This window comes from Dermacentor andersoni, chromosome 9, assembly GCF_023375885.2.
Source record: "Dermacentor andersoni chromosome 9, qqDerAnde1_hic_scaffold, whole genome shotgun sequence".
NCBI classification, from domain to species: domain Eukaryota; kingdom Metazoa; phylum Arthropoda; class Arachnida; order Ixodida; family Ixodidae; genus Dermacentor; species Dermacentor andersoni.
In genome coordinates, this window is record NC_092822.1 from 102,099,929 (window position 1) to 102,164,204 (window position 64,276).

A 64,276-nucleotide genomic window follows, 5' to 3' on the forward strand; every position below is an offset into this window, starting at 1 on the left:
GGAATGGTTTAGCAGATAGGGAAAAATGGCCATAAGAGCGCCAGGTGTATGCATAGTCTTCGCACAAAAAGCCACTGCTTTCTTACTTTTATTTTTCGCTCTACTACTATTCATGAGTATATAAGTGCTTTAATAGCACTGCTAACATCCTACTGCAAGATACAAAATTGGGCAAGCTGTGGCATAAAGAAAATTGCAGTTTCACGCATAATGCGAAATGATGATGCAGTAGCTGGTGAAATATGCTCAGGAAGCTTGCTTCATGCGATGTGTGTTGAAGTGAACACTTGCCAATCTCCTTGTAATCTCCTTTGAAGAAGTAAAATAAGTACTAGTCTTATTTATTTGCGGGAGTTGTGCCTCCCAGTGTTGAAGTGGAAAGACTCAATTGTTCTTCCGCCTCTTTCATACCCGGACTTGGCCACTGGTCTCCACCAAAACAACCCTTTAGCTTCTTACTGCTGAATTCTTTTGGTTTTCACGAATATTTGGGCTACCCATTGCTGGTCTCACGCTGTGCTTGAGGAAAACAAGACACCAACAGCCCCATCCAGTAAATCTGAGGAACCAAGCACTAGAAGAAGATTAATGAATCAGATGCACCCAATCACTGTCATTACATGTAAAAAGAAAACTCAGCATAGGACTGCCTTCACAAGTGGCAAGGTGATGTGTCGGAAATTGAAGGCGTGGACGCGAGCTCTATGTACAGTACGCAGACATTGAGCAGGTGTTAGCCAATCATGGCACCTGTTGGCTAGATCGCGCTCTCCAGGATCAGTATTCACCACGACTGTACCTTCAGCAGAGTGGCTGAAATGTATATTATGGACTGCCAATCTTTTCATTGTATGTTTGAATCCTTGCAGCCCAATTATAACTTTATTTGCAACATTCTAGCAAGAAATTTGGGAATTCCAGTGACAACACTAGCAGATATCAGAACAACCAAGGGAGTTAGTCCATAGCAGCTATTGTTGTAAAAAAGAAGACTGGCATAAGCACATGAATTGAGATTGGCACACTACATTCCTTTGTTCTAGTAGTGGTTCGCTACTTTGGTGCTACACTTAATGATCTCGAATGAGTTCAAGAAGCAGGAATTTAGCCCGGAAAACATATTACTCTTAACAGCTGCATCTACAAACATTTTGCCTATGCAGCTTTATATAACCCTGCCCACACTTACCTAAAGCACATGAGTGGCACCCTCAAAAAATAAGCGTTTGATATTGCTTTGGAGAAAAATAATCTGTTGCGGCCTAAAAGTACATATACATACTGCACATACATGCATTCGGTATACGTTATCACCAACTGTTAAGTCACCTTCTTACCTCATCAGCGAATCACTCCTGCAACCAAGTGTGCTCGCTTGAGTTTTACCTGAATTTCTACCTGTGCAATTGGTATAAGTTTCTTTGGCTGTTTAATCGAACATCATATTTCAAACATTTGGTTGTATAAGAGGCTTTGGCAACACTGGCAACCCTAAAGCCTGCGCAGGCTTCACAAAAGGCCACCAGTATCTCCTTGTTGCAGACTGTGCTCAACATCCTTCTTGGTTAGACTGTGACTAAGAACCCATACATCTTCCCTCTGAAGCGGCTGGTATTCGCGATGCTTTCATGCAGAAAGAGACTATTGTCACCACTGTCAACCTTAGGCCAGAAACCAATCTGGCACAGGTGGAAATAGTCTTGTCTTTCCCAGATGGTGGTTCAGCCTCACGAGGCACATTCATTCAGTAAATTTGCACACTGTCAATCTGAGTGAGGCTGATCAAAGGTTGACTATGGTGTCAGGTTTCTCGCCTGGTTTCGGTAGTGGCAACATGACCAAGTGTTTCCACTCTGTGAGAAATTCCAATATTCCAGATTTCACTGATTACAAGCAATAGTGCTTGCTTCCTCGTTTTGGCAAGATTCCTCAACATCTGCAAAATGACTCCATCTTTGCCACTTGCGCTTTAAGTGTTGACATGCTCGTGAGCAACAACAGGTTCTGCCATCGCAAAGAGGCTTTCTGTTCCTTCCTTGGCAAGTGGTCATTAATGTGCATATAACTCTGGTGACGGTCAGTCACAGTGAGGCGGTCGGGGAAAGCATCTCCAGCTTGTTCCGCAAATTTCTAAGATGTGCACCGAAGATCGAGCAGCGTGTTTTTAATAGTATTACAGTACTTGGTTCATCCTGTAATAGCCAAGAATGTGTCACAGCTTACTGAGACCTACATGTTCGAATGATGCACAGTGGTCCATACACTAGTCCTTGGCAAGTTTCTTAGCATAAAATCTTGCCTGCTCAGTCTTGTGCAGAACATTGATCAGGGTTTGTTGCGTGCAGCCACAATTTAAGTATGCAGTACGCAGCTTGGCTTCCTCACCCCAAAGTTACAGCAGGTGCTTATCAGGGCTGCATGTTGCCCCAGTAAGCTCTAGTTCGCATGTCGCTCTTTTCAGTGTGTAAAGGATGCATGCTGCTAGCAATTCTTCAACACCTTCACATTCTGCAGACTCAAGTGCATCACGGAAATGGTCCCAGCCTGAAACTCTGATTTTGTGAATGTGGCACATTTTCACTCTTACATCCCGTGTTATATCAAATAATGGTCGCTGCCTCTTTGGGCAGAGTCGCACTGACACTCTGGATGAAGGCCCCAGTTGCCCATGCTAGGTAAGTGTACTGCCCTTCTGGCTTTAATGGAGGGTGTGGCTGTTGGGATAGTTGGTGTCATTTGTTAATTTGAGGTCTGTGGTGTGTGATTCGTCAAGGTGGCATCCTCTTTGCCGTATGTCTTTGCATCCCCAATGTGGGTGATGTGCATTGAGCTCACCTCGACCGAGTATTCTGTGCTGAGAAAAGCTAATTTTAAGATGTCAAAGCCAAGTGAAGTCAATTCGGTTTCGGTGCCTTGTTTTGGGACAGAGGTTGACCAATGCCAAAACGGCTTCCTTTCACTGCCTTAGCCTGCAGCACACCACCACAACTTTCTGAAGAGGCATATGTTTATTCAAGCAGTTCTTTCCTTGCCCTAATTCAATAATAGCCAATTTTAGGAGTTGCAACTCAAGCTGACTTCAGAAGACTACCGATTTTTTAGTTTCTTCGAGTAGCTTATTGCTTGGTCAATTTTCTAGTTGGGCATGACATGCTTTGTGCTTAAAAAACGAACCGTTTAAAGAATTCTTGGAGTAATATTAGGACAGGCAACTCTGAGTGATCACTGCTGTTGTCACAAAGTGTGACAATGAGCTAGGCAGATACTGTCACGACAGCGTAGTGTTTAGGTTGTATGAGTAGAGAAGAAGCAAAATTGGAGTTGTGAAATTCAAAGCCCTATTTTTACAGCCTCTCTTTATGCTGCTGACATTAAAGAACTTTAGATTAGTGGATGCAAGCAGTAAGCGTAAACACCCTGCTTGGGTATCTCTGGGACCCATGTGGTTTGCACAACCAAGCAGCCCTTGCATCCTTATATCCAATACTATTGCTTTCATTGTAAAGCAACCAATATCGCAGTAAGTCTGATCAATCTGCATCAATATGCCAGAAATTTCGAAGCACTTAAGGTGTGTCGGGTGAGTGTTTAAAGCACTTCACCACACCCTTGGCCATTAGACTTGTGCTTTCGAGTATTACTTGCTAATCAACTCTAGAGGTGTTTGCATTGTTTTTCTGTGCTGCAAGATTAGTTTACCAGTCCTAATAAAATTGTTAAAGTGAAGGTCTGGGCTGTTGTATTGGCCATGTCATTCTAAAGATGTTAGGTGTGACACTGTCAAAGCATTTGGCAACTTTAATAAGCTTCACCACACTGCAAATAGGTATTGCGATGGGACCATTCAGCGTGTGAAAGTTCGAGAGCACCTGAGATTATAGTAAAGCGGGCGCGGCAGTATCTTTAGGGAAACGGGATCATCAAAGCTGGAACTAGGCCTGCCATACATCCCGTCACCGCAATAGACTGTTTGCTTCATCGCATTACACAAGTGTGCTGCGGTGAAGTTATTGCAGACGCATATACTTTTTGCACAGAACCCTGTGTCTCATTGCTAAAACTGAGAGCGCGAAAAACGGGCAGATATGCAGCTGAACATCACAGGGCACAGTATTAAGCTCCACCTCACTGCGTTTATTGCGCCCTTAGTACCAGTTGATATTAAACATCTACACTGCATTTTGGTTCGTGGAATTCTGGCAGACCATGCGATGTCACTAAAGCTCCGTTATGTTCTCAGCACTACGCGATAATTGTCGTAAAGCCCACGATAAAAGTAAATCACATGAAGTCACGAACAGCGCACTAGCGCTGAACACAATAGAAAACATGTGCTGCCCCATTTCAAGGACGCGTGAACTGTTATGAGCAAACACCACCTTAAGCATTATATTACTTACGTAACGTTAGTCGTGGCGAAGAACATTTACAATACCTCAGCTACGCGCCCGTCAAGTAAAGGTGCATGTGCGATGTGATGACGCTGCCAGAAAGGCCGAACACGGCGACGCTGCTGCATAGCACCGGTTCGCAAATTGCATTGCCCAGGCGCTACGCCACTTGAATATTTCGATCGTCAGCACCACTATTCCCCGAGACCAAAAGCCTTCATGTCTCACCCCTACTACTGCACGACTTTTTGCCGACAAATACTGAACCCACTACGGAGACATCATACGAGCAGCGGTCGGCGTGGGGCGGCAATTCAAAGGGGGCAGGGAAAGCGACAAATGTAGGCTCTGTTCCGAAACAGGAACACTCACACACATAATGTGGGAATGCACCTCGCTCCCGTTCTCTCATCCCCCCGTCAGCAGCGAGACTGACTGGACAGCCTGGCTCAGTTCCGGGGACGTCGACCGACAACTTGAACTGGTGGACTGAGCGGAAAAGGCCAAGCAGGCCCAGAGCCTTACTTGAGCCCTAACCCTCAGCCACGTCCCTCTTTACCCTTCCCCCTTTTAATAAAGTTTATCACCACCACCACCAAAGCGCCACATGGAGCCACGCCACCACTTGGCGCCACCATCGCGCCTTCTCAAAAGTCCCTAAACGATGTTGTCCCTAGGCACCTAGGATCTGGTCACGTCACGGATTTTCATACGCATATAAACCACCCAGAAAACGCTACGTCACGACCTTGCAGTGCCGTCGGTGCGAGCCTGTGAGGAAGTTCATCGTCGTTCCGATCGTCCAGCTATCTTTTTCTTTCTGCCTGGTCGTGACGCTGACCCGTCTTGCCGCTGACGGCGACACAAAAATCGGCTAAAATTTGTTTCTGGCACGAAATAACTCATCAAGACGCCTCGAAAGTGTGCATGTTATAAAACGTTGCGCGACACAGTAAATCGTTGGCGTGATTTTGACTCCCAAGCGGCCAGCGTGGCTGCCGCTGCCATCGTCTCAGGCAAGCGGCTCGCCTGGATAACGTGTTTTCTGATCGCTACCAACGGCATCGTGACGACTAATTGTTTTGTCATTTATGAGCGACATAAGTGCGCAGACGTTGACCGTGTTGACGAATATAGATAGATAGATATGGATAGATAGATATAGACCTAGACACACGTACTCTCCCTGTCTGATAATAAAATCGCGGAAACGGAAGACAGCTCGGCGCGCTTTACGGGCAGCAAACATGAGCGCTGAATTCGAAGTGCATTGAGTTGCGCGACTTTACGATGCCATGGAGAGCATGAACGTTTCTGCTGAAAACCAAGAAAAGAAAACCGAAAATAAACTAAGGCTCTGCGGATAGGTAATGTGCGATAGGACTCAATGCAAAAATTAACAGCGCGGCACACACACAGTTGTACATACCCGTCGACCCAAAGTGACATCCAAGAGGTTCATGGAAGTGTGACAGATGCCTAGTTTCACGTGCCCAGTAATCCGAGTAGGTATTAACGAGGTTCATTGAGCTGCGGCACGTAAGTTGTAGCACACGCTCAGTAACATAAGTTGGCGGAAATACGGCACATATGCTATGTCAGATTCCAGCGATCCAAGTTGGCCCGACGATGGCCTTCGAATCCGGTTCCCTTATATCACACAGCAGCCGGATGCCGGGAACCACTAGACCATAGAATATCCAGCGATCCAAGTTGGCGGGAAAACGGTAGAGACACAGACAGAAAAACAGGCAGTCATACATACAGACAGCACGTGGAAGGTGTTTGAAGTGCCCCTAAATGCTAATCACACTAAAATTATAATCGCATTGAAACATGGACACGTTGTGTCCGGCCCTCCCATGTCTCCAATCAATGTACAGGCGCAACTGTACAGGTTGTCCTGCAATGACGTCACCTAAAGGCACATATACCTCCACGGACTATGATGTAATAACCAGCTTCGTGACAAGATGCGATGAACGCTTCTTCCTTCGAATATGGGAGGTGGCGGGTTCAAACACCTTGTGGTGTATATTGTGGACCCGCTACCGGTGAAACCGTGATTACGTGCAACTGCTCTTGGCTTCTCAACGGGAAGCGCGTAATTAGCCGCACGGCGAATTAGGCCTGGTGGTAGTTGATAATAGTGCAGGCTGTTAAGACACGGTGTCACTTTGATTCCGGCTGCGGAGTCGAATCTCGGCAGAACAACGTGCGTGGCATTGATATGGGCAGGAGAGACTTGGGGTGGGAAAAGGTGTTAAGGGTTTGGTGCCGCGCAAACAAACGTCTCTGTTGAGGAAAAAAAAAACACGCAACGACAATATAACTTGGCTCGCTGGTTCTCCCAAGCCCCGTCAGCGACACACAGACCAAGTTTGTACGCAAACGTTCCAAAAGCTGCCTGTTGTGGTGGTTCAGCAAATTAACAAGCGCCTTTTTGCTTTAATGCGTTTGCATTCTTAGGTTGCTTCATGTACTTTGCAGGAGAATGTATGCCAACAACTGGATGCCAACAACTGTTATAGGGAAACGCGATAGACTAGTGGCGCTGCAGCACCCGCCTCTTACATAACTCGTTTCAACGACGGCAATGTGTTTTGTAGCTAAAGTAGTTCGATATTAACGCATTACCACCGACGCTCACCGCAGAATGGATTGTACCGCATCGTTGGCGTGACTACGCCATGCTCCAAAAAGGCTACGAACCTTTGACGTTTTGCCGGAACTCGACCGCACGACGTTTAGTGTTAATTAACGCACAGTTCATTCAAGTCGAGCTATTAGAGCACTCGCACCATCGATCTTTGGTGAGAGGCGAACCCACGGCCTTCGGTGCTCAATAAGGCGAAGTTAATAGATGCTTTATATAGATACTTTATTACCAGCTGCAGAAGGTCGCAAGGGCTGTCGGCCTCGGATCCGACGGTGAGCGAGCTTACGCCTATATATCGTTTCTCAGCCATCGCCAGCTCGCTTAGCTTACAATATCCGACGGCTTACAACACCGAGCCGTGGGATACTCCAGCATCCACCGTTACTGATGCAGATAAGCTGTTACGAAAGGAAACAAACTGTTTTCTGTGTGTTAGGCACGCAGCGGTGCAATTACTTAGGAGATTATTTTTTTAAACTATATGCAATTTATAGGGTAGTATTGTCTGAGGAACTTTGTCAGAGGCTTTTGAAAAATCCATAAACTATCGCGTCAATTTGTGTAGCATTGTTAACTGATGTTACAAAATCGTGGATCGTTTCTATCAGGTGAGGACATGTAGAGAATCATTTTCTAAGCCCGTGTTAATATTTGGTTAAAAAATTATCATTTTCAAAAAAAATTTGCGTTTTATTATGTATAACATGTTCGAGTAATTTGCAAGCTGTGGATGTTAATGAAATCGAGTGACAGTAGGCAATGTTGTTTGTCCCTCCACTTTTATGTAACGGCTTGATCATGGCTGTCAGCCGTTACATTCGGTAGTTCACCGTCGCGTAACGATTTAATAAATAAAACGAGGAAATAGTTAGACACGCACCTGGCATATTTCTCAAAAAACGAATTTGAGTTGTTGTCTGGCCCTGGTGACTTCTTTATATACAGTTTTAACAGCATGTTGAAGATACCATGTTCTGAGATTATGAGGCCTGGCATACGTGGGAAGGAGACATAACAAAAAAGAAAGGATAGCACCATAATATTTAGTAAAAATGGATGCGAAGTGACCGTTAAATGAGTTGGATATTAATTCAAAATCAGTTACCTATTCCACTTCTATTCGAAGGTCCCAGTACAAGGATTTAGGCGAAATAGTTCTCCAAACCCTTCCGGTGATGCTGTTATGAAACTAGGTATTGATTCCCCGTTGTAGCGTGTTTTGTCTATGCCCACTTTATTCTTAATTTCAGTGGACAAAGCTCAAATTAAATTTATACGATACGAAGCGTAGGAGCAAGATTTGTCTCTTCTTAAGTCTCTTTAGCCGCCTCCGCAATTTCAATTTCGCCCTTTAAGTGCACGCATAGTTACTTTTGTTCTCGTAACAATGTTTGGCACAAAAAGCATGCAGCTGTTCAACGCTTATATGAGTTCGAACGACTTAAACAAGAAGCTGCCCCCAGACACACGCACTCTTGCTGTCCAATTTTAAAATCGCGGAAACGGACGACGGCTCGGCGCAGATTCCGGGCAGCAAACACGAGCGCTGAATTCGAAGTGCGTTGATCTCCTCGACTTTGTGACACGAAGGGGAAGCAAAAACGTTTCTGCTGAAAATAAACAGAAGAAACATAAAATAAACTTAAGCTCTGCGAATTTAGAATGTGCGCTAGGACTAAATGCCAAAATTAACAGCGCAGTACACACACAGTTGCACATACCCGTCGACCCAAAGTGAAATCCAAGAGGGTCATAGAAGTGTGGGAGGAGCCTAGTTTCACGTGCCCAGTAATCCAAGCTGGTATGAACGAGGTTCATTGAAGGGCGGCACACAAGCTGTAGCACACACTCAGTAATATAAGCTGGCGGAAATACGGCACATATGCAATGTCACATTCCCGTGATCCAAGCTGGCCCGACGATAGCATTCGAATCCGGTTCCCTGATATCACAAGGCGGTGAAATACTGTGAACCACTAGACAGACTATCTAATGATCCAAGTTGTCGGGAAAACGGTAGACACACAGACAGGAAAACAGGCAGCCATACATACAGACAGCACGTGGAAAGTGCTTGAAGTGCCCTAAAATGCTAAGCACAATAAAATTATAATCGCATTCAAACAGGGACACGTTACGTCCGGCCCTCCCACGTCTACATTCACTGTACAGGCGCAGCTGTACAGGTTGTCCTACAAAGCTTACAGGTCATTTCTACTACAGCATTCGCGTTGTCGCAATCTACGACGCAATGGCGCCACCGACAGGCACATATACCTCTACGGACTATGATGTAATAACAAGCTTCGTGACAAGATGCGATGAACGCTTCTACCTTCGAATATGGGAGGTGGCGGGTTCAAACACCTTGCGGTGTATATTGTGGACCCACTACCGCTAAAACCACGATTACGAATCTCGGCAGAACAACGTACGCGGCATTGATATGGGCAGGAGAGACTTGGGGTGGGAAAAGGCGTTAAGGATTTGGTGCCGCGCTAATGACAAACGTCTCTGTTGAGAAAAAAAAAACACGCAAGAACAAAATAATTTGGCTCGCTGGTTCTCCCAAGCCCCGCCAGCGGCCCACAGGCCAAGCTCGTACGCAAACGTTAGAAACGCAGCCTGTTGTGGTAGTTCAGCAAATTAACAAGCACGTTGTATTTTAATGCGTTAGCATTCTTAGGGTGCTTCATGTACTCTACAGGTCCATGTGTGCACGCTTGTTACTTTGCTTCGTTTGTGCACTTCGGAGGTGACGCGCCGGTTTCGCGGCGTCAGCCTTTGTGCTGGCTGCCAACAACTGCCATTGGAAAACGCGACAGACTAGCCCCGCTGCAGCACCCGCCTCATACATAACTCATTCCGACGATGGCAATGCGTTTTGTAGCTAAAGTAATCCGATATTAACGCATTCCCATCGACGCTTACCGCAGGACGGGTTGTACCGCATCTTTTAATGTGAGATCAACGCGCGTGGCACCTCTTTATTAAAAATTGAGAAGAAATACAACTCTCAGAAAACTAAACCGTAAAGCTTACAACTGTGTCTTTTTTTGAGTCTAACTACTGTTCCAAAGCTATCGGTTAGCTCAAGACACGCCTGCATGTGCTTCTAATATCGAGTACTATATTGTCATTGATTCAATAGCGAAATAGCGTTATCTTATCAAATTGCGCGTGTGAAGCGAATGCTGGCGTACACTCTCCATCACATTTGAGACAGGAAATTGCGCTGCAATGCACGGACATACCGATCTCATGAACCGATGCAGACATCGGTTCATCAAGAAGACGACGATGCAGACGATGAATCAGACAAAAATTTAACGCATTTCATTAGATGGTGGCTGAGTACTCTGTGTAGACTGCGTACGACAATGACAGCATGAATACAACATTATTAGAGAATATATTTCGAAAATAAGTTCACTTATTAATGCAGTGTAGTAAAAAGGAAGTACTTCCACAGTATAGCCGTGGAGGGCGCAAATAATGAACAGGCTAAAAAAAACAGCCTTCTAGGTCTGTAGTAAACTGGATAGACCGTTCGCGCCTTGGCAACAGGATAAGGTTGCTCCTGAAGGCAGAAAGTGTAGTGGACTATTGTGTGGGCCGGTTAGTTCTCGCCACTTAGAAATCCTGCAAAGGACATGATGACGCAACGACGACACGCAACTGTAGGCCAAGGAATTAAGACAACTTTTTTAAAGTGAAGCTTTCTTTGCTTCTTCCTACGACTTCTCCACTGGTGCTGTTGCTGTCTTGCACAGTGTGTCGAGGGAAGGTTCAAAGCGTACATATACATGGGGGGAGCGTGGTAAAGAGGAAAGGCGGTGCAGTAAACTCGTTTGGAATTTCGCATCGCGTCACATGTCCATAGTGCACTCGGGAGAGGTATATAGAATGGTAGGGAGGGGGCAGGGAGAAGAGGTGAAGAATCGGTATAACCGGGGTATACGCGAAACGAGTGAATAACCCCCTTGCCATTCTTCGCTCGCAGTTCACAGGGGTGAAGGACAGGACAGGGAAAGGACGACGAGAAAAGATAACGAAACTCTACTACTATAGACAGGACAGCGGTTGCAGGCAAACTGAAGGCACGGTACCGTACGTTTCTGCTATTTCTAAAAATTAAACACCATGCCAATTTGTCAATGGACGACTGACGCAGGGCCTGCAGACGCAAAGCCGACACTTATTACCGCAGCGTATAGGTGACACTACTGAAGTGGTCGCGCGTCAAATCAACACTTACGTGCCCGCCGCGGTAGCTTGACGGTTATGGCATTGCACGAGGTCGCGGGTTCGATCTCCGCCGCGGGAGCCAGATTTCAACGGGAGTGAACTGCAAGAACGGTCATGCACTTTGATTACGGAGCACGTTAAAGAGCACCAGGCAATCAAAGTTATTCCGGAGTACGCCACAACGGTGTGCCACATAATCCGATAGTGTTTTGGCACGTGCAGCACCATAATTCTGCCAACCCGTCTGCCTCGATGCGACGTGCCATGTGAAGCAATGAAAATGCTGAACTCTCTCACAGGTTACAAACAATGGCGCACAACAACGCCTCAAGCAAACACGGCTCGTTGTATGTTGTGTACTGCACAGACAAAGAGCAGTAGGGCACGCAAGGTAACATTCGCCATCATTTCACTGCTCTCGTATTGCACTATACGGTGAAGAAATCATACATCCGCAGTCAGTATTACCGCTAATTAACGTCAATTAAAGCAAATAACACAGAACGTTTGGCTTACATCGATTCGCACAGCGCGTGGGATCCGCATAATCTTTAGACTATCAATTTATATGCTTAAGAATGGCGCTCATTTATGCAATATTTGCAATGGAAGTGAGCAAAAGCGGCTGTCGTGTCCTCGGTAGAATTGATTTAAACGGTTTCAATCCCATGGCCATGATATCATTGCCAACTTCCGTGGGATTGTAGTCGTCAAACTTGTATACAAGTGACTGGGAAATCAGGAAGTTGATGAACGGCAAGAAGGCAGAAGCTTGCACAAGACCTCAGCGAAATAATATGACATCTTGAGCAGCGTGGTCAGGAGGCTGTGCTGTGGTTTCAACGTCCATTTAAGATCCTCAAAAATATGAACAGAGGCCGACAAAAATGTGGCCACTTTGGGAAAGGCGAAACCGCTTGAAATTTCAGGACAGCATTGACCTAAATAATAAAAAACACCTAAAGATAAGCAAACCATAACGTTGACAGGGTGGCCAAATTTCTGCACAAATAAATTGGCTGTTGAAGCTATTCAGCTGAAAAAATGTCGGCAAGTACGTAGATCCTGTGGCCGACGTGGCATTGTCTGCCGGACGTATGTTTGCCGTACGTTATTATTATTTATTATTTATCAATACTGTAGGTCTTCTGCAGACCCATACAGGGAGCGGGCTTTCATCATCATAGGCATGTAATAAGATACAAGTTCTCAAAAAGACTACAGGAAAACATGAGGTAGATCAGAACACTTTTCAACAACAAGTGCATCAATATTATATTACCTACATGGTTACGCTTCGCGTACACGAAAACAGAAAATCTAGCATTATGTATCGCATGTTATACATGAGAAAAATGTACACACGAAAATAATACCACACTACAAGATACTTTCTGGGGTTTTACAACAGGAAAACTAGTTATACAGGGTCCATTAGCTGCTCCACTAGAGAACAAAACTGATCTAAATTTGGATTATTTACAGGTTCGCTTGGTAGCGCATTCCAAGCGTTCACAGCGCGAGGGAAGTAGGAAAACTTAAACGTATTGCAATGCGTATTAAATGGCCGGACGCACTTATCGTGGTTTGTCCTACTAGACCGACGGCCAGGCGGATGAATATAGTCGTCTTTTCCGATCTTGATGTGTCCGTTAAAGAGGAGATAAAAAAACTTCATAGATGCAACATGACGCCGGCAGGAAAAAGTTGCCAGATGCGCTTGATTGCGCATGTCTGTTACACTGTCGTGCCAAGAATACTTTGAATAAATAAACCTAAGAGCCCTATTCTGTAATCTTTCAAGTTTATCGCGAAGGCACTTTTGATGAGGGTCCCACACTATGCTTCCGTATTCTAAAATAGGTCGGACCAGAGTTTTATAGGCAGTTAATTTTACGGCTTGAGGTGCTTAACTCAGTCTTCTGCGTAGAAACCCTAATTGCTTGAATGCCTTGGCGCATGTCTCGGTGATGTGCTTATCCCATTTTAAGTCTTGTGAGAATGTGACACCCAAGTATTTTACTTTGTCGACTTGTGTAATATTTAAGCCTTTAAGATTGTACGTAAATGATAAAGGTCGTTTTTTCTTGGTTAGGCTGATGAACGCTGTTTTAGATATATTTATTTCCATCCCCCACGTATTGCACCATTGGGCAATGTTTTGTAAAGAAGAATTAAGCTTTAGTTGGTCGTCAGTACTACGAATTGCAGTATAAATGACACAATCATCTGCGAAAAGTCGCAGTGTTACACCTGGTTCTGCACAAGAAGAGATGTCATTAACGTATATAAGAAATAATGTTGGCGCTAAAACAGACCCTTGGGGTACACCGGACAAAACGCTTAGGCAGTCAGAATATCTGAACCACTGTTGCACACCACGGAATAAGCGAAATGGGTGCTGCATGACTCTTCCGGTTTTACAGCGAAGCTGGCTAGCATCCCGGGATTTATTCGTGACGTAACGTCGACAGAACACTATTATCATCTATGGCTCATACTTCCGTAAGGCAGAGGCTGCAAGCGCTTACCAAAATGAAGCGAATAATGCATACGTTCTCTGGAATCACGCATACAACATACAGAACAGCTTATGTTTTGATGAAGAAGAAGCTTAAGACAAGCATGCGAACCACGTGCATAATTGGCGATAAGACACTCCTACGCCTACATGCAATACGACGCACGTAGCGTTCCCCGCATGCATTTTCTGGTAAAGATTACTCTGACGCAAGTTACCGCGGCGACGACAGCCTTGCTGTTGCATACGAAGCAGGGAGTGACGTAGCTACACTTCCACACGTGCTAGAAGAACCCACCTAGCAATTGATTTGTGTTGTGACACGCGCGTAAAACGAGGACTCCTGAAGACCAGCGTGCATACGAAGTGCGGCGAATTTCTCTCCCCTCAGGTTCACTCTTTGTAGGTGCACGAAGTAGCGGCGCAAGCCAAGTCGCAGGCCGTCGAAACGTAATAATTCGGTAAAGTACATATGAATATCGCCACGTGAACAATTTCAACCTACGTCGCAAAGGCTAATCGTTCTAGTTGTTTACAGCTTCGCTGTCCAACCTCCTTTACAGCATGGATTGGAGCCCAATCTTTATGTGTAAATAAAACGGTCTCTGCAGAACTAAACCTGTGTGTGCGCTGAATGTTTTCTTTTCGGTGCAGGTACCGATAAGCTACTCGTGCCACCGGTGCTTGCTTTGACTCCCATGTTCCAATGAAAAATTTTGAGCTTGTGTCCTCGGAATAAAAAAAGAACAATAAAAGAAAACGAAGTAACTCGGTATTTTTCCCCTCTTTATCTCTCATTTCTATATTAGAGAACGCGGTGGACCGAATTGAAACGCGTTTTTCCAGCCGGGCGAGGAGACGTCCGACCCGTACGCATGCACGAAGGGCCCAGGTGAAAGGCGCAGCAGCGCCACCTGTACGTTTCTCGGAAAACTGCTTCACCACGGAGCCTTCCCACGGCCCACCAACCCATAATCTAGTACACTATACCGGAATCGAACCGAAATTTTTTCGCGTCATTTTTCAACTGAACCGAAATCTGAGATTTTGTATGAACTACTCCTAACCGGTTCAACCACAGGACGAGCCCAAGGTTGTGTTTGTTGTAATTGGAAGAGAATAGAAAACTTTTCTTCTGCCCACACGTCACAGCGTGGCGTACTGCTACAGGAGGCATATCGCATTACCCTCTACTGCTGATCGGAAACAGTCATGCGGCTTTTCCCAGCGATCGCATTGGCTCACCTCGCATAACACGTCAACAACTGTCGTGCAGCCAGCTTGCATGTGGGGGCGAAAAGGACGTAGGCGTGTTCATTTCACTCTTCATTCTCAGCGTTTGCACGCACCTGGAAAACTTGCACGAAGCATGATCAGCTAAACTCTAGTAAACTGTAGTACATTATGCGCAGAGCCGGTGCGCACTGTTTACACAGAGCGTCACCGACGCCGCGTCATCACGGAGGAGACCGCTTGTGCTCACGGCACCCGCTGTGTTCAGGCACAGCAACGTATTGGTTGTGCCTCCTGTCTGATACGCGTGTTGCAATTTAATAACACTGCACCTTCAGTGACTGCTGCTGCTCCTGCAGCTGGATTGGGGCTTTGCGTAAGTTTTCCTGGCAAAGTTCAAGGCGGCGACTACTAAGCAAAGTGAGAGAGAGTGCTGTCTTTGTTCCTCTGTGTTCGGCTATTATTAGGCGATCACTCGAGTTTATATAATGGTAGGCTAAATGTATACCACATGGGACATTGCCTTAAGAATGTAGCAGGGCGTTACAACATTCCGATAGTGTTTTCCGCCCCTCAATATTCGACAGCAATCTGCTCGCATGTGCACAGGCACATGTTCACGGCACTGTTCGCATGTGCATATATATATATATATATATATATATATATAGGCTATTATGAGAAAGACAACGACGACGAGAGAGAAGACCCTTGTTTCGGTGCTCGATCGTCTATACTACCTCTCGCTGCTCTATCGTTCTAGTCGCGAACGCCTACGGCCCCAAGTGCTTACGAACGCCTACGGCCCCAAGGTGCTGTACCATTTGCAAACCTGGAACTCTGAAGTCGGACGATCCCTGTCATATCTCCCATGCCTGAGGAGACTAGTCCTACCGAGCCACCCATGGCACCACCTCCGGTCGTCACTCCTGGTGCGCCACGCAAACGGGATCCTCCCATATTCAATGGCATTGACGATCATGACGTAGAGGACTGGCTGTCATCGTAAAACCGAGTGAGTGCCCACAACAAATGGTCTGACGCTGACAAGCTTCGTTACGTACCATTCCAACTTTCCGGGGCCGCCCACCTTTGGTTCCGCAACCATGAGGCTGACTTTTCCACCTGGACAGCAATCCGAACGACACTTCAAAAAGTCTTCGGTGCCCTGCTGTGCGCAAACTTCGGGCTGAACAACAGCTTCACTGTCGTGCCCAACAAAGGGACGAAACTCTTACGAGCTACATTGAAGATGTAGTTGACATTTGCCGGTGTATCAACCCAGATATGTCCGAAGATGACAAGGTCAAGAACATCTTGAAATGTATAGAAGATGACGCCTTCCAAATGCTCTTGGCTAAGAGTCCTCAGATGGTCAACGACCTTATAACGCTTTGCCAGAGCTATGAGGAGCTGCACAAAGAACGGCTTTCTACGCACTGAACTCTCGCTCCGGACGTCGCGCTTTCAGCTCTGAATAATGGTGTCAGTGCTACTCCTTGCAGTCCAGCAATTTTCGACCAAATCAAGCAATTTGTGCGAGAAGAAGTGGTATGCCTACTCTCTCTTCTGCCAGTCAGTCCAGTCTCCGAGTCGCCCTTGTCTCCCAATCTCCGTCAGGTGATACAAGAACAAGTCGCTAACACAATACCACTTGCTCACCAACCGCCTCCTACGCCTGTTCCACTTACGTTCGCTGCCGTTGTCGCGAATCCAAGGCCTCCGTCTGCAGGTATTCAATCCAGACTTACCAGCGCCTTTCCCTCACATCCGCAAGCAGCTGCAACATATGCACCTACCCCCCCCCCCCCCCAAGCAGCTACTGGCCGCCACAGTAGCCCGTGCGCCCACCTCGAAAATATTTCCATGTCTCCGCCCGCGGTTCTCAATCCATGGCGCACGAATGACAGGCGACCTATCTGTTATTCGTTATGCGCACCCTTCCCCTCCCTCACCAGAAACTTTTTCCTGCTCTCATGGGCCGTCGACCAATACAACTCTCGGCGCCAGTAATCATGCTCGATTTTGTCTAGAATGTCCTTTGCACGCTCGAAATGACATTTTAGCGCGAACATTGCGAAATCGGGCTGGATTTCGCGGCAGCACATATGCATCGGGAGTCACATATCGCAACGCAGGGCCCCCCACCGAGCACCAAGTTTCAAGGGCGTTTTGATGGCGAGCAGGCTCATCTCGGCACCTCGCGGAGGCGGCGGAATCTACGGAGCGCTTGGATTTCACTTGTGAAACGTTATGGGTATAATGTTTTCATAATCTTTTGATGCAAAAGGTGCATTGACATTTCCAAAGCCGTGCATTAGATTTTCAATTCCGGAACATTGTGGGTTTAATGCTGTTATAAACATTTGACGCGAAAGGTGCGTGGACTTTTCTAAAGTCGTGCATCGGGCCATACAAGGAGACAACCCAAATCAACACGCTATCAGACAAGTTGGCAAAGCACAAAGCGAGGTCCGATGAGACTAACCGTAGTGGTGGTTCATTTGTGCCGTCATGTCACAGAAAAGAATATCAACATATTTTTTCGCCTGCTCCAAAGGATCCACGACAAGACACTAAAGCCAGCAAAGGTAACTAATTTCTTATTTATTTTTCTACTTGGACTTTTCTACGCGAGGACACATTGAGCTTTTCTTTCCTTTCTTTATTTTTTTTGTCCTCGCTACCCGCGGGCTGCCAATCCAGCCAGAGCGCATGCGTTTTTCTCGTGCTGCATCGACCACCGCGCTACGTGCTTCGATGCGAGTCGAGAAGACGCGCATAGCAGACGAGAAAACGAAACAATGCATATTCGCTCGCCGCCAGCACTGCGGATACTCGACGGATTGCAACGCGTTCGCTTACGGGCAACCTCTCCGAAAAATTTTGTCAAGCCGGTAGGATACCGAGCAGTATGCGTATGGTTCTCTGTGGACTAAGTGCCGCACGTTTACTTCGATATTCCTTTGGTTGCCCCACTAGGTGCCCGAAGTAGGCATACGATTGTAGCCAACATGCTTTCCTTTGCGTTATTTCATTTCGGCGCCACCCCCCCCCCCCCCCCCCCCCAAAAGAAAAGACATTGTTGCGGCGCAGCGAATTGTCGCATGGTGAAAGTTTGATTTTGCTACTTCTTTGGGAAAGTAACGGGCCACAGGAAGCTTCAGTTGCCGGATACTCCTATTATATTATTGCGACAGCAGCTATGTGGAGACTCCAGGTACATTCCTGCCGTCGCCCTCATGTTCCGTATAAATAAAGTCCAAGGGCGATAAAGTCGTGACCGCGCGCCGCATGCTGTATGTGCGACTGAAAGCGAAATGCAGGGGTGGGGGGGTCGGCATGGGTGAGCCGATGACGGTGGCTAAGTCTTGTGTGCGCAAAGGAGAAACGCTTTGAGGAAGCGCACCGCCTTCCGTCACGCGCTATACATCGGGGAAGTGGAAGGAGGGGGGGGGACTGTGATCTCTGAATGTGTGGTTGCGCAACATGTTCATTTGCCTTGTTTGATGCATCATATATCATGACTTTTTCTTAGATACGTTGATTTATTGGAGACGTACACGTATATTTCAATATTTTGTTGCGAGGTTTGTGTATATCCGCAGTGAACTTTGTTTCCAGTGGCACTTTTTGCCCTTTATCAAGCTGTATCTTCATTTGTATTGTCACGTGGTAACGATAGCGGCGAACACGGTCGGCGATCGTCGAAAATCTGATCAGCGGGTCCAGTGCGTCGGCTTTGATACAGTAGTCATCGAATGTTCCAGACTAATCGTTGGGACCCACGTGCGTTCCACAATGTTCTACACCATTCGCGTCAGGCGATGAAATCAGATAACATAAGGTTCGGCGACAACAGACAGCGGATAGAGGCATCGATAACTTTCCAGAAACTTCGGATACACGCAGGCGCGTCCCGCGCTGTGCGATAACATTTGTTAGGCGGCGAAACGTGCTCCCCGATAAAGATAAGTACACGTGTCATTACTCCCCTCTTAAAAGCATCGACCCGATGCTGCAAGCAAACGAAAGTAATAAAGAAACACTCATAGCAAAGGAAACAGCAACATAAGGAAAGTTCGTCAGCGTCCGAAAAAGGGTTTAAGACGCACCACGTGGACCACTTCAGATCGTGCGCGGCGCCGCTGTGAATGCGAAATGCCGTCTGGCACGACCTCATAGTCCAGTGCGCCAATACGTCGGATGACCTTGTAGGGTCCGAAATTGCGTCGCAGTAATTTCTCAATGAGTCCTCGTCGGCGTATCGGGGTCCATACTCAAACACGGTCGCCGGGCTGGTACTCGACGAAGCGTCGTCGGAGGTTGTAGTGTCGGCTGTCGGTCCCGTTGCTGGTTCTTGATCCGCCGGCGGGCGAGCTGTCGGGCTTCTTCGGCGCGCTGGAGATAGGTAGCGACGTCAAGACTTTCCTCGTCAGTGACGTGTGGCAGCATGGCATCGAGCGTCGTCGTCGGGTTCCTGCCGTAAACGAGCTGGAATGGCGTGATCTGTGTTGTTTCTTGCACCGCCGTGTTGTAAGCGAATGTTACGTACGGCAGGACGGCATCCCAGGTCTTGTGTTCGACGTCGACGCACATAGCTAGCATGTCGGCGAGGGTCTTATTCAGCCGCTCCGTAAGACCATTCGTCTTTGGGTCGTAGGCAGTTGTCTTCCTGTGCCTTGTCTGACTGTATTGCAGAATGGCCTGGGTGAGCTCCGCTGTAAAGGCCGTTCCTCTGTCGGTGATCAGGACTTCTGGGGCGACATTTCGCAGCAGGATGTCTTCGACAAAGAATGTCGCCACTTCGGCGGCGCTACCTTACGACAGTGCTTTAGTTTAAGCGAAGCGGGTGAGGTATTCTATCGCCACGACGATCCACTTATTTCCGGTTGTTGACGTCGGAAAGGGTCCCAACAAGTCCATCCCGATCTGCTGGAATGGTCGGCAAGGAGGCTCGATTGACTGTAGTAATCGGGCTGGCCTTGTCGGTGGTGTCTTGCGTCGCTGACAGTCTCGGCATGTTCTGACATAACGGGCGACGTCGGCGGTCAGGCGCGGCCAATAATACCTTTCCTGTATCCTCGATAGTGTCCGGGAAAATCCGAGATGTCCAGCAGTCGGATGGTCACGTAGGGCGTGCAATACTTCTGGACGCAGTCCTGACGGGACAACAAGAAGATAGTTGGCCCGCACTGGGGAGAAGTTCTTTACGAGTAGGTTGTTTTGAAGCGACAACGAAGATAATCCTCGCTTAAATGCCCTAGGGACAACGTCGGTGTGCCCTTCCAAATACTCAATGAGGTTTTTCGACTCCGGGTCTGCTCGCTGCTGTTCAGCGAAGTCTTCTGCGCTTAAAATGCCAAGGAAGGCGTCGTCATCTTCGTCATCTTGCGGCGGCGAGTCAATGGGGGCGCGTGATAGGCAATCGGCAACAGAGTGTTTTCGTCCGGACTTATAGGTTGCAGTGATATCATATTCTTCCAGTCTTAGGCTCCACCGCGCCAGCCATCCTGAAGGATCCTTTAAATTCGCTAGCCAACACAAAGCGTGATGGTCGCTGACGACTTTGAATGCCCTGCCATATAGGTACGGGCGAAATTTCGCTGTGGTCCAAACGATGGCGAGGCATTCCTTTTCGATTGCAGAATAATTGCCTTCCGCGTTTGACAACGACCGGCTAGCGTAAGCTATCACGTGTTCATGACCATCTTTTCTCTGGACTAGCACGGCACCGAGGCCTAGGCTACTGGCGTCAGTGTGGATTTCGGTATCGGCGTGCTCGTCGAAGTGCGCAAGTACGGGCGGTGACTGCATGCGTCGTTTGAGTTCTTGAAATGCATCGGCCTGAGGCGTTTCCCACTTGAACTCGACGTCACATTTAGTTAGCTGTGTCAGCGGCTCAGCGATGCGTGAAAAGTCCTTGACAAATTGCCTGTAGTAGGCACACATGCCAAGAAATCTACGCACTGCCTTCTTGTCGATGGGCTGCGGGAACTTTGCGATGGCAGCTGTCTTCTGTGGGTCGGGGCGGACTCCAGACTTGCTGATGACGTGGCCTAGGGACAGAAGCTCATCGTAAGCGAAGCGACACTTTTCTGGCTTCATAGTGAGCCCTGATGACTTGATGGCCTCGAGTACTGTCGTAAGCCGCCTAAGGTGATCGTCGAAATTTTCGGCGAAGACGACGACGTCATCCAAGTAAACAAGACAGGTCTGCCACTTCAATCCTGCTGACACCGTATCCATGACGCGCTGGAACGTTGCAGGCGCCGAGCAGAGTCCGAATGGCATGACCTTGAACTCGTAGAGGCCGTCTGGCGTGATCAAGGCCGTCTTTTCTCGATCTCTCTCGCCGACTTCTATTTGCCAGTAGCCAGACTTGAGATCCATCGACGAGAAGTATTTTGCGTTGCAGAGCCGATCTAATGCGTCGTATATATATCCGTGGTAGGGGATATACATCCTTCTTTGTGATTTTGTTCAGTCGACGATAATCGACGCAGAAACGTAAGGTGCCGTCCTTTTTCTTCACCAAGACAACAGGGGATGCCCACTGGCTTTTCGACGGCTGGATGATGTCGTCCCGCAGCATTTCGTCGACTTGTTGTCTTATAGCTTCACGTTCTTGCGGCGAAACTCGGTAAGGGCTCTGGCGGAGTGGTCGAGCGCACTCCTCGGTTATTATGCGATGCTTGGCGACTGGTGTTTGTCGAATCCTCGATGACGTCGAAAAGCAGCCTTTCTGTCGTCGGAGCAGACTTCTGAGCTGCTGTTGCTTAATCACGGGGAGACTTGGATTAATGTCGTAGTCTGGTTCGGGAACCATGGTCGTCGGGGTAGATGCGGCGGAATCCGAGAGGACAAACGCATTACAGGTTTCCAGAATTTCCTCGATGTCCCCGTATGCATTGCGGATTAATGACCAAATCATACGATACAGACGAACGCACCGATTTCTTGGCGTCATCATTGATAGAGACTTGTCTTGGAGCCCTCAAATCTCGTACATGACAAAGCGTTTGGCCGCCATTGTGGACCTTCTTGCGTTTCTCGGCGGGAAGTCCTGGGGCGCAACAGTACCGTCAATGTTGCAACTATATCAAGCACTGTTTTTGGGCTTCCTGCGGTACAGCTTACCTGTAATAGGTAATACTTGTACTACGAATATTCGAAAACTCCAGAGCGTGCAAGCCCAAGCACTCAGGACTTGTCTCGGTCTTCCCAAAACAACGTCATCGATTGCGACAGTGGCCATAGCCAGAGACGCGCCTTTGACAGTCTACATTGATACAGATATCCTGAGAGCGCACATCCGACACCTGACTCGGATTCCCTCACACCATCTTGCTTGCTTGCCAGCAAAAAGACCACTTTCAAGTTTTGCTAAAACTATTGTAAGACATCAGTCGTACTTGCCATCAGAATTTACGCCCGCTTCACGATTGCCAGATCCATTGTGGTGTCTGCACCGGCCGCAAGTCCAACTGACAATTCCAGGAGTCAGAAAGAAAGCTGGAGCGCCATTGCAAGCTTTGAAGCAAGCAACTTTGGAGCACATTCACAACGTGCACAGATTCCGGAAGCATGTATACACAGATGGCTCAGTAAAACTCAACAGCGCTGCTGCTGCAGTCATCATCCCGGCACAATCTGAGAAAATCAAATTAAGAACTTCATGTGTGACCACATCGACGGGTGCAGAACTCGCGGCGCTCCGTGCTGCACTTGATTTCATTAAGCAGAAACCACCGCAACAATGGACAGTCTTCAGTGACTTCAGTGCATACGAAGCCCAATGCGCCACGGACCCAATGAACAACTGGCCTCAGAAATTCGGCACATATATCATCAAAGCTATGATAAGGGGCACAACATAATCTTTCAGTGGCTTCCAGGACATTGTAACATCAGCGGGAATGACCAAGCCGACGAAGCCGCCCGATCGGCACATGAAAGTGGTCAACGAGTCTTCATTCCGCTTTCGCGAACAGACGCTGCGGCTGGGCTGCGATTGATGTCCCGTGAGTGCACTTTGCCCCTGTGGGACTCAAATGTTTTCACCATGTGTCGGTTGCGTTCGTTGTCTCCGGACATACGGATGCACCTCCCGCCTGGATTACCACGACGTGAACAGACCATGCTTTACCGTCTGTGGCTAGGCGTTGCCTTTACAAACGCCTATGCTTTCCTCATAGGAATGGCCAACAGCCCCACGTGCGACACATGTAACATCGACGAGACGCTCGCACACATTATCTGTGTCTGCCCGCGATACAGTGCTGAGAGACAAGTGATGTGCAGGGTACTGGACCAGCTGGACAATCGTCCACTTTCAGAACTAAAAGCTTTAGGCCAATGCTCCGAAAGAACATCCGCGTTGAAGGCCTTACTCGCGCTATTAACGTTCTTGCGGTCTACGGGGCTTCACGACAGACTCTAAGAATGCCGCCCCCTACCGTTCTGTAGTGTACGCGCTTTGTTCGTGCTTGTCTCCCTTTCTTTCTATCTCCCCTTTCTTTCTATCTCCCCCTTCCACTCTGTTTCTCTTTTTATCCCTCTTAACCCTTCCCCCTGCGCAGGGTAGCCAACCGGAACTACCTCTGGTTAACCTCCCTGCCTTTCTCTGCATTATTTTCTCTCTCTCTCTCTCTCTCTCGATGTACGCTACCGTCGTGCCCTTGTTGATGGGCTTGAACTCCTCGCTGAAGTTTTTCAGCAACACTTCAGTTTTCCCTCCATGCAGTCGAGCGATCCCTCTTGCGACGCAAATTTCACGGTCTAGCAGTAGACGTTGGTCACCCTGGATGACGCCTTCTACGTCGGCAGGCATTGTGGTGCTTACGGAAATGACAATGCTGGAGCGAGGCGGGATGCTGACTTGACTTTAGAGCACGCTTAAGGCTTGGTGACTACTAGAGCTCCCCGGCGGTATCGCTCGACCTTGCGACAGCGTTATGCACTTCGACTTCAGGTCGATGATTGCGCCGTGTTGGTTTAGGAAGTCCATGCCGAGAATGACGTCTCGCGAACACTGTTGGAGGATAACGAAGGTGGCAGGGTAAGTCCGGTCATGAACGGTAATTCTTGCCGTGTAGATTCCAGTCGGCGTAATGAGGTGTTCTCCAGCGGTCCGAATTTGGGGACCCTCCCATGCAGTCTTAACCTTCTTTAACTGAGCGGCGATGTGTCCACTCATTACGGAGTAATTGGCCCCTGTGTTGACTAAGGCAGTGACTGCGTGGCCGTCGAGAAGCACGTCGAGGTCGGTGGTTCTTTGTCTGGCGTTGCAGTTGGGTCTTGGCGTCGGATCACGGCTGTGTCGTGTTGGACTGAAGCTGGAACGTCGCGTCGTCAAGTCGTCTTTCGTCGGTGTAGTCTTGGCTTCCTGACTTCGCCGGGACGGTAGCGTGTCGTCATTAGGTCGTCGAGATGGTTTATTCGTCGTCTTCGTCGGCGGCGGAGGATCTTCGTCAGTTCGACGAACAGCAACCACACCTCCATCGGTTGCTGCTTTTAGTTTGCCGGATATGGGCTCGCAGAGCGGCCCCGGGCTGGACTAGTGTATGGTCGGCGCTGCGGTGACAGGTAGCGGCCTGGTGACGGCGAACGGGACGGTCGTCGAGAGTTCTACTGAGTGGCGGCTAGGTAATCGGCGATGTCACGTGGGCGCTCGTCTAGCTGTGGACGCGGCGCGTTGACGGCGAACCCTCTCAGTCCGAAGTCGCGGTATGGGCATCGGCGGTACACATGGCCGGCTTCTCCGCAGTGATAGCAGAGCGGGCGGGGGTCGGGGGCTCGCCAAATGTCCGTCTTCCTCGCGTAGGTGCGCTGGGCGACGGGTGGGCGCGCTGGTGGCGCCGGCGGCAGACGACGGAATTGCGGCGTTGCAGGACCCTGGCGCGGTCGCGCAGGGGGGCCTTGACGGCGGGCGACGGCGTAGGTCATTGCTTCCGGCTGCGGTGATTCTGGTTGCACCTCAGGAAGTCCAAGGGATCGCTGAACCTCATCTTTGACGATTTCGGCTATTGAGGCCCCTTGAGGGTGCGACCTCGGATACAGCTTTTGCAGCTCTTCCCGTACGACAGCTCGGATAGTCTCGCGCAGATCGTCGGTGGCCAGTGATGGAATTCCTGCATAATTTGTAGAGTTTGTGCGGCGGTTGAATTGCCGGTTCCGCATTTCGAGTGTCTTCTCAATGCCGCTGGCCTCGCGAAGGAACTCTGCTACGGTCGTCGGTGGGCTTCGTACCATTGCGCCGAAAAGTTCTTCCTTCACACCACGCATGAGTAGGCGAACTTTCTTTTCCTCGGCCATATCCGGGTCGGCGTGGCGGAACAGACGGCTCATTTCTTCCGTAAAGATGGCACCGTTCTCATTTGGTAGCTGCGCTCGGGCGTCCAGCATAGCTTCAGCCCTTTCCTTGCGCACGACACTTGTAAAGGTGCGCAGGAAGCCGCTACGGAACAGGTCCCACGTTGTCAAGGTCGACTCCCTGTTCTCAAACCAAGTTCTGGCGGTGTCTTCTAAGGCGAAGTAGACATGCCGCAGCTTGTCGTCGGAGTCCCAGTTGTTGAATGTCGCGATTCGTTCGTAGGTCTCCAGCCAGGATTCCGGGTTTTCAGTCGCTGCTCCATGGAAGGTCGGTGGGTCCCGAGGTTGTTGTAGGATAACGGGGGACGCTGGGGCCGCCATTGGGGTTGTCTTGACCCCGATCTTCTTTGTCGTCTCAGGTAGACGTCCGTGCTCTGGGGGCAGTCCTTGCAGTCTGTAGCTAGCACGCTGGTCTTGGGCGATGTCGGTTTTGTCCTCGGGCTTCGGGCTTGGATCGCGGCTTTGCGGTGGCGTTCGGTACATGAACGCACAAGCACCTCCACCAGATGTCACGTGGTAGTGACGTTGAATAACACAGTAGCAATACTGTGAACGACAAAACTAACTTTTATTGGGCGCACCTGTGCCCACAAAACAGACTATACTTGTAGCACAACGATATCGGCGAACACGGTCGGCGATCGTCGAAAATCTGATCAGCGGGTCCAGTGCGTCGGCTTTTATACAGTAGTCATCGAATGTTCCAGACTATTCGTTGGGACCCGCGTGCCTTCCACAAAGTTCTACACCATTCGCGTCAGGCGATGAAATCAGATAACATAAGGTTTGGCGACAAGAGACAGCGGATAGAAGCATCGATAACTTTCCAGAAACTTCGGATACATGCAGGCGCGTCCCGCGCTGTGCGATAACATTTGTTAGGCGGCGAAACGTGCTCGCCCGATAAAGTTAAGTACACGTGTCAGTATATTCCACTGTATCATCGCATTTCTAATGTACGAAGGCGATTCAAATGAAAGTGAGCCAACCCATCCAGCGCAATAATGGTTCGGCGCATTATTTGTCGGGCATGCGCGTAGCACATAGGCATCTCATTTACAAAAGTGACATGCAGGGGGAGGATAAATGTTCTTTAATGCTCTCAAACACTGCGTTGAACATGGTTGCATGACATAATGGACACTCCAAAAGTTGAACTGCATGGTGTGGTGACGATTCTGACAGAGGAAAATGTTTCCCAAAAAGAAATTAGTTGCCGTATGGCCGCCGTATGCGTTGAACATTGCATTTCATTGGCCACTGTGAAGCATTGGAGCAAACGGTTCAAAGAGCGACGTGAAAGTTGCAAAGACGATCCATTGCCAGGCCAAATCCACCATGCAATCACCCCCAACACAATTACAAAGGCTGATTAGACAAGAACGGAGGATAAGCATCGATGAATTGGCAGGGCGTGGGAACATCAGTCACGGTTCGGGTCGCACCATTATTCATGAACATCTCGGTTATCGGCTCTTGTGTGTGCAATGGATGCCCAAGACCTTGAACCATCGCCAGAAGACCGAGAAGTTCGGGGCTGCCTTGACTCATCTAATCTGGTAGCACAATGAGGCTGACGACATTTTCTCTGTTATTATGACCGAGGACGAATCATGGTGTCACAACTACGAGCCTGAAACACGACGACAAAGCTTACAGTGGAAATATCTGAATTCAGCATTCTCAATGAAAGCACAGGTCATCATTTCTCCCGAAACGCTGTTGTAGACTTTTTTTTTATCGTCAGGGGCCTTTATTGATCGAATTTACAAAACTTGCAGAGACTATCAATCATTTCTGATATTGTGAAAAGCCAGATCGGCTGCATGTCGCAATCAAAAACAAACGACATGGAAAACTGATGAATGGCGTCATCTTTCTCCACTATAATGCCCGTCCCCACGTCGATGATGTGCTTAATACGAAACTGGCAAAGTTCAAGCGGGAAACGCTACAACATCCGCCATACAGCCCAGACCTGTCGCTTTGCGATTTCCAAAACTGGGAGCAATTGAATATGCTCAAGGGAACGAGATTCGTGTCGGACGATGACTTAGAGTCAAATGCAGATTTTTGAAGCAGCAACCCAAGGAGTTGTATGAGACGGAAATTACGCGCCTTGTTAGTCAGTCAGACAAATGTCCAAATGCTCATGGAGATTACTTTTAACTAAAGTACCCCGTTTGTCATATATTCGCATTAATTCACTTTCATTTGACTCGCCCTGATATATCTTGCAGAAGTCCTGCTTTTTATATATGCTCTCTGTTGCGACTATAATTTCGGAGCAATTACTCGCAATACACGACCAGAGACAGCTTCTCCTGCGCAATACATTCTAACAAAGGACAGCGTCATTCTGATTTTTCCCTAGTCGTTACATATGTACAAAAATGTAAACAAGGTTCCAGAATGAGAGAGAGAGAGAGAGAGAGATGCAACTGAGAGAAATGCCACGAGGCTGATTGTCCTCAACTTGTACATTTCATACCCTTTAGATTTTTCATATGAGTGGAATGCACTGCTTTGCTGGTTTCAAACTGATATAGTTCTAAAGTTCGTGTGACATTTGCTTCACTTATTAAATATACAGAAAACATGGAAGCATGGATATCAGTTATTTCGGGCACAATTTTGAGACATACGAGTATATTCTTTTATGAAAATACACATAGTTAACTTGAATTGGCTTGCAGCATCTTTGGCTATGGCAAGGAAGTTATTATTAATGTCTCATGTATTTGATCTCTCGACTGTCACTATAAGGAGGAGGCCGAGCTGCAATGTCCCCCCCCCCACCTCCCCCCCCCCCCCCGCAAGCGAAATTGCTGGCTACGCCTCTGGATTCAGCCCTTTGGGAAGTGTACCGTATGTGTTATTATAAGCGGCGCTTTATACCATGTTGAGGTCGTTGTTCTGCCTCGCTGCTCCCATGCAATGATCTTAAGATGGGGGTTTCTGTCCTCTCATCAGGCCGTTATAGATTCTGCCCGTGCTGAACTCGCGCTGTCGCCATTCGGGCACCAACGTTTTTGAAGACACTGATGACGCTTTCGGTCGTGTGTTCGTCACCGCCTACACCGAGATTCCTCCATACTCTGCCGCACTTGTACCCGTTTTCCCACCCTCTAAGCTTGTTTCTCGCCATCATCTCTTCTTGCTTCCTTTTGTCCTACTTCCCATTCGACAATGTTCCAGCGCACATTATGTATCGAACCTGTTTCCTTGCCCTGCTAGCGTGCTCCACGATGAGTGTCTTGGTTATGCCGACGAAATCGAACCAAGCTTCCTTTACGATGTGTCTGATGAGCCCGCTTGTCCACCAGTTGATGCTCTGGCCCTTCAAGTTTTTGCCCCCACACCGCCATGCAACCCAACATTTTCCCAGTGTGTTGATCTAAACCTCACTCCAACGTAGCACGTTCAGATTGTCGATTTCCTAGACCGCTTTCGCACGTCATTCGACCTACACCAATCTCGCTTAGGCCGTACTTCAACTGTTGTACATCACATCGACACCGACAAGCATGCGCCTTCACGCCACAGGCCGTATCGTGTATCCGCCACGGAGCGTAGCGTCATCGCTGAGCAAGTTCGATACATGCTCCCACGCGGCGTCATACAACCCTATAGCACAGTCCCTGGGCTTCTCCTGTAGTGTCGGTAAAAAATAAAGATGGCACAATTCGATTTTGCGTGAATTACCGGCGACTCAATCAGATCACCGGTAAGGACGTTTATCCGCTACCCCGTATTGACGACGCGCTAGACTGCCTCCAAGGCGCCGAATTCTACTCATCTTTAGACTTTCGATTCGGGTACTGGCAAGTGCCAGTGGATGAGTCAGACCGTCCAAAAATGGCCTTCATCACACCTGACGGCTTATTTGAATTCACCGTGATGCAATTTGGCCTGTGTAACGCGCCTGCCACATTCGAAAGAATGATGGACGACATCTTGCGCGGCCTCAAATGGGAGATATGCCGGTGTTATCTGGACGACATCGTTATCTTTTCACCGGCCTTTCCTTCCCACTTACTTCGACTAGAACGCCTCCTCAAGTGCATCGCCGATGAAAGAACTGTGCAGCTTCATTGGGTTAGCGTCAAACTTCCGCCGTTTCATCCGCTATTTTGCCAGCATAATAGCACCTTTAATGTAGCTTCTTCGTTGTGGCCACAACCTTTCGACCTGGTCACTGGATTGCGATGCAGCATTCACACAGCTGCGCCGTCTCTTGACGTCGCCACCAATCCTGCGCCATTTCGAACCAAGTGCTTCAACTGAAATACACACGGATGCCAGTGGCGTTGGCCTTGGTGCCGTTCTCGCTCAGAGAAAGGCTGGCTTCTATGAGTACGTCGTTGCCTTCGCCAGTCGTGCACTCACTAAACCTGAATAGACCTATTCTCTAACAAAAAAAGAATGCCTGGCTATTATTTGGGCCATAAATAAATTCCATCCGTATCTCTTTGGCCGCCCATTTGACGTGATAACCGATCACCATTCGCTGTGCTGGCTGTCGTCCTTAAAAGAACCATCCGGTCGTCCTGTTCGATGGGCCCTTCGACTGCAGGAGTACGACATTCGAGTGTTGTACCCTTCTGGCCGAAACACTCGGATGCGGATGCCTTGTCCCGTTCGCCACTAACAGACGAGGTTAGCTCAGCGAAGGCCTCATTGTCCGAGCCTTCCCTTGCTGCCACGAACATTCTTCTGGAGCATAAGAAAGACCAATGGATTGTGTCCATGCTGCGTTTCTTGTTCACCCCATCGACACCCACTATCAAGCGCGCATAACATCGCCAAGCACATCACTTCTCCATTCGCGGCGGGCTCTTGTACCGTCGTAACTGCCTCCCAGATGGCCGGAAATGGTTGCTTGGCATTCCTCGGCAACTGCGTTCGCATACTTGTGCAGTGTTCCACGACGATGTTTCTCCGCTCCTGTCTCCGATCCGCTCCTTTCTCGTTTGCCAGCACCGTAAACATACCCCTCGTCGTTCAACCGCCCCATTGCAGCCTTTGCCTTCCCCAGCACGCTCTTTTGATCGAGTAGGCATCGACATTTATGGACCTCTGCCAACCACTTCCGATGGCAATCGCTGGGTAATCGTGGCCATCGACCACCTTACACGCTACGCGGAAAGTTCCCTTTTCTCTAGCGCTTCTGCACGTGACGTCGCCTGGTTTCTCTTGTGCCACATCATCCTTCGCCACTGAGCTCCCAGGGAATTACTCAGTGACAGAGGCCGCGTCTTCCGCTCCGACGTCATCGAGGCTCTCCTCAAAGAATGCCGCATCATTCATCGCACCACTACTGCGTATCATCCGCAGACTAATGGCATGACCGAGCGCTTTAATCGCCCTCTTGGTGACATGCTGGCCATGTACGTTGCATCCGACCAAACCAAATGGGACAATGTTCTACCTTTTCTGACCTACGCTTACAACCCTTCTTTCTCCTGTATGGGCGCGAACTTTTCTCCACAATGGATACTATCCTTCCGTACCGCACTGACACCACGGAAACCACTACCTTATCCGAAGCTGCTGCACATGCAGAAGAGTGTTGCAAGCTTTCCTGTACATTTACGCAAGAACACCAGACATGCCAGAAGCACCATCGAGAAACTTCCGATGCTCCTGTATCCTGTGCTCCTGGCTCGCTAGTGTGGCTTTGGGTTCCAACCGCTACCCCTGGACTGTCACCGAAACTCGCGTCGAAGTACCAGGGCCCATACCGCGTGATCAACCAAACGTCGCCAGTCAATTACATTGCGGAACCCCTCGAGGTACCTTTGGATCATCGCCGTCGAGAACATGAAATTGTGCATGTCCACCGTCTCAAGCCCTACTATGATCCGCCTGTGTTGTCTTACCCGTATGTCGCCGGGACGGCTTCATTTTCCGCGGGGGAGATAACTGCACTGTAAAATAAGGAGCAGTGGCGCTGTGGCTATGTATGAGAGAGACAACGACGACGAGAGAGGAGCACCTTGTTTCGGGGCTCGATCGGCTATTCTACCTCTCGCTGCTCTATCGTTCTAGTCGCGAACGCCTACTGCCCAAAGTGCTTCGCGACAATATATATATATATATATATATATATATATATATATATATATAATATTTATTAGCAATGAACGCAGCCGCACGGGCAGCAGAAACAAGCATTCTGCCGAGGAGAGCAAGTATTAGCTAATGCCGGTAGTGATGTTGCTCGGTGTTGCTGAGGCTCAGGCTACCCTTTTTCGTTACAATCGCCCTCCGCAGAAAAAGGCGCCATCCTCATCATGGCGGCTTAAGGTAAAGAGACTACTATTGGGTCGTAGGGCGCCTTAATGCGAGAGAAGTGGACAAGTTTGCGGCCGCGATGGCGTAGGTCCATTGATGGCGTGAGTGGCTCGACGATGTAATTGACGCAGGACGTTTGCTTCAGAACGCGGTAAGCTCCAAGGTATATTGCCGCAAGTTTTGCGGAGAGGTCGGGTGTGGTAGCGGGTACCCGAAGCCATACGAGATTGTCAGGAGAAAAAGTTGGTGCAGAACGGTCGGCAGGTTGGCGGGATTGCTGCTGCAACTAGTCCTTGGTTTAAACAGAGCCGACGATCTGGCGGCATTCCTCGGCATGTCGGGCAGCTTCAGGTAGCGGAATGCTTTCCGACGCGTCAGGTGTATATGAAAGAATGGTATCGAACGTATTAGATGGTTCTCGTCCGTATAGGAGAAAGTACGGGGAAAATCCAGTAACTGCTTGGTACGAACTTGGTACGCATACGTCACGAAAGGGAGAACTTGGTTCCAGCTCGAACGATCAGAGGCGACGTACATCGAGAGCATATCGCCAAGAGTACGCTTGAAGAGCTCGGTCATGTCGTTAGCTTGCGGATGGTACGCTGTACCGGTGCGGTCGACGATTCGGCATTCGCCGAGTAGTGGCTTCAAAGTATCGGAAAGAAAGGCGCGGCCTCCATCGCTCAGAAGTTCGCGAAGGGCACCATGACGACGAACGAAATGTCGTAGCAGAAACGATGCAACGTCGCGGATGGTGGTAGTCGGCAGAGCGGCTGTTTCAGCATAGCGGGTGAAGTGATCCACTGAAGCAATAATCCAGCGGTTGTCTGCTGGAGTGGAGGATAGTGGTCCGTATATGTCGATATCAACACGATCAAAGGGTCGACTATGGCAGAGAAGGGATTGTGAGGGGTAAACTTGTCCGGGAGGAAATTTTCGCCGTTGGCAAAGACACAGGAGCTAATGAACTTTCGGACGTACTTATACATGCCGCACCAATAAAATCGGAGGCGTAGTCGAGCGTAGGTCTTGAAGAGGCCGACATCCACGCACTGTGGGCCTGCGTGGAAAGTGTCGCAGATAAGGTCACGGAGATGACGGGGTGTCACAAGAAGCCACTTGCGACCGTCAGAAAGGTAGTTACTACGATAAAGAAGGCTGTCGCGAATGCAGAAGTGGGTAGCCTGGTGGTGGAAGTGCGCGAGATGGTGAATAGGTGGATGGATCAAACAGGATGCTGAAGAGAGCGCTGATCCAGGGACCCTCGCACTGCTCTGACGGCATGTTGCGCAGTGCATGATGTTTAAGTGTGGGCTCAAGGGCGAATGGACAAGCGCAGTTAGCGGATTCCGGCGAGCGAGAAAGGGGGTCAGCGTCCCTGTGTGTGCGGCCGGAACGGTAGAGAACGCGGTTGTCGTGCTCCTGTAGCTTAAGGGCCCAGTGAGCAAGTCGGTCAGATGGGTCCTTAACGGTTGACAGCCAACAAAGGGTGTGATGGTCAGTGACGAGATCGAAAGGGTGACCACACAAATAAGGACGGAATTTTCCAAGGGCCTAAATAATGACTAAACACTCTTTCTCTGTAACCGAGTAATTAGCCTCGGCCTTCGTCAGCGTTCGGCTCGCGTAGGCGACGACATATCCATCGAACCCCGGTTTTCGTTGCTCGAGTACGGCGCCGAGTCCGACGCCGTTGGCATTGGTGCGGACCACGGTGGGGGCTGCAGGATCGCAGTGGCGGAGGACAGGTGGCGAGGTTAGCAGGTGGCCTAATTTCTTGAAGGCGTCATCGCAGCCGGGCGACAAAGCGAAAAGTTCTCTATCGCCGCTTAGAAGGGCTCTCAGGGGCGCACTTATGGACGCGAAATTTTAAGTGTAACGTCGCAAATACGAACATAAACCAAGGAAACATTGAAGCTCCTTTAACTTCTTTGGTTTTGGAAAGTCGACGACAGCGCAGAGCTTGGGTGGATCCGGAAGGATGCCGGCTCGCCATACAACATGGCCAGAGATAGTGAGCTTTCAGGCACCTAAACGACATTTTTTTTCTTTAAGGTTTAGTTGAAGTCGAGCGTCAGTGAGGAATTTCAGAACGAGCTCGCGACGTCTGAGACGTGTTCGGAAATAAGCGGAAAAGGCAACTATGTCAACGAAGCAGCATAGACATCTGTTCCATTTGAGGTCGCGTAAAATGTTATCCATCATCCTGTCAAAAGTGGCTGGAGCGTTACAATGGTCAAAAGATTACCAGGAAACCGCATAGTCCGTCGCGTGTTACAAATGCTGTTTTAGGTCGATCATATGGTGCCAAAGGGACTTGCCAGTATCCGGAACATAAATCCAGTGAAGAAAAAGCACTTTAACTATGGGAGATTGGCCAAGAAGCGGGCGGGTAAAGGTTAAATGTTATGGGGAAGGGAAGAGAGAAAAACCGAACGTAAAATTAAATCGGGATGAAGTATAACGTTCATTTTAACTACAAGATAAGTTTACGTGGCAGAGATAGAAATATGTTTTTGTTGTAATTGTATGTCGCCTTTTAATTACATAGTGAAAGCACGACTTCTTCACTGAGCCTTGACAAAAACGCTCAAGCACACTGGCGTTGTCCTCTTCTTCATCGGAGTACAGGCGTGACAATATCTTGTCAGGCTGGAAAACTTATTTACTCGGGTTTCAACAAACAACCAGAGATATGATGATAAGGACAACGTTATTTATTGACACTAAAAATTGGTGGGCGGTCTCCCTATTTCGGGAGTCCGCTGGATCTTGCAGCCGCTGTTACAATTTCGGTCCTCTACTGCTGGATTGGTTGGTTGGTTATCTGGTGCCTGGTGTTATGTCTCAACCCGCTACGGGGTATAAATCATGAATCGCTTCGTAGTAAGAGACAAAGTGGAAGTATAAACATGAATTTTGTGAATAAAGAGAAGATAATCAAACGACAATCGCATTCATTAATGAATGATCACGTTGAAGGAGCTAAATATTATCCTTATCATGAGTTTTAGGGATTAATTGAAGAGGAGGTGCTATTATCATTGTTGGTCATTGTTATATCGTGCATATTACTCAGTACGACAGAAATGGAGACATTACTCATCCTCTGCGTTTATTCCATCTCCTCCTTCCTCCCCCTTGGGCGGCTCCAAGCGCGCGCCTGCTCATGGCGCTGCGGTAGGCAACGACGCCTTATATAACATATCCCCTCGTGAAAGAAAAAAAATTGTCCGTTACTTCCTGATGTAGTCATGCAGCTTCTTCGGTGTCTTCTTGTTGCGGGCGCTTCTCCTCATGCGCTCTTCGCAACTTGGCAAATTACCTGAAGCTTTTTGCATGCGCCCTGCTGCAGGTGGTTCAGGATTCAGGGGTGCATTATCTGCGCTTGATGTGCCAGGTTGTGACGAATGGCTTACAGCCGCACTAGTTGAGTGATCGGATGCCGGTGACCAGTTCATGACAGCAGTGGTACCTAATTTCATTCTGCTGATAGCCTCAGGGTGAACGGCTGCTAATTTGGAAGCATTCCACACCCGCCCATCTTCCAAGAGGTAAGAGGCGGGTCCGCGCTTTCCAATAATTTTCTTGGGCGCAGAAAACTGTAAAGATAACTCCCCATGAACTGCAGGTAATTTAACCCGCACGTAGTCACCCACGGCGAAGTTGGGTTCCTTGGCACCGCGTTTTTGATCGGTGTAGCGCTTCGACGTCATTTGCTTGTTCTTGATGCGCTCTCTCAACTGCTGTAGTGCCTTTGAAGGGTCATCGGTGAAACATTTGTCAGGAAATCCCACAATGTCAAGTCTGGTGCGAGGTTGGCGTCCATGAAGAAGAATAGCGGGTGCAACACCAGTAGTCGCATGAGGCGTACAGCGATATGTTTGTAGGTAATCGAACATCGCTGTTCTTATCTCACGATGTTCTAACAGGGCTAATTGAATATAGGACTTTAATACCCTGTTAAATCTTTCCACTAAGCCCTTAGCTTCCGGGTAATACACAGAAGAGTAGTAATGGGCGATTCCGCGCTCTGTGAGAAAATCTTCAAAATTCGCTGAAGAAAATTGCGGTCCATGGTCGGATACGACACCACGTGGATATCCTTCTCTTGCGAAAAGTTCAAGTAGGAATTTAGTCACTGTAGACGGGGTCGCATCGCGTACGAAAGTCACCTCTGGCCACGTGCTGTAATAATCAATAAGCGTAATGGCAAAACGACAGTCAGCTGGAGCTTGCGTGAAAGGTCCCACAATGTCGATAGCAACTTTGTCCCAGGCTTTCTCGGGAAGAGTCACGGGTTGCATTGGTGCTGCAGATGTACGCGCTGATTTGTCACATGACTGGCAGGCTGCACATGTGCGTACAAGTTCTTCAATGGGATTATCCATGCACGGCCACCAATATGACTCCCTAAGACGAGCTTTGGTACGACTAATTCCTGGGTGTGACTCATGAGCCAGATCCATAAGACGGTGGGTCAAAGCGGAAGGCAAGACAATCCTGTCACCCCGGCAAAGGATGTCGCTAACAACAGAGAGTTCAGATCGCACGTGAAAGTAAGGTAGCAGCTGTTTTGACAAGGATTTCTTGTCAGGCTAAGAAGTAGTGTGAAACTGCTTAACTTGAGAGATAGCCTGATCGGCGGCACTTGCTTCTTGAAGCTCTTGCATGGTAACTACTGGGGACAAGAGACATATAAATTCTTCTTCGGGTGCATCCTGGATGAAGCTCTGTACGGGCAGCCGGGAGAGTGCGTCAGCCACGACGTTTTCGCTACCCTTCCTGTATTCCATGATGTAAGAAAGTAAAACTGAGAAAGTAAGTTCCACTGAGAAAGTAACATTACAGTTTCTTTGTTTCGCTTACAAAATTAATCATGGCATCACATACGTTCCTATTGCAACAACCTAGAGCCGACGCAGTAGCAAGCGAAGTCCAAACCATAGCTGGCGAAGGGTATTGACCTTCCAGAAGCCGTTTGCTTTGAACCCTAAAGACATCAAGGAGGGCAACGAAGAAGAAGAAGTTCCGCGTTTCAGACATGTTACCAGCACAGCAGGCCGAAGACAAGCAGCTGCGATCTTCCAGTCCACAAGACTCGCTGCAAAATCAACAAAAGAGGAAACATCATGCCCGCCGAACCAGGAATTCTGGTAAAAAGCACGCACTCCATTCCTCGACCCGAACGAAGCAACAGCCGCATGCTCAAGTGATGGACGCTGCTGAGACTGCCAAAGCAGAACCAGGAGGAGGATCAGCGTGCCCTATATCCGGGAGCCTTGCAGCGAAATCGACCAGCATTGTGTCAGACGGATCGGCGAAAACCAGCTCCGGTAGCCCTGGCGCTACGTCAATCAACAGGATTCCCGGTTGCGAGCATAACACGGTTCTCGAAGAACTGCCACTGGTGGGAGCTCGGGATCTCGCACCAACGTCATCCAAGAGACTTCGGGACGCCGAGGCTCACATACCGTCAGACGGATCGGCGCAAATCGGCTTCGGGAGTGTCGTCGCGACGTCATTGGTAGATAGGCCTCCCGACTACGAAGCTAACACGATACTCGAAGAACAGCCGGGCTCCGGGCCTGAGAGTCTCATGGCGACGCTGATCGACAGGGCTCTCGACATCGAGTTCAACGTATTGCCGGAGCGACTGCCTCACAGCGGAGCATCGGGCCTCGCTACCAAGTCGCCCATGAGACCTCCCCCGGACTATGACGTGTACGTGCCGTCAGATCTGCCGCCGCAGACCCGTTACTGGAACGACGCTGAGCCACCGTCCAGCAGAGATACCGACTTGCAGGGCCACGCACCGCTCAGAGGTACTCGGCGCACTAGTGCTGCAAGCTCAGCCGCGACATCAGCCAACAACAAAAGTCGCGACTCCACGTTGAGCACTCCCCTCCGAGGGTGGTGGGTTCTTAACATGCCATCGAATGACGCCGGTGCGTTGTCTCCGGAGAAGAAGCCGTTCACGGGAACGATGGACGTCAGGAAAGGTCACCGTGGGGCTGACAGAAAGGTCGAGTCGAGTACCGGGCCATTTGATAACCTTAAGAGCCCTGGCCTAGCGTCGGGCAGCCCCAAATGCGTCTCGAGGAACGAGCGTGGGTCATTCAAGCGCAAAACCGAAGATGCTGAACACAAGTCGGGTGGCAGAAGAGGTTCCTCGACGAGAAAGTGCGTCCTGATGGACATTGGCAGCCCGGACAATTCGTGGATGTCGAGGCAGCGAAGATCCGGGCAGTTCCGAAGGGCGCCGAAGTCGGAAACGGCTAGTGAGTAAACGTTCACGCTTCCCTCAAGCCAGGTGTTTTTTGCTCACACTTATTTGGACGAAAAATGCAAAAAACGATCGCGTACGAAGTATAAGTACGCGTTAAATGACGCCACCGGTTAAAATTAATCTGCAGTCGTCCACTGTACGGCGAGCCTCACAATCAGACAATCGGAAAATAAACCGCCGCGTTTATTACGGCGAAGACATTATACGTTCCATGCGGCAGAAAACCCGGCGTTGTCCGCAACGAGTGCTGATAAAAAACATCGTCAGCGATGTCATCAGCGTCTTGTGTGGCCGCAGTTGTAAACCCAAATTAAACTTAGACAGGGGACGTGTAAGGTGATTAAAGGTGGAGTAAGTGAAATGATGTGAATTAATGTAAATGAAGGTGAACTGAAGGCGATTAAGGTTAACGCAGATTAGAGCAAGGTGGCTAAAGGTGAATTAAGGTAGAGTTGTGGACACGTGACAATGCATGACGTCACGTATCATGGACGTAACTAATTGATAGAGAAGTCATGATGCTTTCGCATTCGAAAAGCACCCAACGTTTCGAGGCACCGTAGTAGGGGAGGGAAGGGGTAGTGTTCTACACCGGCTGTAACTGCGCATGGGGCGGCTGCGCACGGTCACGTGGCCGTACGATGAGAGCGACCTGCCTTGGGGGCAGAGTCGAGGGGCGTCGGCAGCTCGTAGCTTAGTGCGTGTGGTGTGTTCTCGGGGTAGACAGCCCGAATGTAACTTCGCTCGCTGCTGCCGCCGCGTTTCGGCAGCGAGTTCCCGCGGTCATCGAGTGAGGTGTGTTCATTACTGCTTGTGCGCGCGTGGCAGCATTTAGTTAGTATGCCTATGTTTGCAAATTTATACGGCCGATAAGAATACTATCGTTACTTCGTATAGCTGTCCACTAATTTTCTATGACAATCGATACTTTACCTTTCGGACGAAACTGCTACTTTTTGTCATAATCTGGAAGTAAATGCAGTGAAGACAATCAGCGCCTTGTTTCTTCCGTACAAGCTCGGACTTGGCGCAACATTCGTAAAATCCCAGGACGAACACAAAATCGTAAATGAGAAATTCTGGATATTTGGTAGGCATGCCAGCCCATAACCTCCTGACGTCCGAAGCGCGTTTCCTCTCCCATATTTTTCCACATCTATAGATTATGCTATTTTGGCTTCCAGATTACTATTAAACCACAATCTATAGTATTTGAAATATTTGGCAGGGAGCGCCGCAATGTCCAATTGTCGTGCTTTATTCCTAGCTTTATTCGTGATATCGAAATGAACCTATTGCAATCAGCGCCCAGATATTGCCATCAACACAATCCTTCAGCCATCGCAGACACAAAGAAATGCATAAATACACATGTATGCTTATGTAAGTACCAATAAATTAACGTAATTGTATGATCGCTGCAACATGCGCTCGCGCTATGGCGGAGTTCTTATTCCACCATTTTAAAAGGTCCAACTCTGGCGGGAAACAGTCGAACATGGATCATACTCTCCTGATGGCAGGACAGGTTCCAGAACCAAAAAAAGCTTTTTGTCGGGTCAGCGCAACGTTACTAGTCTAGTAACGTTGGGTCAGCGGTACTTTCGAATGCCGAATATGTTGGACAGCAGGCCTAGGGAAATGTAATAAACCTTTTGCGGCCGTTGCGGTCGGGCTACTCACGTGCCGCGTCCGTTCGCCATCGCAGGCAACTCGACCAAACACCCAGCGTCGGTGGGCAGCCTGACACCCGATGACACCCGCCTGTCGAAGGTCAGCCGCCTGGCGGTGTGCACAGCTGTAGCTGTGTCGTGCACCGTCTTGGTCTTTATGATGTTCCTGCTGATGCCGCTGCTTCCTGACGGAACCAGAAATTTCCACGAGAAGGTATACAGCCGCAACAGCTCTCCGAGCGAGCTTAGTTCGTCCATGCTCTGACCGGGCGCACTCCACTGTTATTCAGCCGACTGCAATTCAGTTAAATAGCAATCGTTCTCGTACAAGGTGGGCCCGCATGTTAAGTGCGTTTAAGCAGCAGTTGGCCACTGTCGAGGTAACTGCGGGCGACATGGTTAATTCATGTGCCTTTTATGTTATCAGTGTGTACAGTATACAGTGTACAGTGTGTACCGCCACCTTTTATATCTAAATGATCCTCCTTATCTCAGATATACATTCGGACTTCGTTTACTCTTAGCTATCTTCGTCCTTACTTTCCTGTAGTTGAGACTTGTCTTATTATTTTTCTTAGTTACAACCACACGAAATAACTGACAGTAAAGCTAAAGAGGCATAGGGGGTGGCATTGTCTCTTGGCTTCATGTTCTTATGTTCGTTATTACAGCTATTTCAATGAGAACAGCGGTCACCATTGGAAGATGATCAAGTCTTGTTCTTTTATTTTATATTAAAAAGAAAGAAAAACAGTTCCTAGCTTATGCCGACGTACTTGCATTTCGGCAAGCACATCCTCCATTTGATCGCGTGTTCTTTCATACAACACTGATCAACACCGATGTTTCAGTCGCACTTACATTCTATGAATTTCACTTTGCCGTGGTTCTGTTGTGTTCTTGTCAAAGGTTTCTCAGATTACGCAAGAATAAATGTGAATCCGAAATTCTTGTAAAAAAGACGCTCCAAAAGGAGTCAGTTTGATGCAGTGTTGGAAAATGCCACTAACAAACACGATCAGCTTGTTCGGTCAATGAATGACGCAGCAGGTGACAGTGATTGGATTGATCAATCAATCTATCGATCGATTTTAACCCCCCAATGCAACACAAGGGCTACTGTTACGTTTCGCCTACAACGCGCGGTAATGCCGGCGCGGATGCAACGGACGCCGGGGCTTCGTTCAAAGCGGCGGACATTTTGGCCCGTTCGACGCCGCCGCAACGCCTCCCCGCCAAGCGTGTCCAGGCGTGTTTCAGTGCCACGTGTCTTCGTGTGCGCGTGTGTGTGTGTGTGCCCACGCTTGTCAAAGCGCGGCAGCCGGAGAGCGGAGCTCCCCAAGTGAGGAGCCAGGAGGTCTGTCCGTCGGCGGGTTGGCGATGCGTCACTACACTCGTCTCAACATGTCTCTCAGCTCGACCGTGCTCCGCCGTCGCGTGGGCTCATGCTCCGCCGTCGCGTGGGCTCATGCTCCGCCGTCGCGTGGGCTCATGCTCCGCCGTCGCGTGGGCTCATCCCGTGACCTTCCTTCTGGCCCGCGACGCCGAGAGTATAAGAGCAGCTGCCCCCGGACGCCAAGAGAGAGGCTCCGATTTGTTCTGTTGAGTTACGTGCTCTCCCGTCTCTCCACTTCGGTCGACCTGACCGGCCGCTCTTTTGCGATGTTAGAATAAACAAGTTGTTCTGTTACCAGTCTACTCTTGCTTTGCCGGGACCTTCGGATGCTTCCAGTGCCCCAGGCCGCCAGGCCAACGCTACCCTTGGGGCTTGCGACCCATTTGCAATAACGGGCGTCAGCACCGAGTCCCCAACAGCTGGTTGCCAGCGGTGAGATCGCGACAACGGAGGCCAGCAGCGAAGAGATGCGGTTGACTGTATGCTGAGCAGCACAACGACCATCCGGGAGCAGTGCAACGAGCCCTGTGTGATGACTGGTTGCCTGCAGCGGAACGACTGCGCTGAATTCTTGGCTGCGAGGTTTGGTGAGTGCGGGACTTTCTTCTTCTGAGTTTTGCCAGGCTTTTGTTAGTGTCAGAAACAGAGCTGGTAATTGTGGTTGTCGTTGCTGCCGGGTTAGTTTGCGGCAAGACAATAGTAGGCAGTAGAGAAAGCAGCATTCAGAGCAGCCATGGATTTGAAGTCGTTGCGCAAACCGAAATTGCTGGAGCTTGCAAGAGAGTTGGGTCTGGATGTCTCAGACAAACTCAGAAAACCAGAACTGCTAAGGGCTATTCTTGAGTTAGAAGCTGAGGATGACGAGCTGTCGGAATGCCTTGAGACCATTGAGGAAAAGGAGACGGCAAAAAGACAGGAGCGCGAAATTAAAGAGCAAAAAGAGAAGCAGGAGCGCGAACTAAAAGAACAAAAAGAGAAAGAAAAAGAAGAGCGCGACCGTCAGCACGCTTTGGAAATGAAGCGTCTCGAGTTAGAGATGGAACGCGCTCGTAATGGAAGTCAGGCACACGGTGCAGGAGAACGAGTATTGTTCAAAATGACTGACCTGATGCGGCCGTTTAAGCTTGGAGAGGACATTGGTTTGTTCCTGGTTAACTTTGAGCGAACGTGCGAGAAGCAGGGGTTCTCTCGGGAAACGTGGCCACAGCGCTTGCTCACTTTGCTACCCGGCGAGGCGGCCGACGTAGTCGCTCGCTTGGAGAGAGAGGAGGCAGAGGATTTCGACAAAGTGAAATCGAGTCTGCTAAAAAAGTACAGGCTGTCAGCGGAGGCGTTCCGTCGGAAGTTTCGGGAAAACGAGAAAGGCAGAAGTGAGTCATATACAGAGTTTGCCTACAGGCTTATGTTAAACATGCAGGAGTGGCTCAAAGAAGAGAAAGCGTTTGGTGACCACGAGAAAGTTCTGCAGTGTTTCGGGCTAGAACAGTTTTATAGTCGGTTACCTGAGAACGTGCGGTACTGGGTCTTGGATAGGCCAGACGTTAGTGCGGTGGCTCGAGCCGCTGAGCTAGCCGAGGAGTTTGTGACGCGTCGGGCTCGTGGAGCTAAGGACGGTCAAAAGGGTGAATTTGGCTCCCAGTTTGAGAGGCCAAAGTTCACGCCCATGAGAGCAAAGGGGGACACACGTAGTTCGGATGCGAGTGAAAGCAGTCCGACCGAACGTAAAGAGACGGCGGCAACCGAAGCCGAACGCAGAAAGCGGTTCGAGACGAGGCAAGCGCGCGTTTGTTATACGTGCCAGAAGCCGGGTCACTTTTCGGCGCAGTGTCCAGAAACAAAAACAAAAGTCGTGTTTTTGTCTTTATGCAGCACTGACGAGAACATGAAGCTTCTCGAGCCTTACATGCGAGACCTCCTCGTGAACGGGAAAGAGTGCCGAGTGCTTCGCGATTCCGCAGCTACAATGGATGTAGTTCACCCCTCTTACGTAGAACCCGATATGTTCACGGGCGAGTGCGCATGGATCAAGCAAGCAGTGGAAGCTCATAGCGTGTGTCTGCCGGTAGCAAAAGTGCTTATTGAAGGACCTTTCGGAGCACTTGAGACGGAGGCCGCAGTGTCATCTATGCTGCCCCCCCAGTACCCGTACCTATTTTCGAACAGGTCCGATCACCTCCTGCGCGAGAAGGGGCTTTTGTTTGGTGAGGCTAGCGTTCAGGCCTTAACCAGATCGAAGGTTCGGGAGCTCGCTGCAAAGGCGGTAGTTGCGGGGCCAACGTTGTTGAACGATGAGAAAGGGTCAGAGGCGCAGCAAGCTGGTATTCAGAGCACGCCCGAACTGAATAAAATTGAGCCTGTAGCGTTAAAGGCACCAGATACTGGAGAGGAAAATCCCGACACGGGAAAGTTAGAAGAGCTGTCTCCAGATTTGCTCATCGCGCCTACGTCAGACGGACTTAACAGGTTGCTAAAAGTCAGCCGGTCGGCTTTGATAGCCGAGCAAAAGAAGGATGGCAGCCTAGAAAACATACGCTGCATTGTCAAGGAAGGTATCGCGAAGAAAAATGCTCGCTTTGTGGAAAGAGGTGGGGTCCTGTACCGGAAGTATCTAGACCGCAGGGGAGTGGAGTTCGATCAGCTGATCGTGCCTCAATGCTATCGTCAGGATCTGTTGCGCTTGTCGCATGGGGGTTCGTGGTCCGGACACCTAGGAGTTAAGAAAACTAAGGACCGTCTCTTGCAAGAGTACTATTGGCCAGGGTGTTTTCGGGACGCAGACCACTTTGTGAAGACATGCGACACCTGTCAGCGGGTGGGCAAGCCAGGGGACAAATCGAGGGCGCCGTTGAAGTTGGTACCTATCATTACGGAGCCTTTTAGACGGCTCGTTATTGATACAGTGGGACCTCTGCCGGTAACAGCCACGGGGTACCGACACATTTTGACTGTGATCTGCCCAGCGACAAAGTTCCCTGAAGCAGTGCCGCTTAAAGAACTCAGCTCAGTTGAGATAGTCAATGCACTACTGTCCATATTTGCGCGAGTTGGTTTTCCTGCAGAAATCCAGTCAGATCAGGGCACAGTGTTTACTAGCGCTTTGACGACAGCCTTTCTCGAAAGGTGCGGGGTAAGGCTGTTACACAGCTCAGTGCACCACCCCCAGTCGAATTCCGTTGAGAAGCTCCACTCCGTCATGAAGCGCGTGTTGAGAGCATTGTGGTTTGAACATCAAACTGACTGGGAGCTGTGTCTGCCTGGAGTGATGTTTGCATTAAGGACCGCGCCGCATGCGGCTACGGGGTTTTCGCCAGCTGAGCTGGTGTACGGTCGCTCGCTGCGATCTCCGCTTCGCATGCTTCGAGAATCATGGGAAGGCAGGGGCGACGACCCAGTCGTGGTAGAGTACGTGCTTAAGCTCCTCGAACGCTTAAGAAGGGCACAGGAGTTGTCAGGTGAAGCAATGGCAAAGGCCCAGCAGAGGGCCAAGGTTTATTATGATCGGACAGCCAGGGCCCGTCGTTTTGAGGTGGGCGATGAGGTCATGATATTGCGCACATCGCTAAAGAACAAACTCGACGTGCAGTGGGAGGGCCCAGCACGGATTGTTCAAAAACTGTCGGACGTTAACTACGTGGTGAGTCTGCCAGGAAAGCGGAAAGCACAGCAAGTTTACCACTGTAATCTGCTCAAACCCTATAAGCAACGGGAAGCAGTGGTGTGCATGATGGTAAACGTTCCCGAAGAGCTTCCGGTCGAGCTTCCGGGACTAGGCTCAGTGACGAACAGGAAAGACACCGATCAAGTCATTAGTGACTTAATAAGTAAAGCATCGCTGTCGCCTGAGCAGAAAACCGAACTACACCAGCTCTTACAAGAGTTTCAAGGTCTGTTCTCTGAGAGGCCTGGTAGGACTTCTGTCCTTACTCATGACATAGAGCTTACCTCCCCAGAGCCAGTACGATCCAAGGCGTACCGGGTGTCACCCCGCCAGAGCGATATTATGGAGGCTGAGGTAAAGAAAATGCTACAGGTCGGTGTTATTGAGGCGGGTGAGAGTGATTATACCTCCCCTTTGATTTTAGTTGAGGTACCGGGCAAGGAACCTCGTCCTTGCGTCGACTACCGCAGGCTTAATTCCATCACTAAGGATCAAATTTATCCGATCCCTAACATCGAGGAGCGCCTTGAGAGAGTGAGTAGCGCTCAGTTTATTTCCACCCTAGATCTTGTCAGGGGTTATTGGCAGGTTCCACTTACAGAAGATGCTAGTAGGTATGCGGCGTTCGTTTCACCAATGGGGACATTCCGTCCTAAAGTTTTGAGTTTTGGTTTGAAGAACGCGCCATACTGCTTTTCAAGCCTCATGGATAAAGTGTTGCGGGGACAGCAAGAATTCGCTTTACCGTATCTAGACGACGTAGCGATATTCTCCGCATCCTGGCCTGAGCATATGGCGCACTTGCGGGCAGTGCTAACCCGCCTGCGCGATGCGGGCTTGACAGTCAAGGCTCCCAAGTGCCAGTTAGCACAGGCCGAGGTTGTCTACCTCGGACACGTGATTGGTCGGGGTCGTCGCCGCCCCTCTGAAATAAAGGTGGCCGCTGTGCGAGACTTCCCGCAACCGCGCACGAAGACCGATATTCGGTCGTTCTTAGGTGTCGCCGGCTACTATCAGAGGTACATCCCCAGGTACTCTGATATCGCGGCTCCCTTGACGGATGCTCTAAGAAAGACAGAGCCGCAAACAGTCGTCTGGGATGAGACAAAGGAAAGAGCTTTTAGCGCCCTAAAGAGCGCCCTAACAAGCCAGCCTGTGCTACGATCGCCCGACTACACAAAAAGGTTCGTTGTTCAGTGTGATGCTAGTGAACGAGGCATGGGCGTTGTACTGTGCCAACGGGAAAATGGAGAAGTAGAACACCCCGTCCTGTATGCTAGTCGTAAGCTGACGGGTCGTGAGCAGGCGTACAGCGCCACCGAGAAAGAGTGTGCGTGTATCGTGTGGGCTGTTCAGAAATTGTCATGTTACCTAGCTGGCTCGAGGTTTATCATTGAGACGGATCACTGCCCCCTCCAATGGCTGCAGACCATCTCTCCCAAAAATGGCCGCCTCCTGCGCTGGAGCCTCGCTTTGCAACAATATTCCTTCGAGGTGCGTTACAAAAAGGGGAGTCTCAACGGTAACGCCGATGGCTTAAGTCGAAGCCCCTAACGTGGGAATCAGCCTCAAAATTGCTTGTTACTGATGTTTTTCTTCCTGAGGCAGGATTTTTAACCTATTGCTTTTGTGTAGTGTTTCAAAGTGATGATGTGCTTTCTAGTGCAATTTTCCGATTTGTGGACGCGTTCTGAGTGCTGCTAAACTACTGTAAGGAACTAGGCAGCAGTATAAAAGGGGAAAGAGCCTGGCAGGGCTTAGTGAGGGTTGTGCCGTGCTTGCTGACTGAGCGGTTGACTTTCGGCGTAGTTCTAACGCTTGCCGGAAACGAGAACAAAAATGTCAACTCTCCCGAAGTCACTTTGCAGTGTCCTGTGTGCACCTGAACGTGAGAACGAGGCCTTCTCTGTGCGCTGCGCTCAAGAAACGCCAAAGGACGCCCGACTTCGGTTATGAGCATCATCGAGCGACATCCCTCCGGACAGCGGATGCAGTCCCCTGACCATCGGGATCTCCTTCCCCCGGCGGGGCGGTCTGTTACGTTTCGCCTACAACGCGCGGTAATGCCGGCGCGGATGCAACGGACGCCGGGGCTTCGTTCAAAGCGGCGGACATTTTGGCCCGTTCGACGCCGCCGCAACGCCTCCCCGCCAAGCGTGTCCAGGCGTGTTTCAGTGCCACGTGTCTTCGTGTGCGCGTGTGTGTGTGTGTGCCCACGCTTGTCAAAGCGCGGCAGCCGGTGAGCGGAGCTCCCCAAGTGAGGAGCCAGGAGGTCTGTCCGTCGGCGGGTTGGCGATGCGTCACTACACTCGTCTCAACATGTCTCTCAGCTCGACCGTGCTCCGCCGTCGCGTGGGCTCATGCTCCGCCGTCGCGTGGGCTCATGCTCCGCCGTCGCGTGGGCTCATGCTCCGCCGTCGCGTGGGCTCATCCCGTGACCTTCCTTCTGGCCCGCGACGCCGAGAGTATAAGAGCAGCTGCCCCCGGACGCCAAGAGAGAGGCTCCGATTTGTTCTGTTGAGTTACGTGCTCTCCCGTCTCTCCACTTCGGTCGACCTGACCGGCCGCTCTTTTGCGATGTTAGACTAAACAAGTTGTTCTGTTACCAGTCTACTCTTGCTTTGCCAGGACCTTCGGATGCTTCCAGTGCCCCAGGCCGCCAGGCCAACGCTACCCTTGGGGCTTGCGACCCATTTGCAATAACGGGCGTCAGCACCGAGTCCCCAACACTACCTAGTGGAGAGTGCGTAAGACGTCGAAGATGTCACGAGTCGAGTTATTCTTAGGGTGACTTTGACGAGGCACTAGGGAGCAACACTGCATCAGTTTAGACGTTATGACCATTCAAAACTGTTCCAATTCATTGGCCGGGAAATGGGTGCTTTATTTCGAGAGAAAATTAAGCGCCAAGAATCGCCTTACGGAACTTTTCGCTGGAACCATTGTGCGGGTACGCCTGCGTGACGTCACGTATTGCTACTTGGGCCACTTTTGTGCGAGAAAGGTTTCGAAATTTGCTACGTCGAGCCTTTGGTTCCTTCATAATATGTTCGACTGCTCGTTTCGGGGCTCTAGGGCACGTTTAAAACCAACACTGCAGCTGAAATACACAGACAAAATACATTACTGTACTTGCAGGTGACTTTCTCTCGCAATGAAGCCGCAAAATAAGCAAACTTTTACATTAAGTGATCTGTTTAATATTATTTAACTGCCGCTAATAAGGTGTTTGTTTTATCTTGCCAAGCTTAAACTAACGTGCATGAAAACACGGGACTCTTTTAAGAAGCGCTCTCACTTGTGCGCACTTTGCCTCCGTAGCTTTCCCTTCATTGCCACAGAAAGCTGTCCGCGAGTATAGTAGCATTATTTTGGCATTGTGAACAATATAAGAGCATGATTGTGTAGTGAGGGAACTGTTTCCGGGGAAAGTGTTCCATACCGCTAAGGCGTCACTCGACTTGCATATTCATTCTACCCGCCGTGCTTGCTCAGTGACTACGGTGTTGCGCTGCTGAGCACGAGGTCACGGAATCTAATCCCGGCCACGGCGGCCGCATTCCGATGGGGGCGAAATGCGAAAACACCCGTGTACTTAAATTTAGGTGCACGTTAAAGAACCATAGGTGGTCGAAATTTTCGGAGTCCTCCACTACGGCGTGACTCATAATCAGAAAGTGCTTGTGGCACGTAAAACCCCATATTTTATTTTTTCACTATTCATGCTCTGATGTGGCTGGTGGTCAGTCGTTTGCTCATAGTCTCGTTTCAGAACATGACTGGCCTCTGTCCAAGTTCGGTTTGCAGTAACATAGTCAATCCTCCTCCTCCGACCCCCTCCTCCGCGGTTCGGTCGGCTGGAATCGCAGTCGTATTCGCGACCTCCTCCAACGTTCTGCCACTTTGCTCAGGTGTCCTTCTGGGTCGAGAACCTGGGCAACGCCTGCCTCACCGTGGAGTGCGAGCAGGCCGTGCTCGAGCTAAAGTCGTCCATCGACACGTTCGTGGACCCGTGCAAAGACTTCTACGGCTTCTCCTGCGGTCAGTGGGGCCGCGCGAACGGCCACGTGAGTTACATGGAGGCCCAGCATATCGCCTACGTCGATGCCGTGAACGCCGCTCTCTGGGATACTGGCGGACTTGGCGCCGCGGCACCCGACAGCTCGACGCTACCCTTGTCCGTGGTGTACAGGTATAAGCACATTGCTGTTTTACTGTTCGTAGGGCACCGACACTCGATCTGTCTTGCCATACCTATATTTGTCTCAGTGGTTGACACAGCAGAGACTTGCACTGGGTCGTTCACTGCTAAAAGGACGCTGAAGAGAAACACTGAGTCATTTTAAACTTGCGAACGCAAAATTCAAAACTTTATTTTCGTTGTTTAGCAGTAGCACGTTGGTTACTAGAACAGGATACCAAGGCCAAACGTACTTTTCCGTTTTAGTTCGCGCAGAAACCCCAGTCATGGATTACAAAGCACTTTTTGTATACGCGAGTATTGCAGCCCACTAAAAGTTATTCTGAAAAAATTCTGTGGTTCTACGTGCCAAAATCACGATCTCATTACGAGGAACGTCGTAGACAAAGACTGCGGGCGATTTCAACCACCCGGGGTTCTTCGCACCAATGCACCGTTCTTGCACCCAACGCACAGCGCAATGGCGTTCTTGCAATTCGCCTCCATTGAAACGCGGCCGACGCAGCTGGGATTTCGTGCCGCGACCTCGTGAATAGCAGCGCAAAGCCAAAGCCACTAAGAAAGCACGGCGGGTCCAAGAAGTCATCGAAACTTGCTCTTTGACTTTGTGAGAGGAAAATGTAGTGTCTTTTTGGCAATAAAAAATTGGAGGGCGCTTAAGCTTCACCTTCAAGAGCGGAAAGCGATAGCGTTATCCCACCCCGTTCGCACCGCCTACTCAAACGCGCTACGCCAGCCAAACGTCGCGATCGGCACACATAGCCGGGCCCCGACGCGCCATGAAGGCGGACGCGATCATGGGGCGAGTGGCGCGCCATGTGTCGGGGCCTACTGGAGGGGGTCTACTGTGTTTGCCGCGAGATGGGTCTGTGTGTGCGCAGAGCGCAGAAGAAATGTAGCGGAAACGTACTTCGCTACTCGTGAAACTGCGACTTCTGTAAGTTACATGGTCATAATTACCAATACACACCACAGTATAACTTTCTACGGCTCGTTTCTAAGGCAGCACCGCATTCACTAGAGGCGATTTTGTCCCGTTATGAAGGAACGAAGTCGTGGCTGGGTGGTAGCGTCTCCGTCTCGCAATCCGGAGACCCTGGTTCGATTCCCACCAGCCCATCTTGCAAGATGTTTTTTGTTTATGAAGTGCCTTCTGGGATGTATCGCTCACGGCTAACGCCGCTGACACCGACACCGATGCCGACGACACCGGCTTTTCTGCGACACAAGCTCCTTAACGCTGTCGTGTTAATAACCGGCTAGGCCAGAGCCGAAGCAGTCCGTCTTCATGACGTATCGATGAGCCGTTGCGGAAGATTCAAGGCCGCGTCGCCGCCCGTTTTTCGTCCCTGCATAATTTCTGACTATGCTATGCCTCTTCTCAAGGTAAGACCATTTTAAAGCGAATAACCTTTATTGGCTCTTTCACCGCTGATACAAAGGCGCCGACGCTTATGGCACAAACTCTGAAGTTTAGGCAAACAATCTCGTAGACGTGCGGGGAAGTAGCTACTGCATCTTTAGAGTCGAGAGCTGCACAGAAATTTCTCCTTTATCGCATATAACACCCCTAAAACATTTGCGTTTTAGGGTACGTGCTCATCGTCCTTCGCTGTTAGAAATCACATCCGAGACAGTGCGAAATGCTATTTCCATATTAGCCTACATGATAGCTACCCTTGAACCTCGTCGTTCGATGATTTCAACAAATGTCAGCCATAACCTCACAATCTGCGGAAGAATGTACTCCACGAAAATACATTTTATTCCTCAGAAGATGGGTTTCATACGTATATTTTTTTCATCAAGCATACCTCTCGCTTTAGGAATTTTTTGCACAAAGCAGAACCTTTGCAAGCGGATAGTGGAACTGCCGTCCCTACGTATAAGTTTCTTACTTGAAGTGAACTTTATTTCGCGACAATACACAATGGGTAATTCAGTATTTCATTTATAATTGACCAGGAATACTCTGATGATTAGGCATCAATCAGTGTTGAAGAAGCAATTAGAGAACTCAAGCAAGCCAATGCGCAGGGCATTTCATTACCATGTATCACGAGACTACCATTCGTTCTTTTTTTCCTGAAGGAACCAGGTTTGAAACCAACCGTAGAACCAACTTGGGTCTCTGAGTAGGTGCCACTAGACATGGGCCGCTCATCAATAAATTTGTTTCATGTCAGCTTGGAGCTCTCGGTATGTGCCAGAGTTCGGTTCTGGAATGTTCCACGAAATGTATTCTCATTTCTCTGGTTTTCGCCAAGGTATCCTTCCTCCTGCAGTCTAACTAGGATAACAGTGCGGAATGCAAGCGCACTTTCTGACACGGCTGCGGACAACCACTAGAGGTGGAATGCAAGCACTCGTTCACCCTACACGCGTTAGATAACCCCAGCTGTTCAAACTTAACCGAAATTGCCCCCTGCGGCCTGCGTCATAATCGGATTGTGCTTTTGGCACGTAAAGACCCAGAAGGTATTGAAAATGTAACATATGTGTTGCTGTTTACCTGACTACACACCGTGATATATCACGTAGAATATGTCCTGAATAATTACATCTAAATGACCAAAAACGCACTGCCTGCCACGGGCACTTAGTAAATTCTCTTTTACCGAATGTTCATATTCATTTCATGGTTATAAATCATGTGCCTTTATGCTAATAAGCAGAAAAGTTGCTAAATTGTATTATTGGGGAAAGCGCTGATACCAGGAGATGGTAATTGTGGAGACGGCGAAGCGCCATCTCCCCCTTTGAAGGCATTTGGCCTGTAAATGTCATCGGCTCAGTATGAAAGCATTGGTTGTAACCTTTCCACTGCATGCCACGTGCCTCGTGCATTGTGAGATCCGAGCACGGACAAATAGACCCCGGATTCGGCACTCAGTTTGATCAACGTCACTGCGGCTGCGCAGGTCCTGCATCAAGTTCTTCGACCGAGCAGCCGCGGACATCGTCGAGATCTGGAGCGCCTCCGGCATCGACGCCCACGTCTGGACTGCAGTGGCGAGCTTTGACAGCCTCTTCACCCTCGCCGTCGGCAACGTGCTGCAATACGCCATGGAGTCCGTCGTCGACGTGCGCTGGAGAGATGACGACAACGTCTCGTCCTTGGCGGGTGCGTACATCGCAGCGGGCACGGCCATCGCTCGACACCTTGAACCCCACTCTCGCAAGCTCCTCGTCGTACGCGCCATCCTAACCCTCGGCGACATCGTGACGCGCGATCGCGTCCCGCACATTGAACACATCGATGAGATCGTGGCTCAACGGACGTCCCAGCTGCGCTCGGCGTCCGAGACCACGGTGGTCGCTCTTCGTGATCTGGACACCCCGAAGACCAACTGGTCGCGAGTTCTCGCAGATTACGCGAACATGGCCGGCAGGTCAGAGCCTTCGAGCGCGATTGTGCAAGACCAGGCTGGCGTTCGGGGTGTTTTAGAAGAACTCGCAAACGCTGACCTGCGGGCCGTATCCGTGTACCTGACGCTCGTGCCCCTGGCCAAGTTCTTGGTCTTCGAGAGCGAAGGCCAGCGCCGCGTCGTGTCTGGAGCTGACGACCAGGAGAGGCGCACCAAGCGCGAGGCATGCGTCCGCGTCTTGGAGCTGCTGTTCGGGGACGGCTACGGGTCGTGGCTCTCCGCGACCGTCCTGAGACCCGGAGTCGCGGACGACGTCGCACAGATTGTGAAAGACGTGGTGGCGGTCGCCAAAGACACGAACAAGGTTTTCTGGCGCATCCCTTTGAAACACGAACTCGTCGTTGCGCCAGCATGCTTCAGAAGCAGTGAGTAATGCGCGAAACTAAGCTAAACTACGTAAACCTCAAGAAGGTTCCTGAAAGCCGTTTACTATACAGACTATATACTCCGTAATCTTCAGCTTGATTTAGGCTTTCGCATTCAGTGTCCCTTTGTGGACATTTACCGAAAAGACTAGTAATTCATTTTTCGTATAAACTCACACTAATGGCAAGACGACAGTCTTCGGTACTGTGGCTTTTCGCTGTGTTAAAGTCTTCAAGGTGCTATGAATGCAATATATTCCTACTCAATCTCAAACATTATTGTAAACCTCCTTGTCCCATATTCCGCTTTACTGAACAGTGATTCGCCGATCCGAGGGAGGGCTACCGGAACCACCGGTCCAGGATGCTTCCGTGCCGCCGAAGCTCAGAACGGACTTCGTCTCGAACACGATCCTCTTCTCCCGCCAACGAAGCCGCAACGGTGAGACGTGCGAGCCGCTGATCAGTCTGGCTGCGACTGCCATGCGTTGGGATGATGCTGAAGCACCGCTGCGCCTTCTCGTGCCGGACTTCTACCATGCCGGCTCCACCGAGGCAGCCGTCAACTACGGCACGCTTGCGTACCATCTGGCCGCGATCAGTTTCCGAACGGCGCTGTCCAAGAATTGGACTTCGTCGTCCGACTATGCTCCCTGCATCGCACACTACGTCCTTACCCGCCTCAGAATGTTCCCGCCTGGACTTAGCTGGGACCACGTCATCGGTCGCCACTGGGCTCTCCAGGTGGCGCTGTGGGCGGCCGCCAATCGCGACTCCGAATTCAACTCGAGCGTAGACCTCTCGAGGCTTTTCTTTCTGCGCTTCGGACACACGTGCTGCTCGCAAGCGGCGGTTCCACTTCAACCTCGCGAATACGATGACGTCAGCGAGACTGTCAAATCGCGGGCGTCGTGCAACGCCGTTGCCATGCCGGCGCCTGCCTTTGCCTATGCGTTCAGTTGTGCAGGCATGTCCCGCATGGAGTGCTGAGCGCGCGGCACCTGTAAGATATTCGCGTCGCACCAAAGTTTGACCAATTGTCCCCGTTCTCCCTGAAGTATGAAGTCTGACGACGCAGCTTTATGGTTCCTTTCTTGCTTTCTTTACCTCTTTTTTATTGTTTACCTAATGTATTAAATATATGGTATCGTATCTAGCAGCACATTCATATATCTGTCGTATCTGCCCACACTCATATATGCTAAACGTTTTTAAAGATAATGCTATAGTGAACTATTAGAAAGCATTCACAATTCTACCATTTCTTTTTGATCCTCAAACATTGGACAATAACGCAGTCTTAGTGTTTTTTGTTTCTTTACAGTTTACTCAGTCCTCCTTCAATATATTTGATATTGGATAGTTAACCGTGGGATATTTCCCCATGGGACAGTATCCCATAACTATAGATAGGCAAAATAATCGATAATCACTCAGACTGAATAATACAGTGCACATTTAACTTAGGGCTCACACAGACGCGCCAAAATTGTGCTCACATGGGCTTACTCGGACTCGCTTACCTGATCGTTTCCTGCTGGCTCACTCGGACTCAAGCTTACCCGTATTCACTCGCAACACTGGATCAATCAGACCCACGAAATTATTGGCTGGGACTCATTCAATCTCGTGGAGTTGCTTGCGCTCACCTGCTTGATTCACACTTTTGAACTCACGCTTGGCAGATACGTGAGCAGCGGAGCCAACAGAGCTGATTGGGGATGATAACCATGACGGGCAGTGGTGCTCAGGTTTTTTGCACACACCTTCCCGTCATATGGCCGCAATAACCAGCCGTCATTTATTTAATATAGCCCTTAGATTCGATGCAAACCCTTTTGACACCAGCAAAGAGTTGTGATCTTGGGGTTGGGCACTTGGTATTTCGGTACACAGAAATTTGGAGGAGGGGGCAGGGGGGGGGGGGGGGGCATGCGCTTTGTGTTCGGGCTATGCTACGCTCACTCACAGAATAACTTTCGCCCACTTGGACTCATTCGGGCTCACTCATAGTCACGAGTGCGTCTCGGTTGGGGTAAGTCTACTCATTAGTTAACCGACTTCTTCTCCCATGACAATGTTTTGTGACGTTTTCTTCGCTATGAGACACAGGCAAACTGCCGATAGTGTAGGCAAAGTTTACTCCCGCGTGTGTGTGTTTACGCTGCTATTTAGCTTCATTTTATTTATTTAATAAGGGACCCTAATGGAACGTGTTACAGAAGGGATCAGGCACAGACGAAGCACCTAAAGAAATATGAGAGAAAATCATGGCATGCGAGCGATGCAGTTATACGAGATCACAATTTTAAAGCGTACGGCATAAAATTGCGAAATCATTGACGCATATGCATTACACAGTCTTTGTTAACAGAGGGAAACCTAACCAAGAAGATAAGTAGTCATTTAAACCACGAATAAATCACAATGAACAGTTGATAGCGGTAAAATTTTGCGGAAGGCCATTCTAGTGAGCAGGCTGCTCTGAAAAAGGAAAAGCTTCCTCGGCCTCATTATAGAATTTGTCGACGCATCAAATGCATGAATATTAGCTGCATTGCGATTGGCAACGAGGCTGCAAACGATTTCTTGAACGCTACGCACCGTCAAGAGAAGCAATATCTTCTTTTTTTTTCATAAAAGAAAACACTGGTATGTCCCAAAAGGTTTGCCCGAAATAACTGGCATCAATGCTTCCCTGGTATTCGTCTATTCAATAAGTAAAGAAAATATCACAGAACTATAGAACTATATCAGTTCGAAACCAGCAAAGCAGTGCATGCTGCTGATGTGAAAGATTTAAAGTCTGTGAAATGAACAAGTTCATGAGAAGTATTTTAATGAAACTTTGCCATTCAAGAACCTGGTTTAGATTTTTGTACATAAGCAACGGCCAGGGAAGAATGTCAATGACGCTGTCCTTTGTTCCAATGTATTGCGCAGGAGCAGGTGTCACCGGTCCTGTATTGTAATTGCACCGAAATTATGGTCGCAACAGAGAGCACATATAAAAAGCCGGAGTTCTGCAAAATATATCAGGGTGAGTCAAATGAAAGTGAGCGAATGCGAATATATCACAAACGGGGTACTTTATTTAAAAGCAGTCTTCATGAGTATTTACACGTTTATCCCACTGACTAACGAGTCGCGTGATTCCCGTCTCATAAATGTCCTTGGGTTGCTGCTTCAAGAAGTCCGTAACTTAGACTTTCACGTCATCATCCGACACGAATCTGGTTCCCTTGAGCTGTTTCTTCAATTGCCCCAAAATGACGAAGTCGCAAGGCTACAGGTCTGGGCTGTATGGCGAATGTGTAAATGTTTTCCTCTTGAACTTTGCCAGTTTTGTATTAACCACATCATCGATGTGGGCACGGTCATAGTCGCGGAGCAAGATGAACCCATTCGTCAATTTTCCACGTCGTTTGCTCTTGATTGCGACAGGCAGCCGATCCGGCGTTTCAATGTATCGGAAATTATTGATAGTTTCTCAAGATTTAGCAAATTCTATCAGTAATGGCCCCTGACGATCGGAAAAAAAAAAGGAAAGTCAACACTCTTCCGGCGGAAATGACGGCGTTTCCTTTCTTTGGGGGTGGTGAATTCGAATGTTTCCCCTGTAAGCTTTACCGTCGTGTTTCAGGCTCGTAGTAGTGGCACCATGATTCATCCCCGGTCACAGTCGCCGACAAGACATCGTCACCCTTATTGTCATAGCGGATCAAATGAATCAAGGCAGCGCCGAACCTCTCCGTCTTCTGACAGGGTTTCAAGATCTTGGGCATCCATTGAGCACACAAGAGCGGATAAACGAGATGTTCATGAATAATGGTCTGAACCGAACCGTGACTGATGTTCACAGGCTCCGCCAGTTCATCGATGCTTATCCTCCGTTCTTGTCTAATCAGCTCATCAACATTTGCAATTGTGTTTGGTCTGATTGCACGGTGACTTTGGTTCGGTCTTGGATCGTCTTTGCAACTTTCATGTCCCTCTCCGAACAGTTTGTTCGAACGCTTCACAGTGGCCAATGAAATGCAATGTTAAACGTACACAGCAGCCATACGGCGACTCGTTTCTTTTTGGGAAACACCCTCAGCTGTCAAAAACCTCACGACGCCGCTGTTAAACTTTTCGAGTGTCCATTATGTCACGCAACTGTGTTCAACACCTGTGTGTCACCTTTGTAAACGAGAGATGCCTGTGTGCTAGCGGCGCATGCTTCGTAGATAACCATTATTGCACGGGGTTGGTTAACTCCCTTTCATTTGACTCGCCCTCGTACATTAGAAATGCGAAGATACAATGGAATATGCAAATGCGAAGATACAGCTTGATAAAGCGGAAAAAAGTGTCACTGGAAACAAAGTTCACTGCACGTATACACAAGATCTCGCAACAAGATATTTAAATATACGTATAAGTTTCCAATAAATATGCGTATCTAAGAAGAAGTCGCTATATATCATGCGTCAAACAAGGCAAATAAGCATGTCGCGCATACACATATTGACAAATCACAGAATCCTAGCCCCTCGCCCTCCATCCATTCCCCCCTACGCATCGCGCGCGATGAAAGGCGGGGCGCTTCGTCCTCGCTTTTCCCCCTTGCGCACGCAAGACTGAGCCACCATCGCCGACTCACTCGCCCCCCCCCCCCCCCCCAGGCTTTCACTCGCACATACAGCATGCGGCGCGCGGTGACGATGTTATCGCCCTTGGACCTATACGGAACATGACGGCGACGGCAGGAATGCGCCTGGAGCGTCCATACAATTGCTATCGCAATAATATAGTAAGAGTATCTAGCAACTAAAGCGTACCGTGGCCCATTACCTTCCCGCAAGAGAAGAAGCAACAAAACTAAACTTTCACCATGCGACAATTCTCTGCGCCGTAACAACGTATATCTTGGGGGGGGGGGGGGGGAGGAGGGAGGGGGGGAACCGACACGAAAGAATGCAGTGGATAGCATGTTGTTCACAATCGAATGCCTACTTTGGGCACCTAATGTGCCTACCGAAGAAATATCGAATAAAACGTGGAACGCTTGGTCGACAGAGAATCATACACATACTGCTCGGTATCCTACACCGGCCAGACAAAGCTTTCCGGAGTGGTCGCACTCATGCGACCGCGTTGCGATCCGTCCAGTCCCCACAGCGATGGCGGCGAGCGACCATTGTTTCTTTTTCTCGTCTGCTAGCCAGAAAGCGTCCAGAGCTCAAGATAAAATGGAAGTCTCCCCGGGAAATCTACGGCCGTGGTGGTCGGCCGCGCTGCTCAGCTCAGAACTCCAACACCAACGTCGGGCCGTCCAGCGAGGCATGGAGGTCGCACGGGAGCAGCAGCTCCCAGTTGTCATCAAGGCGGCCCCAGGTCCAGGCCTCCCAATCGCCGGATTCCAAATAAAGTTATCTCACTCGCTCGCACTGCCAGGCGAAAATCCGCTCGTCCAGAGAAAAACGAACGCGCACCGAAGTGCGCGGCGCGAGGGTCGGTGCAACACGAAAAACGCAAGCCCTCTGGCTGGCTCTGGCAGCCCGCGGATAGCGAGAGAGAGAGAGAGAGAAACAACTTTATTCGGTCCACTATAGACGTAAGCAAGCTCCACGTCACCTGGCTAGGCCCACTCGGGGACCATCAGGTGAAACCTGACGGCCCTCTCGCGAGCCCTCTGGACTGCCAGGATTTGAGAGGTCTGATCCTGGGCCTTAATTAACTTCATCATTTCCTCTTGAGTGAAAGGGGGACCGGCAGAGGCGCAGCCCCACAGGACATGTTCGAAGTGCGCATAATCACCACACAGAGGGCAGTCCGGGCTTGGGAACCGTTCGGGGTACATTGTGTGCAGCGCCGCGGGGCTCAGGTAAGTGCTTGTTTGCAGAAGCCTTAGAGTGACTGCCTGGGCCTACACAGCGAGGAGTGCGGCGAAGGTAGGAGTCTTCTTGACAGATAATTATATTTGCAGATTTCGTTTTACGAGCAGAGAGGCTCGGGTCACCCAGGAGAGGACGCGTTGCCCAGCGCACGGTCAGTCAAACCTCGTGCAGCCGAGTGCGCCTCCTCGTTGGGGTTGATCGAGGCACCCTCAATGGTTCCAAGGTGCGCAGGGAACCAGGCCAAAGAGTGATGTTTCATGTCTTTGGCACTTTGGATGATACGTAGGGCCTGGGGAGCCACCATTCCCATCTGAAAGGCCCTGACAGCGGCCTTGGAATCAGAATAAATTGTGTCATGTACACTGTCCGTTAATGCAAGAGCAATAGCAACCTGCTCTGCAACGCTGGAATTAGAAGTGCGGACGGTAGCGCAGCTAAGGATTTTAGAATCACCGTCGATGACCACTGAGGAGAGGGCCTCTTCTTGAACATACGAAGCAGCGTCTACGAAGCATGTTCGGTCCTTGTTCAAGCGGGCACTGGCGAGCAGAGCTTTACCCCTGGCTCGTCTTCGTCCTTCGTTGTAGGTGGGATGCATATTTCGTGGCAACCGGTGTATGTAAATCTTGGACCTTACGTCGCTAAGCAGCTTCACAGCGTCGAGACTGACGAACGTGGGGTTACGTCCCAGCTTGCGAAGTATGGCTCGGCCCGCTGGGGTACCGGAAAGTCTGACAAACTGGGAAAATTCTTGGGCTTCAACGATTTCTTCGAACGTGTTGTGAATTCCCAAATTGAGGAGGTCTTTTGTGTGCGTTCGGATGGGAAGGCCGAGGGCAAGCTTGAAGACTCTTCTGATTAGGGCATTGATCTTGTTGCGCTCCGATACGAGCCAGTTGTGCATAGCCCCTGAATAAGCGAGGTGGCATAACACGAAGGCGTGGATAATCCGGATCAGATTGTCTTCCTTGATTCCGCGGTACCTGTTGGCGATTCTTCGGATCAGGCCGAGGGCGCTTTCGGTCTTGGAACAAATGCGTTTGAGGGCGGCTCCATTGGCCCCGTTCGACTCGATAAACATTCCTAGGACCCTGATAGTGTCTACCCGCGGTACTGGGGAGCCCTTACCGGTGAGTAACGTAATGCGGCTCTCTGTTGCTGGCTTCCAGGACCGGTGTCAACCGCCTCTGGGCCTCTTCTTGTAGAGCAAGAGCTCGGATTTAGCGGGCGAGCACCTTAGCCCGGTGGGGATAAGATACCGCTCCGTCACACCGATGGCCTCTTGCAAAGCACCCTCGACCTGCCCTTCACATCCACTGGAGCACCAGATGGTGATGTCATCCGCGTAGATCGTGTGGTTAATGTTCGGGATTTTGTTCAAGGCCCTCGACAGGTTGATCAGGGAGATGTTGAACAGCGTCGGAGACATCACCGCCCCCTGAGGTGTTCCCTTCGGCCCAAGCTGGGTTTCGTGGGTCAAAAACTCGTCAATCTTGAGTCTAGTGGACCTTGAGGAAAGGAAGGAGCGCACGAAATTGTACGCCCGTTTGCCAACGTACACTCTGTCAGGCTCTTGAGAATAAAGGCGTGCGATATGTTGTCAAAAGCCTTTTCCAGATCCAAGCCGAGAATTGCCTTAATGTCGGCGGAGGTAGAGTCAATGATCTGGTGCTTGATCAGTCTCATGGAGTCCTGAGTCGAAAGCCCCGACCGAAAGCCAATCATGTTGTGTGTATAGCATTCGTTAGACTCGAGATGGTCAGTGAGGCGGTTAAGCATGGCGTGCTCGGCCATCTTTCCAACACACGACGTCAGGGAGATGGGCCTTAGATTGTCGATGCTCGGCACCTTACCTGGCTTCGGTATGAGTACTGTGTGGGCTGCTTTCCAGCTCTTGGGAATGAGGCCGCTGCACCAGATATCATTCATCTTGTGCGTAAGGAACTCCATTGAGGCGTCGTCGAGGTGCTTGAACATTTTGTTGGTGATCCCGTCAGGCCCAGGGGCAGATCTACCATTGAGGGATGCGGGAACTCGCTTGACCTCAGCCACGGTAAAATCCTCGTCCATAGATGGTACGTCACGCCCTTCGTACTCGGGAAACTGGGGGGGCACCGGATCGTCCGTGGCCTCCAGGTACTTGTCTATGAGGTGCTCCGTGACTGCCTCATCTGGAGTCGAGTCGGTCGCCAAATGGACAGCTTTCGCCAAAGCTCTCTTCTGGTTGGACTTGGTGTTGCCATCGTGCAGTAGGTGCCTAAGGAGACCCAAGCTTTTACCGTTCTTGAGCTGGCCCTCCACCGAGTCGCACAGCTCGTCCCATTGCTGCTTGCATAGCACCTTGCAATGAGCCTCTATCATCTTGTTTATATCGGAAATTTTCTTGCGTAGTCTTCTGTTATTGCGCTGAGTCTTCCATCTCGCGAGCAGTGCCTGCTTGGCTTCCAATAGATGCGCCAGCCTACTGTCCATCCTGTCCACCTCCAGATCGGTTGTCACCTCCTTGGCGGCTCTAGCCGCATCCTTCTTTATCTCGTCGCACCAAGAGTCTAGGTCCATATCATCGTTAAGGACGCGCTCGGAGCGGTTGGCTCGGAACAAGTCCCAGTCAGTGAACCTAAAGGTCCTCGTTTTGTTACGGGCAGCCTTGATCACCGCTTCAATGATGCAATAATCGCTACCGAGGTCCATGGCTGTGTTGGTGCACTTGACGTTTTCCAGGTTCTTGACAAAGGTAAGATCCGGAGTCGTATCTCGGCACACCGAGTTCCCTCTCCTGGTTGGAAAGTCTTTATCGGTTATCAGCGTAAGATCTTCCTCCGTTGCCGCGTCCCATATGTCTCTACCCTTCTTGGTATTGGTACAATAGCCCCACGCCTGATGCTGAGCATTAAAATCCCCCATGATGACTAGAGGCTGACAGCCGGCCAAATGCATGGCCTTCTTGAGAATACCACCAGGCCTGGCTCTGTGAACGCTGGGTCTGCAGTAAACATTCAGTATGAAGATACTGTTTCTTCTTAAGCGCTGCGTAGGGGGGTCGACAAGGAGTTCGGCCATGACGTACTCAATCCCATTGTCCGCGGGACCAAGGTCTCGCTGAAGGCACGTGAACTTTTTACTGACCAGGATAGCGACCCCCCTTCCTCCTTCAGTGGAAGCCACCGTAAGGAAACCGGGGAGCTTGATAGGTGATGATGTGATCGTTTCTTGCAAGGCTATTACTTGGGGTTTCTCTTTTACGCTTTTTAGGTATTGTCGCAGGGTCGCCCGTTTGCTGACGAACCCTGCGCAATTCCACTGCCACACTGACGTTAGTTCCGTTATCCATGTTTGGGCTTGGGAATGGATTGCGAAAGTGCCGCATTCATAATGGCACCCTCCGTCGGTGAGGCAATGACGCTTTGCAACTTTGGGACTTGTGCTGTAGATGTGCTTGGCAAAGATGCGTGGCTGGTCCCCTCCAGCCTAAGTATTCTAGCGCTGCGGGCGACCAGGCCCAGCTGAGGGTGCGCGATCATTTCTTGTACGTGAGAGAGACCTGTCTGTATGTTGGAGATGGCGTTCTTGAGATCAGACAGGAGTTCTACAATTTCGTCTCCCCTTGAGTCATCCAGGGCACGCCGCTTCACTGCAACCGTCTTGGGAGGGGCCTCCACTGTGTCCATGGCCGAAGAGCGTGCGGCAGGCTGAGAAGCTGGGTGTGTGAGCGCCAATCTTCGTATTTCCGCCATCTCGGCGGCTAGCCGACTGATTTCCTGCTTGAACAGAGTGTTTTCCTTCCTAAGACTATCATTGGCACGCCTAAGTTCTTCGAGCTTATTCGTGAGACGCAGGTCGTGCGAGTCTTGAGAGTTGAACGCCTGCGTTTGGTTGCCACGGGCCCTATCGGCCCACGTTAGAGAGGACTTGCCTTTACCGCCGTAGGGGGTCTTCGGACGTGAGCTCTTGGATGAGTCGCTCTCAGTACGGGACTTGGAGCAGCTTCTGGAGCTGGAGCGCGCTGGAGAAGGCGATGTGAGTCGCGATCTCGAGGTAGAGCGACTTCTGGAGCCCCGTCGGCTTGTAGAGCGGCTTCTCGAGCGCAAGCGTCTTCTGCCCCTAAGGTTGGTGCTGGATGGGGCATAGATTCAAGACGCCATACATTGTTCGCCGACGACGCTTCGAGCGTGCCAGGCAGCAAGAGCAGCTCCCCACGCGGATAGCGAGAGCAAGAAAAGTGCAGAGGCTCAATGTCTCCTCACGAATAAAAGTCGAAGTAGAAAAAAATAAATGAAGGCGTGGTTACCTTTGTTGACTTTAGTGTCTTGACATGGATGCTTTGGCGCAGGCGAAAAAAATTTTGATATTCTTTTCTGTGACATGACAGCACAAATGAACCATCACAATGCTTCGTTTCGTCTCATCGGAACTCGCTGCGTGCTTTGTCAACTTGTCTGATAGTGTGTTGATTTGGCTTGTCTCGTTGTATGGTCCGACGTACGACTTTTTAAAGGTCATTGTACCTTTGGCGTGAAATGTTTATAACAACATTAAACCTACAAAGTTCCGCAACTGAAAATCTAAAGCAATATTTTGGAAATGTCAATGCATCTTTCGCATCAAAAGTATGAGAACTTTACACCCATAAAGTTTCGGAATTGAAATCCATGCGCTCCGTAGATTTCGCAGCCTCCGCCCGATGCCGCGACGAGCCCGCTCGCCATCCAAACGCCCTTGAAACTTTGTGCTCAGATGGTGCTCCTTGCGTTACGTGACTACAGCCCAACTTCGCAATGTTCGGGCTGAAATGTCTTTTCGAGCCTGACAAAGACATTTTAGACAAAATCCAGAATGACTTCCGGCGCCGGGGGTTGTTTTGGTCGGCGGTGCATGACAGTACGAAAAAATTCGGGGGGGGGGGTGAAGCCCCATGAGCCACCCCCCTGGCTATGAAGAAAAATTTGTGCTGGTCAGGACCGGCACAAATTTTTCTTCAACTGGCAGGATCTCTTTCTAAGAAGCCCGCATAGGTTTCCTCTGTAGCTTTGTGCTACAATTCGGGATGATGCCAATTTTTCCTTTTCATATGGTTTCCTCCACCTGGCGGACTATCGCAGAACTGATTTGCCACTTTAAAGCACTCGCGTCAGCAAATCTCTCATGGGTGTTGGATCAAGTGATTACCACTTAGCTATTGGCATTTTTTTGTCTTTGGTTTACCCTCCCTTCTCTCGACTTCAAGAGTGCGCCGAAAACCGTTTTCTTCTAATTATTTTCTTCGACAAGCCCCCACGCTCAATCGAGGCCTGAGAGCGTGTGATCAACACAGATGAGCTAGAATTTAAAGTCATACTGGCCGAGTGGGCTAACCGTCCGCTGCAGGTGATGAATGAATGACGAGTCATTGGCAGCGTCGCTCAAATGGTTGGATGGATGGATGGATGTTATGAGCGTCCCCTTTGGAACGAGCGGTGGGTTGCGCAAACAAGCTGTTATTTTATTGCCTAATGTCCAATGTTAAAGAAAAAACGCACGATGGATTCCCATAACCAACGTTTCTGAACCCCTATTGTGAGCTTTCTTTTTATACGCCTTCGTTGTTTGTCGTTTCCCTACTTCCACCAATCTTCCACTGTCGTCACCCGCGAGATTATCTCAGCCTGACTATCCGCTTGACGT

At 49.8% G+C, this 64,276-nt stretch overlaps 1 protein-coding gene across 1 annotated transcript; it reads left to right on the forward strand.

The window, feature by feature from the left end:
* Positions 1–48,514: 48,514 nt before the first annotated feature.
* LOC129384000 (uncharacterized) lies at positions 48,515–53,895 on the forward strand. Its single transcript, XM_072284584.1, has 4 exons — positions 48,515–48,538; positions 48,651–48,931; positions 51,862–52,733; positions 53,053–53,895. Exons 1-4 carry the CDS (start codon positions 48,515–48,517, stop codon positions 53,721–53,723), a joined length of 1,848 nt encoding a protein of 615 aa, XP_072140685.1. The 3' UTR covers positions 53,724–53,895.
* Positions 53,896–64,276: the final 10,381 nt, after the last annotated feature.

Coding starts and splice junctions, on each gene's coding strand:
- LOC129384000 (XM_072284584.1), top strand. CDS start 48,515: ATGACTGGCCTCTGTCCAAGTTCG. Junction 48,932..51,861: donor CCCTTGTCCGTGGTGTACAG/GTATAAGCACAT, acceptor GCGGCTGCGCAG/GTCCTGCATCAAGTTCTTCG. Junction 52,734..53,052: donor GCCAGCATGCTTCAGAAGCA/GTGAGTAATGCG, acceptor TTTACTGAACAG/TGATTCGCCGATCCGAGGGA.